The sequence below is a fragment of the Magnolia sinica genome, chromosome 6, assembly GCF_029962835.1.
Source record: "Magnolia sinica isolate HGM2019 chromosome 6, MsV1, whole genome shotgun sequence".
Classification (NCBI taxonomy): Eukaryota; Viridiplantae; Streptophyta; class Magnoliopsida; order Magnoliales; family Magnoliaceae; genus Magnolia; species Magnolia sinica.
Window position 1 is genome coordinate 79,351,981 of NC_080578.1, and position 72,089 is coordinate 79,424,069.

Here is a 72,089-nt window from a genome sequence, read left to right on the forward strand (position 1 = left end):
GGGTAATTCAGTTGCAACTGAGTGCCACTTTCAGTTTCACCGAAGGCCACTTTCGATGCGATCGAAAGTGGCTAAGTTTGTCAAGAAACTTTCTTGTCTAATTTAGTGTGATTGAAGACTAGCCATTTCTACCCATTTAATGATCATTAGAACTCGATTCCTTTATAAAGGAGATCCAATCTTTAGGCATTTTTAAAGATTTTTGGTACAATTGAAGCTTAGGTGAATCCCAAATCATATCCCACCTCCTAAGCTTCGTATTCCCTAATATTTGATTAATCATCTTGAGCTTTACCACTCTAATGAAGATTTCAACCTCAATGTTGAAGGTTAACTCAACTTCACCATTTTCTAGAGTTTAGGCCTAACCTTTATAGGTATATCATTATCTAAATCCTCTAGAAGATCATTCTAGGTAAATCCCCTAGGCATTACAACTTTCCATTAATTGTAGGAAAATTTACTCAACCTCCCATTACCTAGATCACCACATCGGAGCATCGCATGTAAGGTGTTCGATCTTGGAATTGAAGTATTGGCAACACATCAACATCATGATCAGTGGAGAAAAAGGAGAGACGATTGAAGCACTTGAGAGTATCAATGAAGTAACCCAAGACAACACATCAACGAGGCTCAATTCAACAAGTAAGTGTCGTTGAGTGAGTCCATACTCTCACTCCTTATGTGGGATTGAGGGTAAGAGTATGAATTTCCAAACTCAACTAGGTTCTTGTATAGGACCTTGGTTCTTATATATGACATAAATTAAAGTCCTTATGTAGGCCACTAGACACGAGTGTGTACCTGTTAGTCTCTAAGGGAACCTCTGGTGGGAGTAATCATAAATCCTTAGACTACGACTGAGGTTATTGGTTAGCTGATAGAACACCAACTAAAGTCTCTTGGGGGAGCCTTCAACGGGAGTGTACGCTAGTAGGTTCTTATGTAACACTGAGGTTCATGGCAAGCCTATAAAAAATCACACCAAGTCTCTTATGGGAGTTAGTCCTTGTATAGGATTATAAAGGTTAGAGGTGCACTGGATTTAAAACATCTGATAGTGAAATTTGGTACACTCATAGATTAAGTGCATCTATTAGGAGTGAAGTAGGGAACCTGAACCACTATATATGCTTGTGTTTGAGATTGTCTTTGAGTACTTATTTAATTATCCTTATGAGATGGGAAAAAGAGAGAGAGAGAGAGAGAGAGAGAGAGAGAGAGAGAGGGTAGTTTATAGGCAATGATGATGGTAGGGCCATCATGACTTGTAAGAGGCTTGCTCATGGGGAAGAAAAATAATCATTTATGGGGGAAGGACTAGGGTGGCTATGGTAGGGTAGGTAGGGTGGCTAGGTGTAGGGGTGATGTCACCTTCATAATGACCTAAGGAATTATGCCATGGAATAAGTGGGTCCCACAATATGCGGTCCATGGCCATGATCATGCACGGCCCATATCTCATGATCTAGATATCGAATCGGTGCACGAGATGCAGCATCAGAATCGTGGCAACGGTGCTGTCGCAATGGCGCAGGTCTCAGGTTGAGTCGACTCGAGTTTATAGGGTATGACTTATGGTCACACACAAATGAAATCTACTGGTCTCGGGTCATTGAAATTCGACCGGGAGAACCACGGGATCCTATGGAATAGAATGGTCAATAGAACATGGGCCTAACAGTTACCATGAAGTTTAACTTAGTATGTACATGTGTACAATACTAATCTAACTATCCTAACCTTACATCTAGTCTCCAACATGAATCTGATCATTGAAAATAATCTTCAACCATAGATCAAGTCATCTGACCATTGATTTTAAGACAAAACCATCCATCATGTGGTTTGATATATGTGCATTCCCTTAATTAAATTGATGAATAAATCTTTATCCATAATGATTTAGATGTAAGTCCTTTTTGTAAGAATTGTTTATAAATGTGCATATAACCATGTAGAACCACTAGATTTAACAAAACTCTCATATCAACAAGAATTATGAAAATGCCACTAACCTAGACCCCTGAATTATAGATCACATGGTTCCCACCATCCGTTTGATGTAAAATTTTATACCATGCTTATGTATAATAAATTAACCATAATGTCATATTTCGGCGCTTAGATCATTGTAAAGTGACCCAATTGACAAATCAGCCCCTTAATCATTGATTTTAGTGTTCATCGAGTGAAGAAACTTCATGGGTAGTCATAGTAGGATATTTTTCTTTATATGAATGACTTTAATTGCCCATAATATGGACCAAGAGTGAAAATGAAGACCCCACTTTGATAGGCTTTTTTTTAGGTGTAAAGTTATCCCTTCAAGATCTAGATCTTCTGATTTAACCACTTCCTTTCGTCCATTGTAACTCAAATTTGGACCAAACATTGGTCTTATATGACTACAAGGTTATACAAAATTTAGACCCTGATATATGATCTTACATCATTAAATGTTGAAGCTATTTCATTCCTTTTGGTACAAAAGGTGAAATTTAGATTTAGGCTTTTTCCACCATCGATCAACCACTAAAATTTGTCCAAATGATTGCCTATCTTGACTACACATTTCCTTCAAAATTGGTCCCTAATCATTAAGCATGGACCGCTAATTGAGATTAAGTTTGTTTCAACGCCCGCTAGAAGAATTTCAAGATAAGCTTATATAAGGCTCGGATCTGCTTCATATTTGGGCTCATAGGCTAACATAACCTGACTCAACTGATGAGTGAAATGGATTTCTCAAAAATTTATCATAGTGGACCCCACTAATTTCATACAATCGAACCAAAAGGTTTAACTTCTGCATGCCAGCGCCCGAGGAATTCTATTACATAAGTAGTTTCTTACGGTAATTATCACCCATACGTTGTTACAACATCTGGCCAACGTAAAACTTAGATCAGGTCCATACTTGAGGCCATAACCAATGTGATCCTGCGAATGTAATCAAGGGAGTGGATTTCCCAAGAATTCACCATAGTGGACCCCACCTTATATCAACCTCACATATAGAGACGTGTTGAAGAAAATCTTCTTCCACGTATTCAATCTCGGTAAAAACCGTGTGGCCCACCTTAGTGGTGGATTAGTCCCATTTTTAGTGCCTTGTCCAAACATGACAAGGGCAAACAAATGGACGAAGTGTATTCCTCAAAGATCATCTTAGTGGACCCTACTGGGCCACAACAGTCAAGCCAAGGTTGGATGGTTTCCACACGACATTACAACATCCGAAAGGAGCATGCGCACGAAAGCTCCTCCCACTCGAATCTCTCAGTCACGACAGGGTTATCGGATTTGGGCCATTCATTCTCTAACAAGGAGAGTTCTAATGAAAATATGATATCCTAGGTAAGTCGGGGAGAACCACACGATGCTAGAAGCGAGGCATTGCGAGCTCGGGATTCTAATAACGGCCGAGAAAAATGATCGTAAAGGAGTTCTTTGTCAGGAAACTCCCAATATTGGGGTAATCTGAACCATCCACTCTATGGAGATGGGAATTCCAACACCTCCCTCGTCGGTAGAAAAGAAAGGAGGAGAGAAGAAGAAATCCGATTCAAGATGGTTTCCCACACACGGCTTGTGAAGCCCTTTCGCACAAGATGTATTTCGCGTAACAAATACCCAGGGACGATCTGGAAGTTTCAAAATAGTATAAAACCCCACACCTAACCCTAGAAAATGCACACAAAGAGAGAGAGAGAAATGGAAAAAGGAGGAAGCCATCCAGCAGCTAATCTTCCTAGAGAATCGGAGAAAGAAAATAGAGAAAATAAGATAAGAAAGAGAGAGAGAGAGAGAGAGAGAGAGAGAGAGAGAGAGAGAGGAGAAGCTTCCATGGAAAGAGATCTCATCGCAAACTCGTCAAGTTGTGAGCGACGTCTAAACCCAGGCCTATAATAATTAGAGGTTAGTAATAAAATTTCTTATTTCAAACCTAACCACTAAAACCATAGACAACCTAATTATAAGAATATGTTAATCAAGATAGAACTAAGAGCGAAGACACAAATCCAGAGAGTGATCAAACTAAGAGGTGAGGGATTCCTTTAAGTTTACCTTGATTTAAGTTGATATGCTTTATCTTGCCTTTAACTTGTTATGCTTCTATGTTACTAAGATTCACTCCCTGCAATTATTTAATTTACCACCAACAATTATTTATCCTTTGGGAATTATGGTTAAGGTCTGAATTTAATTATGTGTGATCTTTATTATTTTATGTGGGGTGATGGATACAAGCCTTGCCCTTACCTTTACCAATTTTGTTGAGTTAACACTTGCTACTCTCCTCTTTAATGAGTTAGCCATTGCTACTCTCCTCTTTGTTGAGGTAGCCATTGCTACTCTCCTCTTTGTTAAGTTAGCCATTGTTACTCTCCTTCTGATTTTGTTAGCCTTGCGCTATTTACCTTTATGGCTTGGACATGTGTCTTAGAATTTCAAAACTTACATGGTTCAAACTATTTCTCTATCAATGCAAGTGATGTGTTAGAGGTATCACAACTAGTGATTTAAATATTTATCATGAATGTAATTCGTTACGAGTAGCGGCCCTCTTAGTCAGCATATAATTCTGTGGGTTGGCGTGGTGCAGAATCAATGTAAGTAAATCACCATTCGTGTTACATCACTTTTAAGGATTGGATGTCGCAAATAGTCACTTCAGGAACATATCTTGTTACGTAAATCCCCCAACATGTTGTTGTGTCGCTTTAAGATGTTCACATAAATCCACCTTAACGCTGGACACGTCGGCGAATCTTCGTAGTTATGGGATGCTGGGTAGTCAGGTTTTCTATTAATTATATTCCACATTATAATGATCATTACGTATGATGAGCCGCACACACTTTACTAGGCATGCATTCATATATATATTGGTTGCGCATACTGATACCTCTCGTAGTGATGGAGTACGAGACGTATCAGAACCCTTACATTACCTTTATGAATCTCTTGAATTATTGATAATCTTAAAGGATAACCATCACTACGAGTGGGGAGTTGACCCTCTCTAACCATACAGATGATGCAGGTGATGTACAAATTGAAGACTCAGAGAACCTCCCCTCCATGGAAGATTACACTAAATGAATAAGAAGATAGTTTTAAGACTTAGTTTTACTTGTATTTCCAGTGTGAACTCAATAATGTAATAATCTCTCATTGAAAGGGCATTTGATAATTTCTTAAATTCTTTTACTCTAATGAAATAATAAATACAGTTGATTTTATTCTCGTGAATGGTCACCCTCATGAATGTAACTGGATGTGATTTAAATGAAAAAAATAATAATAATGTGCAATTTTTAATACATCCAATTTATACATTATTAACACCCGGAATTCTCGGGCACGAGTATGTACTTAGGCCATGAAAATTTGAGATGTTACATAAATCTAGAAGAAAAGACATGATAGCTACTTGGGATGAATCATCAGAATTTAAAACTAATTTAGAAACTGACGAATCAGACCAGGAAAATGCAAATGAATTGAAAGACTTTATAACTATAGCCAGAATCACTTCTTTAGATGATTGTAAAATGTCTAATTATGAAACTCTAAGAAGTGACTCTGAAAACGAAGATGAACTTTAAGATGCATAAGATGCCTTATACAGAGAAAGTTGTAAGATTGTGGCTAAACTGAAAATTCAAAAAGAAAATTATGCTAAAATACAATTATAACTTGAAAAGGTTGTTTTAGAAAAATCTCATTTTTCTGGTTTTTTTTTTATATATATAAAAACTAAGTTAGATTTTAGTTTAAAATTTTGTGAATTGTAAAAACCTAAATCTGAAAATGACATATTAAAACTCGGAGTTTCCTCCCTTCAAAGTTCAAAGGACACTTGGAAATATACCCAGGGTGACCAGAAACTTGAAAAGTTGTTAACCACCTCTCGGCGATGTAGTGACAAGTCTGGAGTGGGTGTTATTAGAAATAATTCTTTAAAATCGAAGGATTCTGTTCTTACTTTTGTAAAAGGAGAGTCCTCGAACTCTAAAGTGGAACTCTAAAAGAGTCAAACTATAAAAAGAATGACTTCAAAAATATAAAACCCTTTCAAGCCTCTAATATAAAAAACAGTGCCAACTACCACAAACATTAAAGGAATAATAATAGAAATCTTCCTTTAGTTGATAAAATTATGGACTTCCTCAAAGAGATATTGAAATCCAACTCAGGTAAGAATGGAGTATATACAAACAGGAGAAATCCTGACTCCCGAACACAGTAAAAAACAAGAGACCCTCTTAAACCTAGAACCGTAATGAAATGGGTTCTAAACGTTAAGTGTCTTGTTATCCACACAACTTTCAAAGTAAGTAGCCATTCAAGATGGTACCTGGATAGTGAATGTTCGAGACATATGATAGGTGATAAAGTTATACTCTCAAACATTAACCAAATTGATGGAAGTTCAATTACATTCGAAGATGGAAGTAACTGCAAGATTATTGCCGGCTATTATTTCAGAGGATCAAGCATGACTCCTCGTATTTTAGGCATCATGTCATCATTTAGTTATTTAGAAAAGAGAAAAATAAGGAAAGTAGTAAGTAAAGCGACTGATGATAAAAGAAGGCTCAATGGCTGATTTTATTGATAAATTATTACAGTACAAAAGAAAGAAAAAACTACAATTCGAAGGAAGAAAATTGTTGAATCGTAGCATCTATTTTATCAAGTTGACCCTTCTCCTTGTGCAAAATGGCCCTATATCTTAAGACCTCTTGTCGAATTCGACCAATTGCGTCTGTTTGAGCCTTAGCAGATGCAGTTAGATCCTTGATCATTTTCCTCTCTTGGTCTTATTCAACACTCTTTCCTTCAAAATTTCTCTTCAGCGTCATCAGTTGTGCTTTTAGAGAAACAATTTGTACGCTATTGTCCTCCAATTTGGCCTCTGAATTCTTCAGTTCCTTATGGCTGGCCAACAACTTCTCAACAATATTACTAACCTAGCTACTTGGGATTCTGTTGTTATGTGCCCAACCTCAATCGCCCGATCATGGCATGGACCTCATACCTTTCTCTGATGTAGTCCAGGAAGTCCCCAAGTGCTAGCGGGTTGGCCAAAAGGTTCTCATTCGAATGAGAGAAATTTTAATAGTGATCAATCAACTCAATAAGTTTAACAATCATCTTAATTGATACAATCTCTAATACCCCTGAGTGTACATGGGTTTAGATATCTTCCTTGAGATGTTGTAACTCGGTGGAAGGGATAAGAGACTCGGCCATAGTGACATCCCTGATAAGAGCTTATTGGAGAGAAGAGAAGTTGAGGCATCATCAGTTAGCATCGACACCAATGTTAGAATTAGGGTCAAGAAAGATATAGAGATATTGGTCGTGGGGACCTCCTTCGTTGCCTAATCAAAGATAATTACCTCGTGTGCTCCAATTGATTGAAAGGGCTTTTCAATTTATATAAGAAGAGACTTTATGGTCGAAGGAAGGTGCTAAATGGATGGAGGAATGGGTTGAGGGGATTATCCTCTTTTAGAGTTCTAAGGAGTGACGCTCAGGGTACATTCATCTTCTTTCACATCTTCTCGGTCGACAACAATGGTCGATATCTGAGGGATATTGACCATGTATTCAGACTCTATGACAACAATTGTAGCCTTAGAAGAAGTATGAGAAGGATGAGCTTCATTGCTGATGGTTCCTTTGAAGTCAACATTTGCACTTCAGTTATCTCGGGGATATCAGTCATAGGTTGATGTTGTTGTAGTGGTTGTGCCATGAAGATTTGCTTTTCAATGGCCGATATTTCTTGAGTAACTATAAACAGGATGGAATTAGGAAAAAAAAAAAGATGAGGTAAAGAACTTAGAACAGTCATACGGTGAAAATTGTCTCCACCTAAATCAGAACAGATGACGAGGGTTACGAATCGTTGGCCCACAGATTAAGGATTTTTTTATAACCATCACCATCACCCAAGTAGAAGTTAAGAATGGTGGCGGATTGGGGTGATAAGGAGTAAGGTATTTCTCGTTGAACAGAAGATCAAGGTTATTTAATCTTTCTCTATCCTGCCACTATTTATTCCAACATTAATTATAGTGAACTTCTTAGTGACATTTCAGACCATTAATTTATTTGGAATAGTCTTCAATGGACAGCCCTAACCAATATTTGGTTTTGATGTTTTTTTAAATGAAGATACAACCTCGACCGAGGAAGTACCTGATTGTCCTCATCCTTTGGTTAAGATTAGCAGCAGCTGATTTTTTATGGTTGGTTGAGGAGGTGGATCAGCGTGCGTGAAAACTAGAGTAGGAGATTGTGGGGCTAGGCCAAGAGGAGCTCCCAAGTCAAGGATCCTCTTTGGGATTGATGAAGATGGTCGAGTTAGTAGAGATTTTGGAAGTACTTTCACCATAGATTTTTGGTGCTTTGGTTGAGGAATGGTCTCAATCAATGAAGCTTGTGGAATGGTAGTGGCGCTTGATTTGGTCTTCAGCTTATTTGATTTTCGGGTAGGAGTTGTGGTGCATTGAGATGCTACTCTTTTCTTTCCTCATAGTTCCATAGAAGAGAAGAGTTAAGCTATGATAACTTGAGGAGATTTATTAACCAACTTTTTATAGTGACTTTTCTACCAATCAGTGAAGGTGTCCATTACCTGAGGCTGATTTGGATATATGGGAAGATTGAGAGTCAGATGGGTCGACTGAAAAGTAGAATAAGAGAATGATATATATCAATTTGATCAACAATCAACCAAGTAAAGGGAGGTTGGTTGCAAGATTTATGAATGAATGGATAGTGAATGCATTAGACAAGATCGAAATGACATGCGTGCAAGTTTGGACAGTATTGCTCAATTTTAGCCTTACCATTATTGCCGGTGTCTATTGTCCTACCATAAGGGAGATCCCTCTAAATGAGGTAGCTCTCCCAATTAAGATGTATTTAAGATGGTTACTGGTTACCCTCTTCCTCATATCAATAGGTAAACCAGGTTGTACCGAACTCGCTATCATGTAAAGGGGTGAATGACCGACTTCATTTACTTTTATTCAAATAAAAGAATAAGGAATCCATTTAAATGAAAAAATGTGTCAATCTCCTAAGGAGAATGGTTGATGCGTTGACCATAGGAAGAATAAATAATATCAGAATAAATGGGGGCATGTACAAATGATTGGCAGAAATACTCATAGATCCACATCTGAAGAAGCCACAACGGTCCTCTTCCAAGATACAGAGCTTTAATGGTAATTTCAAAATTATTTTGCACAAATGGTGGAGCATAAAAGGTGTTAGAGCAAGTTTTCGACCTTGTGCAAGCACCTCGACTAGTTAAGTTCATGATATGAAGAGCATTCACGCAAAGTAAATGTCGACAAATCTAGGGTAGTAGGAAGGATGCATATTCTTCATAATTGACCTGGCCTTCAGATTTGTGGTACACTCGTATGAAGTGTGAATAGGCCTTGTTGGCCTTATTTGCAAAACGTCTTATTTCCTTCTAAGCGAAGCCTAGGAAGACTACCATCCCTAAGGGAAGAAGTTGGATCAGAGTTGTTATGTCCAAAATTGTTGGACACAAGGGCCGCATCTGAAGAAGAAGGTGTTGGCGGATGGGCTCCAAAATGTCGATGTCACTGTAAGGAGAGTATGGTTTGACGAATAATCACATATAAAGAGTTTGATGCACTCGTAAATGGTAGAGTTCCTCCATGTCACTTTATATTGAGAAGAAACACGAATGAACCAAACATCCCTTTTTAGTAGTGGTTTTGTCTAGGATCGAGGCTTCTTTAGAGCATTAGATGGTTCTAGGACGGATTTGGATTAAGTCAATAAAGTTTCACCTAGGAAGATAAGAAATAGAGGGTCCATCATACTAACTTCATTAGTATCAATCCTAAGGAAGAATGCCGATTCCATACAATAATAGTCTCCAATTGGTGATTTGAAGACTATTTCATTGGAATACTTCTCAGAAAGAGCGTCTATTAGAATGACTAAATCGTCTTGATGGAAAGATGGAGAAGAGAACAATGAGGCATCTATTGTTAAGGTTGGAAAGAGAATGAAGGACTTAGAATTATGAAAAAGCTGAGGAGATGAAGCATTTATTATGGCATCAATAATTTTTTTTTAATTTTGTACAACATGAGTACCTGTGTAAGACCTGTATCCTAGTCTGTACTGTTCCATCGAATCCGACGATCCTTCCTGTCGAATTTCGGCAACCTATGACGTATAATCGACGTTTGCGATCGACCCTAAGTCATATGTTGTAGATTTGAGTCAGCTTAATTCAAGACTTGTACCATTACGACCGCACTGTCGCCACTGTTCTGACGCCGCGTCTCTCGCACCGATCCGATACCCTGATAGGAAGATGTGAGCCAGCGTTTATTTCGAAGAAAACGTCTCGCATTTGCAATCCCAAGAGAATCTCTACAACATGTCAAATCAATCCCATCAATCAATCCATCAATCAATCACATCATGTCAAGTACACATCACCTTTCACCCCATCCCCAAGCAACCACCAAGTCAACTCTCTCTCACCCTTTCTTTTACACACCCATACATGTCAAGTACAACATCACCTCACCCATCACTCACATCCATCACTCTCTCTCCTTACATCCCATCTCCCTCTCTCTGTCTCTCTCATTTCTCAACTCAATCCTAAGCAAACAAGAGAGCTCACGTCCAAGCTCTCTTCCATGTGAGAGAGTGCATGTGTGTGGCCCACTTTTCCATCACAAATCCTCCATCCTAACCATTCACTTCTCATCTTCCACCATCAAAGTGAAGCTTAAGGAGATCGGTATTCCAACAGACCGAGAAGATCGACCGGTGGGTGCTCTATTAGGCCTAGATTTCTTTTTTTGATGAAGGGCCAAGTGAGGCCTACCGATTGATGGTATGGATCTCACTTTGGACTCTAGGTGTGGCCGATGGCCCACCTTGATGCTCATGATCATTCCATGATGGGGCCATTCTCCATGGACCCCATCATGATGTTTAATTTCCTACATGTAACGAGGTCATCTAGACCTTACATTTGGTGGAGAAAGGATCTCCACCGTTGATTTTTATTTTAGTGGGCCCACATGTATTGGGACCCACTTGATGTATGTTTGAATGTAAGGAGGGCCCATAGTGTCGGGGTCCCTCCATCACACGTGTGTTCCACTCTTTCTCTCTCTCCCTCTCTCTTTCATTTTCTTTGTTCCTATTGTATGTGATGATGTGCCCTTGTGGCCCACCCGGATGGACCCCACCATGAGGCATGACTTTTACCCAAGCCATTTTATAAGTGGGGCCCACCTTATATGTGTTCCACCCACACCACCCTTCATGTGGTGGCCCACCTAAGCTGGGCCCACCTCGAATGCATGTGTTCTGTCCAACCGTCCAGCGTCCAGGGATGCTGGACGTGGTTTGGGAAAACGCAAATGTTAGCTTGGTTCACAAGGTTTTGGGGTGGCCCACTTGTATAGGCCCCACCTTGATGTATGTATCCAATCTGCGCCGTCCATTCCCTTCCCAAGCTCATTTTAGGCGTTGAACCAAAAAAAATGAAGTTGACCCAGATTTCTGGTGGGCCGTAGCAAAGGAAACAGTAGTGTTAACCGTTAAAATACACCATACTGCTTCTGTATGTCAAAACATGCCCAATATTGGGCTTGATGAGTTGGTAATGGACTGTAGAAGCCATTGGGCGAGTCAGATTCGCCTGGTGTGGGCCCTACCATGGAAAAACTCATTTTAAAAAAATAAAAATAAAAACCAACAGCTGCATTGCTGCTGCTGCGGTGTCAGGCGCTAACAGCCCGCCAGGCGGGCGGGGGGACAGCAGTGACCCACGGCTCCAGCCATTGGCCCCACAATGATGTATATTTGCCAGCCAATCCGTTCATCAGGTGGGCCCCTGCTTGCAGTGGGCTCCCTCCAAAAATCGGCCCGATTTGAAACTCAGGTGGCCCACATCATGGGAAACAGTGGAATTGAACGTCTGCCCTTGAAACTTCTTTTCTGGGCCACAGAAGTTTTGGATCAAGATGAAATTTATTTTTTTATTCGTCTGGGTCTACATAACCATATCAACGATTTGGATGGAAAGCAAACATTATGGTGGGCCCCACATGGGACCCACAGTGATGCATTTGTTTTATTCACACCGTCCAGGGCTAGACGGTGAGACCCGCTGATGCATGTGTTCTCTCCATGCTGCCCATCCATGCGGACCCCCACCATGATGTTTGTGTTGCACCCCAACCGTCAATCCATTTTGCAAGCTCATTTTAAGGCATGAACTAAAGGATGAGTCAGATCCGTGGTTCAAGTGAGTCCTACCACTATTATTTGAAGTGAGGATCGGTTGATCCTTTGACATGATTCATATATATATATATATATATATATATATATATATATATATGTATGTATTTGTGGCCATTTTTTAGGGCCCACCTTGGCTTTATAAGGCCCATGTTAATGCGGCCCATTTGATGTACATATGGGCCCAATTGGTGTGGTCCATTTGAGATACATAAAGCCATGTGATTAGGCCCATTTTGATGTATTCTAAGGCTCATGGGTTATGGCCCATTGCAATGTACATAAGGCCCGTTGGTGAGGCCTATTAATGTGGCCCATTAATGCGGCCCATTTGATGAATGTAAGGCCCATGTGATACGGCCCATTTGATGTACCTAAGGCCCATGGGTCGAGGCCCAATGGGTTGTCCTTAGGGTCCATTGCAATGCGTGATTTCTCCATGATTTGTGGCAGGCTATGCCTTGGGAGCAATGTTGGTTTGACGTCCACATTGCAAGTATAATGTTGGTTAAATGTCCGCATTACGACTCTCCCTCGAGCCCATTGATAGGCCGTACTTGTTATGTGTAGGCCGTCTGGCCCATCTGCATTGTAAGGATAATTCATCACTTTATAACATGCTTAGTATAGCTCCATGATACATGCCCATATGCATCATATATATGCCTGATATGAGGAATGTTTGATCATAGCATAAGCCGTTGAGCTGAGGCATTTACGAAACTCCTTATGAGACGGAGTGCCCCCACATGAGTGCGTGGTATGCACAAGATTATTGCATGATTTAACGATGTGACTCATGCATTCAGCATATGTGTGACTTGATCACTGCACGCCCTAGCCACATCAGGGTCGTGGCCTCCACAGGCTCATCGTGGATGGTCGTATCGGATACCGGAAGTATTGGCTCTAGCATTATGGGTACTTAGGATGTCCTTGGGTGAAAATCCCAGAACCTTTTTGATATCAGGAGATGCTCCAACGTCTAGACCGAGTGGATGCACGAGTGGTCGAGTGCCGAATACCAGAAGGCCGCGTCTCCCACTGTGTCGTGGTCGGTTGGAAGGGGGTGTGGCCTTATCCTCCTGAGTGAGGGGGCTATAAGCTAGGCTGAGTTTGACCAGCTCGCAAATGAGTCCGCTATCGACAAGTCGGGTAGGTATTGGCAGACTACTGGTCAGGCGGATAGTGTGGTCTCTTCCACTTGCTTGACTGTGCAGCTAGGGAGGAGGTAGTCAGTGTGAGGTGTATTAGACCCCGGTGATATCCAGAGAATAATTGTACTGATATGTGTACTTGATGAGGACTGGCATGCTTGCTTTGCATCTCGCATATGACATTTGGCTACATAGGCCTCGCATCGCATGGCCTTGGTATGGCTGATTGCATTCATGTCTTGCATCATATAGCTTTGGTACAGCTGATAGCATTTATGTACTTACCGCATATTTCCGCCTTACTCTGATATTGTACACTTGGCACTGGCCTTGCGCACACACTTACACCACCCTCTAAGCTTTTGTAAGCTTATGCACGACTGTTGCGTGCAGGTAGCGTTGGACAGCAGCAGCACTGAGGCAGGAGTGCGCATCAGTTTATTTTGAAGCTTTTTTATCACCCTGTATTTTCCTTTCCGCATTGTATTTAAAGTTTTTGATTTAGTGGATATGTGGTGATGTTGTTTTATGACTTGGTTATGCTTGTAGTTATGCTCCATTACAAAAAATTTTTTTACTGAAAATCCTCCTTGTAGGATCCCAGGATGGGAATTTGGCATGAGAGTGCCGGGATCCGAGAATGGGGCACTACGGAGGCTGTCGGCGCCAGATTCGGCGATCGGGAATTTTGTGAGCCCGTTTTCTGAGTTTGGGGCGTAACAACCTACGTCGCAATAGGGCTAGCCCTTATTTCGAAAAAGGGTGGTTGAGTTGACGTGTAAGGTTATATCGGTTAGAGACAACTGCTATGGCATTGCTACGTGTATCAAAAGACTGCTGCATTAATAAGGGGTCACATGTTGTTTTCACCTTTCCCAAATGAGAAGCAACATGGGGGGCAATGTTCATCCCAATTATCGACAATTCCTGCAAAAGCCAATTAGAGTAAGTTACGTGTGATATGGATGGATTTGCGTGACATATTTGGAGATCTTTAAAGAAATATGAAGAGGATCTTACAATAATACAGTTGGGGTGCATCGAGCGACGCCATGTCATCCACTAAGTAGTTGATTGAAGAGTGATTGTGTAGAAGTAATTACCAAGACAAGTGACAAGATTATAAGTAAGAAGAGTGAAGACATGTGAAATGGTTACAACAACCTCAAAACTTGGGAAGTATACGTATGGCCGGATTAAGGCTATAATTAGCAAAGAAATTCAGTATAAACAAATTGTCTCATACCAACCCAATTAAACCAAAATTTTCTTTCATTATCCTTTTAATTACCCATCATTTACATTCCTTAGTGTAATCACTCTACCTTTCTACAAGTCAATTACATTTCCTGGTGTAATCATTCATTGTTAACTTACTATTTACATTTCATGGTGTAATCTGTAGTGCTAATCATGTAGTTGGTAATCTTAGCTGTAATTTGGGTCTATGCTCATACACTAGATTCAGTTCTCCATCCAGGAAAGTGTTCTGCAGCTGCTCTTCACGATTAACTATAAGGTATCCTTTCGTATGAAAGGCAAAGGTGTAACCCATCATCGAAGGACGAACCCTACCCTTTGAATATCGCCTGATCTTATTTACATAATGAGCGAGTGGTTGAATTAACGACCGATCTCAGTCATATACTACGTATATTCCTATCTCGGTACTTGGGGTCATAGTTGTTCGGTTTGAATTAAGCCGCAAATTCAATTCTAGCATTCTCGCACTTATCACATGACTAGAATAGGAAATCGAGCACCAACAATAATATTTGTCAGTCACATGAGAGGAAATTGTGGGGATTCAACGAGTAAGTTTCTTATGTTTTCAATACATCATAATGAGAATGACCTTACAAAGGGGATGACATATAAATATCGAGGTGGAGCTACGAAAGATTTCAACAGTAGGCAATTTTTCCCTACTTTTTCCTCTGGTGTGGGGTTCTTGAGTTATAAATCCTCCTCAATTTTAGATTCATGCTCTAAAAGGAGTGTGAAAAATAGAGGGATAGGGTGGATTTATGACAAACTTTATAGTCGACCCCACCTAACTTCTCTACGCAGGACCTTCCTGTAAAAGCCATCCTCGTAAATTTGAGAGCTACAGACATTGTAGAGTGTTGTACCTTATTTATGGCCATTCCTGGAATAACTAATCAGAGAATGACATGTGTCATTGCATGAGAAAGAAATAACATGCAAAAGATATTTCAAGCATTTTTAACGGAATGACAGTTGGAGTTGAGCTGGATGATACACGTTGTCTGATGATGAAGCACGACCAAAAAGTTCAAGGGACAGAAAGCAGCCGAGAGAAGAACGGTTAAAAGAATACAAAGAATTAAAAGGATCTGGAAGACTGACATGACAATGATTCAACTGTCATAACCATTGAAATAAACAGACACATATGGAAAGCATAAAAGAAATCTATAAATAGCAAAAAGTTCAACAAAAACAAATGGCCTTATTGCAACCAAATAAACCAATCAATTTATCTTTCCTTATTATAGCTTTAACTCTATCTTAAGAGTAGCAATCATCTTTAGTGGTAATCTTTAGTTATAATCTGAGTTTACGCTCTTATGCTAGACTATATACGTCTCAATGCAAATCATTCTTCATTCAAAAGGGATCATTGTAGTGTTGCCCTGTGGTCGATTGTGAGTATTCACTTTCTGTGTGATTGGTTCTGATTGCCCGATATACCAAAAGTTCTTTCTTACGGAAGGAAAAGTACAACCCATCTTTAGAGGAAGAACTCCACCCTTCAATAGTTGCCTGATCATCTCATAACAATCTTCTGTGACTGACTGAATAGTGTTGAGTGTCAAATATTGCATATTTTCTCCCATTTATATCTTGGTTTTATGAACATGATACTATTTAATGGTATATTTTATACATGTTTGTGTTGCAAGGTGAATTTGAGAGCTTGGATTGAAAAGAATGTTAAAAGCATAAATTTAATGCTTAAGAATCACCAAGGCAAGGAATGAATCTTTTGAGACTAAGATTAAAGATTTTAAAACCTTAAGATCCAAGAAAATCAAGTGAAAAATGAAGGAAGTCGAAAGAACAAACTGCTGAAATTCACTTCACTGTCTGTGTCATCGACCACATTTCGATGACATCGAAGCCATTGTTTGATGACATTGAATGCAGGTCGATGACATCGAATTTTTACATGAAAATCAAGTTGGTCATTGGACAAATTGAAGACATTTTTCAATGGCTTGAGGAACTGTTTAATGACTCGAAGATCTGCTCAATGACATCAGACTATAACCGTAGTCATGGGTCTTTAGCTACGATTTTTATCCATAGCCGTTACCCCTTTTTCTGGTAGTGAAGTCGCGGGACTATTTTGAACACATACTCGATGTCTCAAAGACAATTCAATGGCATCGAAGGACTTCTCAATGATATCGAAGGAAGGTTCAATGACACAAGAACTTACGCAGTGTGGAAAGACATGACATCCGGAATTCAACTTACGTTCGATGACACCGAACCACTCGAACGCGTTATGTAGAGTTACGCGGACTGCATAAATTGAGGCGATTTTGCGAAACCGACCAGACTAGGCTATAAATATGGGGTTCCTACGGACTTTTTGGGATATTTAGGGTTTTAAGCAGCAAAGTCAAAGGGTGGAAGAGCCTCTCAAGAGTCTTTCTTCTTTCCTAGTTTGATTTTAATGCTTTCTGCTAAGGTTTTAAATCCAATCATGTCTATGGTTGGCTAAATCTCTTAGGTAGTGCTAAGAGCTGAAGCTTATAACATGTTGGGATATTTTTCTTGTTTTGATTCTTGTTCTTATTTAACTTCTTTGATTCTAATTTGATATTTAAGGAATGCTTTTAGTTTTTAATGGTTTGTTGTGACTCAAATTATAATAGATCTACAATAGCTTTGGGTATCTTCTTTTCCTTATTTTTAGATTGTGGGATTGGTAAATCCTATTGTTAGCCATCATCTCCAAGGCATGGTTTGGTGATGGAATCCCTTCCAACCCTCACAACTTCATTCAAAATTAGGTCAATGAAATTTCAGATTTGATTTTATTGATATATCTTCCAATTAGATAGGATAGGACTCTAATTCTAATTGCATTCCTTGAATCAAATAAGGAAACATCCTGATAGCTGCAAGTGGATCCTTGGAACCCTAATTTTCACTTTTAAATTCACCAGTTTTAATTACTTTATTCATAATTACTGTAAGACCCGTATCCTAACCCATACCATTTCATAAACTTCCGCGGTCCTCCCAGTTGAATTCTGACGATCTGCGACGCATAGATAGCATTGACACATGCTCTTAAGTTATATCCTATAAACCCGAGCCGACTCAAAATGAGACCTATGTCATTACGACTGCGCCATCTCCATGATTCCGACGACACGTCTTGTGCATCAATGCGACGCTCAGATTATGAGATCCGGCCCGTGCATTATCTCGGCCGTTGATCGCTTGATCGTGGGACCCACCTATCCCTGTTGTTGTACTTCCCTAGAAACATAATTACTATGATGTCACCCTAGGGGTGACATCACCCTACCCTACCCCTAGCCTTAACCCCTTACAAGCAACCACTCCTTCCATTTTCCCTATAAGTCAAACTCATTAATTGCCATCACATCTCTCTCTCTCTCTCATCTCTCTCCCTCCCTCTTTCTTTCTTATTTCCTAACAAGAGGAAGCTCCCCACGTCCATGAGAGCTCTCCATTTCCAACCCTTTTGTAAGCTTTCCACCCCCCAAATCCAACCCTTCAAAATCAATCCCAACCATTGAATCTTGTTCCCTTGGAGCTCTAGATCACATTGGTGGAAGAGAAGTACAAGATCTAAGGTGGGTGCTTCTCTCTCTCTCCTTCTCATTTTTTTTGTGTGATGTGTGGCCCACTTGGATGAACCCCGCATTGATGTATGTTTTATCCAAACCATCCAAGTCATGTGGACCCTACCTTATGGCGGTGGAAACATACAAGTATCCGATTGATTTAAATCAGGTGGGCCATATTCATGTGAGGATCCACCTTGATGAAATGCGGGCCACGTCCACGTGGGACTGACCACTGTGTTTATCCATGCTTTCCAGCGTCCAGGGACGCTGGACGTGAGGGTGGCTAACATGAAGTGTGTGTACTGGCATGGGCATGTTCTGACAGCTAATATATATATCTATATATATATATATATATGCATTGCTTTTTAAAGTTTAGGGTGGGTCACTCATATAGGCCCCACCTTGATGTATAGAACTAATTTACACCATCTATCCCATTCCTTAGCCTATTTTAGGCGTTGAGCTGAAATTTGAGACCGATCTGACAATCAAGCGGGTCATACGATAGGAAATAGTGGTATTGCCATTAAAAGCCACCGTGATTCTTCTATTCATCGAAAACATGTCATATATTGGTCTCATTAGGTCGATTTGGAGCTGTAGAACCCAATGGTCGGGTTGGATATTTCGTACGTGGGCCCCACCTAGGAAAATCTATAGAAAAATAGATTTAAATATATATATATATATATATGAAGCAACCGCTGCTGCTACTACTGAGGATGCAGCAGCGTCCTGCGCTAGTGGGCGGCGGACAGACGAGCTAGGCCTCACGGCGCCAGCTGTGGGCCCCACCATGATGCGTTTCGAACATCAACACCATGCATTGGGTGGGCCCTTAGGGCAGTGGCCCCCTGCCAAAAATTAGCCGTATACGGAACTCAGGTGGGTCATACCATCTAAAATCATGTGAGGACATGCCTAAAACATATAAATCACTTGGTGGGGCCTACCTGAAATTTAGATGCGGTTGAAACTTGATCTGAACCCTCAGCCAAGTGGGACACACATAATGGGTGGGTTGGATTTGCGAACCACATTATAGTGGGCCCCTGACCGTGGGCCCCTGGTCAGTTTGGATGGCAAATAAATATTACAGTGGGCCCCCTGGTCCACGTGACCTTATGAATAGTCTGGTTGGCATAGAAACATTGCAGTAGGCTGTAGGTCTATGTGACCTTGCCAACAGGTTGGGTGCAAATTAACGTTAGGGTCGGTCCCACCAGCAGTTGACGTCACCAAATTCTGTGGGACCCACCTTGACTTGCTTCAGACCATCCATATGCTGGTGCGGAGCGCACCATGATATGTGGGTTTTAACCCACCCCACGTGTGGAATACACGTTGATGTGTGTGTGTGTGTGTGTGTGTGTGTGTGTGTGTATATGTATGTGTGTGTGTGTGTGTGTGTGTGTGTTATACTATATTATATATATTATATATTATATTATATTATATTATATATACCTGATGGTGGGCCCTACGTTAGACCCACCTCTACCTTTTTAAGTGCAGCAAGCTGCATGAACATGAGCTATATTGTTGCTCCTCTTGACCGCAGTAGGCCACAGACCCCACATTGATGTATGCATTTCTACACCGTCCACTATTTAGACGGTGGGGCCCACCATAATGCACACACTGTATCCATACCGTCCAACCACCTGTGAGATCATTTTATGGCATGGGAAAATGAGTGAGTCAGATCCCAAAGTTCAAGTGGACTCCACCATTTAAATAGTGGACAGCGTCATCCACCGTTCAAAATTCCTAAGGGCCACAGTAGTTTCCAATTAAGTTGATATTTGTTTTCACTTCATCTATCCATATGTTAATTTATGAATAGCTTGGATCTCAAAATACATCACGGTGGGCCACACCGTGCAATTTCGTCGTGGTATGGTACAGATGATCTGTCAACTTGATATTTTGAGGGTCATGTGCAGAGCCCACTTGTTATGTAGTTGTGGCCCATTTGATAAGACCCATTGTGATATATTTTCAGCCGATTGGAGGCCCACCTGTAATTTATATTTTAGGCCCACCGGTAATGTATATTTGAGGCCCATATGATGGGGCCCATTTGCTTGAATCTGAGGCCCATTATGATACGTATTAGGCCTATGGGCAAGGCCCATTGTGCTATGTATAAGGCCCATGATACGTGACCCATTTGATATATTCGAGACCCAGATACATGGCCCATTTGATGCATTCGAGACCTATGCGTAGGGCCCACGTGTTGTATATTTGAGGCTCACGAGTAGGGCCCACCTGTTGTGCATATGAGGTCCATTGGTGCAGTCCATATGATGTGGCCCTCTTTGATGCATGTTGGTCCGTTGGTGCGGTCCATGTTATGCGGCCCACCTTGATGTTTATGAGGCCCATTAGTGTGGCCTATTGATGCGGCCCACTTGATATATATAAGGCCCATCGTTATGGCCTATTGTGATGTATTTTGGCCCGTGTGAGAGGCCCATTATGTTGTAAATGAGGCCCAGGTAGGAGGCTTGTGGTGATGCAATTATGGCCCATGGGATGAGGCCCATTGTAATGTATTTGGAACCCGTGAGCAGAGCCCACCTCATATGTTCCACCCTAACCGTTCAGGTCATATAGGGCCAGCCTCAATGTATATTTTACTCACACTGTCCGTGGGATGTGTGACCCACTAGATGTATGAATTATATATCCACACTAACCATTTGGTGGGGCCCATCTGCTGCATGTGCAGGGCCTACCTATTGTGCATTTGTGCGGCCCATTGATGCAACCCACTTGATGTGCATGAGCACCATTAGTGCGGCTCATTGATGCAAGGCCTGTTATAATATGTTAGAGGCCCATGGTTGAGGCCCATTAGGATGTGTTTATGGCCCATTTGGTAAGGCCCATAGAGATGTATTTTCGGCCCATGGGTCGAGGCCCATTGCGATGAATTCCAGGCCCGTATGTCGTGTCTAATTAATACATGTTTTCAGCCCAGTTATCGAGGCCCGACTTAATGTGTATAAGGCCCATTAGTATGGCTCATTAATGCGGCCCACTTGTTGGATTGACGCCCATTGATGCTGCCCAATGATGTGACTCACCGTGATGTGCATATTAGGTTAATGGTGCGGCCCAATGTATCGACCCACCGTAATATGTAGGCCCACATGCTGCATGTGTAAGGCCCACCTATGATGACTATTTGAGGCCACCTGTTGGATATTTGGGCCCACCTTTTGTTTGACTCTACATGGGCCACTACTTGGGAGCAATGTTGGTTAAATATCCACATTGATGGGCAATGACGGTTAAATGTCCTCATTGTAACCCTCCCTTAGGCCTTGTTAGGCCCATTCTCTTCATGGGTTAACCCAAATAAGTGGGCCCCATTCGCCATAGACAGATGGCTCCGTGCTATCGGATTGATATAACCACGGCCGAGAGTCGATCTTTACATTATTATTGATTAGTTGTCCATCTATGGACCCCTCCTTGTTTATACATGTTGATTATCGGTACCGATTATTGAGGCCGATCCCGAGTGTCGATTCTGAGTATTGAAGCTGAATATAGAGGCCGATTGTTGAGGCCCAATGCGATGTATATGCGGCCCGTATTTGAGGACCGTTGTGATGTGCATTCAGGCCATATTTAAGGCCTAGTATGATGTATATGAGGCCTATGCGATGTGGCCCATTGGGATGTAATTGAGGACCAGGCTATGGAGCCCATTATGATGTATGTTAGGCCCATGAGAAAGGCCCATTGTGATGTATTCATGGCCCATTCGATGTATTCGAGACCCATGTGTAGGGCTCACATGTCATGTATTTGAGGCCCATGAGCAGGGCCCGCCTGTTGTGTATATGTGTCCCTTGAGTAAGGCCCACTGTGTTGTATATCAGGCCTTTGTGTGAGGCCGTGGGCCCATTATATGTTTGGCTCTATGTGGACCATTCCTTGGGGGCAATGTTGGTTAAATGTCCACATTGTCGAGGTCGATTGTCGATGTCGGTTGATGATACCGGTTATGAATATGTGACAGCATAACATCATGATACATGCCCATACGCATCATCTGCATGTTTATTATGAGATGTGGTTGATCATTGCATATGTCATTGCGCATGTTGTTATGAGACTCCCTGATAGGCGGAGGTTATTTCACATGAGCACGTGGTATGCGGAGGATTAATGCATGACTGGATTGTATGACTCATGCATCTCGCATTATGATTACTGTACGCCCTAGTGACATCAGGGCCGTAGCCTCCACAGGCATATCGTGGATGGCCAAATGGGATACCGAAAATGTTTGGTTCTAGCATACGGGCATCATAGATGTCCCTGGGTGAAAATCTCTAAACCTCCGTGGCCAGGAGACGCCCAACGTCGAGACCGAGTAGATACATGAGCGTCCGAGTGTTGAATACCAAGAGGCCGCGTCTCCTACTGTGTCGTAGTCGGTTGGGAGGGGGTGTGGCCTTACCCGCCCTAGGGTAGGGGGCAATACTAGGCTGAGTTTGACCAGCTCGAGAATGGGTCCGCTATCGACGTACTGGATAGGTATTGACAGACTATTGGCCAGGCGGATAGTGAGGTTTCTTACGCTCACTTGGACTGTGCAACTAGGAGAGCGGCAATGTCATTTGGAGTGTACTAAACCCCGGTGTGATCCCAGAGATGAACTATACTGATATGTAGGTTTAGTGAGCAGGAGTTGCATACTCATTCATGCATTCATTCATTCACTATCCACTTGGGTTGGTGGTGTGCACCTATTTGTTACGTGTACCTTCGCAATGGCCAGGATTTCAGTTGGGGCACGCGACTAACTTGAGATCAGGAGTTTACCACATTGAGTCTGACTATCCAAATTTAAGTATGAGATTAGTTTGGATAGAAGTCCCTTGTAATAGACCCCATAGCCTGCGATACTACGTACTATCATCCCGACTTCACACTCCAGCATGGTCATTCCATTCGCACCACATATCGCATTACATTCGCCGCATATGGCATTTCGAGTTACTATGTTTATGCATTTATATGACCTAGATACAACTGACGGTATTCGTGGACTCATCAGGATTTGTATATTGAATTGCATCAGCGGCATCTGATATTTGGCTTGTTGTCTCTGCATTGCATAATTGATATACATTGCTTCATCAATATATGATATTGTTTTTATTATATTTCTACGTTGCATAGCCTGGATAAGACTGATGGTATTTATGGGCCTATTAGTATGTTTTCGTATTACTCTGATTTCGTATGATTTATGATCTTGCTAGTGTTTCTGATATTGCATGATTATGGGTTTATTAGTATTTTCGCTTACTCTGATTACTCTGATATTGCTTACTTAGCACTTACCTTATGCACACACTTTCACCACCCACTAAGTTTCTATAAGCTTATGCACGATAGATGCGTGCAGGTGATGTTAGGTTGCAGCAGCATTGAGCCTGAAGCATGCAGCGGTCTTCTGGAGCTTTGATTTATCTTATATATGTATTCTTCTTTTAGTATTGTACTCAAACGATTATATTAGTGGATATGTGATGATGATGTTTGCCTCTGTGATTTGGGTAATCTTGTGATTATGCTCATTACGAGATAAATGTACGTTGGAAAATCCTCCTTGTAGGATCCCAGGATCGGAATCTGGCGTATATACGCTGGGAGCTGAGAATGGGGTACTACGGAGGCTGTCAGCACCGGATTCGATAATCGGGAATTTTGTGAGCCTGGTTTCCAAGTTTGGGGCGTGACAATTACTCTCTCTATAATTTTAGATTTAAATTCACATCTTCTTCTAGTTCTAATTCTAGTTACTTTTAGAAACGTACAAGTTCAGTCCCAGTGGATTCGACTTCGGTCTAACCGAGATTATTATTATTACATCGCGACCCTACACTTGGGGGTGTGAACAAATAGGCGACTGATCTTCTCAAATCTTGGTTATATACGATCGCATTTGAAGTATCCACCTATCTCAATGCTTGGGGTTAAAGTTGTTCAGTTTGAATCGAGTTGTGCAATCAATTCTGGCACGTTGCACACACCATGTAAGACCAAAAATAAACTGAGAGGCAACAATTTTTGGCATGCCCAGTGGGACTAAAAACTAATTAGTTGCCATAAATATCCATTGTACATTGGTCGTGTAAAATAAGCAAAAACATTTGGCGTGCCTGTATAGACTAAAAACTATTTGGTTGCCATAAATATCCATTATACACCATCCATGCAAAGAAAGCCAATAATTCTTGGCTACTCGATGGGATAAAAAGACTATTTGGTTGCCATAAGATCTTCAAAGATAATTGAAATTTTTTTATAGAATGACAACTAGCACTGAGCTAGATGATACACATCATCTGATAATGGAGCACAACTAAGAAGTTTAAGGGACAGAAGACGGTCGAGAGAAGATGAATAGTTAGAAGAATACAAAGAGGCAAAAGGATATGAAAGACTGACATGACAATTATTCAACTACCGTGACCATTGAAATAAAGAGAGAGCATTTGAAAAGCATAGAAGACATCTATTAATAACAAAAAGTTTAGCAGAACAAATGATCTCATATCAACTAAACAAACTAATCAATTTATCTTTCCTTATCATAATTTTAGCTATATTTAAGGAGTAGTGATAATCTTTAGTTGTAAGTCGACTCTACGCTCTTACATTGGACTATTTCTGTCTCAATCCAAACAATTCTTCATTTAGAAAGACTCTTTGTAGTATTGTCATACGATTGATTATGAGTATTTTTTTTCTATGTGATTGTTTAGTATTGCCTAGTATACTAAAAGTTCTTTCTTATGAAAGGAAAAATGCAACCCATCTTTGGAGGAAGAATCTCACCTTCTCATAGTAACATAATTGTCTCGTAACAATCTTCTGCGAGTGGCTAAATAGATGACAGATGACTGATTTTTTCAAGTCTTGTTCATATACAATCGCATTCGATGTATCTACTGGTGTCGACGCCTAGAGTCAAAGTTATTCGTTTTGAATCGAGATGCACAATCGATTCTAGCATGGCCGCACGCACCACACGTGACAAAAACAAACTGAGAGGCAACATAGAGAACATCCAAATTTGTTGGATAATTGATCAGGACCATTGGATGGAGCAGTATTCTTAGGCTGGTACTCATCCATAGGTGGCCAAACCATTGGACGGTCTGAATAAATTGGCTTATGCAAAATGCTTCGCTAAGAAGTTTCTGGTGTACAGTTGTTTTTTGATTGTTTTTTTTTTTTTTTTTTTTTTTTTTTTTTTTTTTGTTTTTGCTTTTTCAGAAGACCATTAACTGTGGAAACTCGACACCACAGGTATGACATACACTCAATCCAGACCGTCCAAGCTGTAGAGTCCATTGTGGATGGACGTACATCCAGAAGCTATAACGGTCACACCGCGCGTCTTAATCGCCCGATTTCACCAGTCGAATTTGTACCACTCATCTTTCGCTTTTCAGTGACCGCTCAACCCCGCCCAGCATACTGGTGCACTTCTGGTGGTATGCTCCATCCAAAGTGGGGCGTACCATCCTACGGGGGGCAAAGGCACACTAAGTCTCTGACGAGCAGAGATTAGCCATAAAAGCAGATTGCCTATTAAAGCTTTTGCAAAAACTTTATACAAGGTAAAGTTGGGAAGAGCATAGTGATGTTTTCGAGAAATATACTCTGTTCATCCATTTTTTATTTTTTATTTTTTTGCCAAAGCTTTCTATAATGCCACTATAATGTTTGGGGGAAATTCACTCTATTTATCCTTTTTCCGAATCATATTAGGATGAGTATGGATCCATTGCTTGCCACAGGGAAGGATATTGGGCTTGTTGAAATGTGATTGGGCCACATTATCACTGACTGCATTTAGTGCAATAGTGTTGGTAATGTTGGTGACAACATAGACCAATCACATCGCAGCAGGCAAAAAATTCCTGCCTGTGACATGCAGAATGGGTACATGGCCACAGGAATAATGCAAAACCAAAATTCAAGAGGGCTGCATTCTAAGAGAATTGGACGTGATTTGTGAGGACGGAAGTTTTGAATCAAGGTTCTTCTTTCTTCTTTTTTCTTTTTCGTTTTCTTTTTTTCTTTTTTTGTGTGTTTTCAGTTTATGCTCTTAGGTATGACCTTGAGAATGGTAAAGGGGGTAAATAAATGTCACGGTGGATGTCACAAAGGTTTCAATGGTAGACATTTACCTAACCATAGGTTTTTGGTGCAGGGATGGACGTGATAAGGTCAATCACTGCCTTTCTTAGGGGATAACTACTCTGAGTACACGGAGCTCTCTCAACTCCTTGTATAGCTTCCTCGAATTAAAGAGGGATAAAAGAAAGAATAATTCCTAATAAGTTCAAAATAACTTGATTAATGATTTTTAAAAAATTGAAATTATAATTCTTTAAATAACTTAAACCTAGGATGAAGTTTCAGACTACTCCAACTTAAATACCTTAAACGTATGACTTACTATAAATTATAAACTTACTATTTTTAAACCACCTCTATTCCTGCTAGGCTTCAAGATTTTTTGCCAAAAATAGTGTACAATTCAGCCCACCCAAGTTATTCTCCCAACTTTTCCAAGCCATTTTCATGTTGGGAATGACTTCTATAACTCAAAGGATCAGAAGTTATGTTCGAACTAAAACTTACTATTTATAGTCAAAACAAAATTAATTTGGACTTTTGACCATTAACCTACTAGAATCTTGCAAATCCGGCATGGGCGACCTGACATAGTGGGGTTGGTTGACTTAAGTAGGTCTTGCCCCAAAATCATATATAATATGTTGAAAAACTCTTCTCATATGTGAGGTACAATTGATTTAAGGTTATGACAGTCTGAATCATTTTTGCCTCCAATCGAGCCTTCTCTGGTCTATCTTTGTCATGAGAGTGTCCGCTCTACCTCAATTTTAACAGTGGACATTTACCTAACCATGTTTTCGTGTCGCACCGCCACTTGAGTTTTGGATTTACATCATTTTTGGGCCCATATCTTGGAAAAACATAAGGATGGTGTGAATTTCCCACAAACATCACGGTGGGCCCCACCTGGCTTCCCGTACTTCCTGCGAATAGCAGGGAATCTGGGTCCGTCTCTGACCCACCTACATTTTTTCCCTCCCCTCTTTCTTCCGTTTGTGCATCCTACTGAGTTTATTTGATTCTTTTGAATCATATGCTGTTTGCAAGTGATGGGGCTGTATCAGATAGTACAGAAGAATTTCAAGCCCACAGCCACACCCAATAGAGACAAGATGAATGGCTGAGAAACAGCCACCCCCTCCATAACAAGGACAAATTTCATCAGGGGGAAGGGAGAGAGAGAGACCCAAGGAGTTGGAATTTGGGAAACAAGTGCTTAAAGGAAAAGACAACACAAGAATTTCATAGAAAAGCCAACACATAACAGTATCCAGACGCAATGCAAGATAACAACACTTCTCCCTTTTGTATCTCTTATATGCCCCCGTGTATATAGGACAAAAGAAGATCCCATGCAAAAATAGGGTTTCATGTACAGGTGAGAATTCACACAAGCTTCTTCTCTCGTGTATGCCTCAATACCCCTCCTTACATACAAAATACATATAACCTTCCGTTTTCTTTCTGATGTTTTCTTTTTCTTTTTTTCTTTTCCAATTCTCTAATATTTTGGATCGCTAGGATGGATGGGTGTAAATGATGAAATTCTTGTCCTCTGATGTGTTTTTCCATTTTCTGGCTATGTCTTGGGCGATGTTAACGGCATCAGAACCCGTGCCAAGGAGGCCTTTTCCTGTGAATCCTACAACATATAGCCCATTTTCTCCTTTCCACCCACTAGGAAATGGAGCCTTGGGTTTGCCATCCTCAGTGAAAAAATCAGAGTCCTACAAAATAAAATAAAATAACAAAGATTAGGTTAAAAACTAAAGTGCATATCTTTTAAGTGAATGTTGGTTATAACTATATAATTATAAGATAAAACCCCTAGGGAATGGGTGAATGACTATGGTCAATGAAGTAATAAAGAAAAAAAATAAAATTGCAGAATAAATTGAAAAGAAAACTATTGATGAAGAAACCAAGTTCTGTTTTCCTTAAATATTCAAACTTGAAAACAAAACGAAGAGATATAAGGAGGTTTATAAAAATCAAGGTAGACCTCAAGGAGGTTTAAATGGAAGGCATTTCCCTACCCGTAGACCTCAGGGAGGTCTACATGGAAGGCATTTCCCTACCCGTATCTTCAGTGGTGTGGCCCACTTGAGTTTTTGGTCCGCTTATTTTTTTAGTCTATATCTTAATCCGGCAAAAGGGTTTGACCGGGTGAATTTCTTACAAACATCAGGGTGGCCCCACCTAACTTTTCCTCTCAGAAAGTTTCTGCAGGCTTTTGTAGGCAATCAACGTCCTCTGTCCAAACGAAACACAAACATTAAATGAGAAAGAGCCCTTCTCCTTTCCAATATCGGAAGCCGTACACGTGGTGCATCTGGGCGAGATCTTCACCACCCATATGGTTGGCCCTGCCGTTGAGCTCATATCTCGAAAGTGAACATAAGTGACATAAGGGCACACCTGATGCATCTTTTAAACCTCAGTCATGTGCCTCCTGGTTTTGGACGGACACAACTTTCCTCCGTTGGGGGAGCCGATATAGTGAGTAGGGATCCAACGGAGTTCCGTCAGGTCTTTCCTGTGGGCCCACTTCAATGTATGTGTGCATGTGTTGTATGTCTCCGTTCATCCATTTTGTCAGCTCATTTTAGAGCATGGACTCAAAACTAACATATATATATATATCAAATCTTTGGTGGACCACTCCACAGGAAAGAGTGGTTATTGACCATTAAAAACTTTTGATCAGGCACAGAAGTTTTGGGTCAAGTTGATATTTATATTTGCCTTTTATCCTGGCCCGTGTGATCTTATCGACAGCTTGGATGGCAAATAAATATTAGGGTGGACCCTAGGAAGTTTTTATTGGTGGGTGTTGATGATTTATATTTCTTGCATTGTGGTTGACCTGAGATTTGTATTCGCTTCATTTTAGGGTCAATGCCCACAAATAAGATAGCAAAATGGATAGACGGCGTGCATATGCATACATTGAGGCGGGCTGTCAAAAAGACTTGAAGGAACTCGGTTAGGTCCAACCTAACTGAATCTGCGCCCCTCGATCCGACATTGGTTTCCAAGAAAAAGAAGACAATAATTGAATTCTTCGAGGAAAATTCACGTAATATTGGAGCTAAAATTAATCAACATATACTAAACAGAGAACATATACTTCAATCTATTGCCAAAAAAAGAAAAAAAGAAAGAAAAAGAAAAGGAAATCTATTTTGGAGAGATTATTGCCTTAAGCCAGGAAGGAACATTGCTCCTGTAACCAGTTGCAAAAACCAAAGAATCGAAATCCATCTCTCTTCCATCAACAAACTTGGCTCCTTTGCTCGTTAGAGATTCCACTTCAGGAACGATCTAAGAATACAAGGCAAATTGTATCTTGTAATTAGAATGAGAACACACACATACACAGGAAAAAAGAAAAAGAAAAAAGAGAGTTAGAAATAGAAGACCAAGAGAGGGACAAAAGAACACCTTAAAAAAGCTAGCTAGAGTTATTGCATATTATAAACACAGAAAGAGAGACTACTAACATTGGAAAAAAAAAAAAAGAAAAATTAAAGAAAGTAAGGTTTGAAAATAGAATAAAAATGCCAAAAAGGAAGAAGGGTATTTGGTGTTTTACATTGATTCTCCCATTCTTAATATTAGCGAGGGTCCCGACGTCCAAAACCGGCGTTCTCCCCGTTGTGTTCTTGAGCTCAATGGGCCCCACTTTAGGCCTTTTCAGTCCATATTTCTCAGTGTCTCCAATCATTCTTTTAGCCACCATCAATAGAAACCTATCGACAATCCTCACTGGGAGCCATTTCAATAGCTTCATTGCCAACACATAAGTAGACATTCCAAACATCTCTCTTGGCAGAATATGCACCTAAAATATTCAAAAAAATAAAAATAAAAATAAAGACAACAAAAACATAAGTCGGAATTATTTAAAAAAATAAAAATAAAACAATAAAAAATCATACAACTAAGGGAGACCAAAAAACAGTGACCAAATCAAACACAACCATTTCAAAAAAAGGACAGGGTTTGGGTACTACCCACACCTGTCATGAGCTCGGGACAGAGAAAAACCAAAACCATAAGTAGAAATATGTAGAAAAATCTTGAGATTTCTACAAAGACCCCATACCAAAACAAGTTGTAAAAAGAAGAAGAAGAAGAAGAAGAAATGAAATAGGAACAATGAATTTAGCTAACATACGCCGCTCCTGACGGACATGAAGGGCATGGCGCCATGCTCGCAGAGATCCAAACAAACTTCCATGCCTGAATTTCCGCACCCAATCACCAACACCTTCTTCCCTCTATAATCACCACCGGTCTTGTAATCCGACGAATGCACCGCCTTCTTCCCTTCAACAAATGCTTCAATTCCTGCCAATTCCGGCACGATGGGCTCGGCATTCTCTCCAGTGGCTACAACAAGCCAACGTGAAATGAACTCGATCGGGTCACCGAACTGGGCCGAGTCAGTGGTGGTGACACGCCAGACGGAGTGGGAGGGGTCGTAGCGAGCGTCAGTGACGGTGTGGCAGAAGTGAGGGCGGAGGGAAAAGAGCTGTGCGTAACATAACAGGTAGGAGAGGAAGTGTTGTTTAGAGGGGTAATTTGGGAAATGTGAAGGAAAGGGGAGGTGGGGGAGCTCGCACAAGGGCTTGGGGAGGTGGAGACAGAGGCGGTCATATGTACGGTGCCGCCAGAGAGGAGCGATGGTGTCGGCCTTCTCGAGGATGATGGATGGGATCGAGTGCAGTCGAAGGGAGGCTGCAACGGCAAGGCCGGACGGGCCAGCTCCTACGATGATTGGGCCACTGACCCAAACCTGGGGGTGTTTTGCGTGTGGTGCAGATGATTCATTGTTGGTGGTGGTTGTGGTTTCCATGAAAGAGAACTGAAATATCTCTCTCTCTCTCTCTCTCTCTCTCTCTCTCTCTCTCTCTCTCTCTCTCTCTGTGTGTTTGTGTGTGTGTTTTCTCTGTATATACTTATAAATGTTTTGTTGTAGCTCTTTCTCTATTGCTATATACTTGTTTCTTGTTGGAGAGTATAGCTGTTTTGTGTAGGAAAGTCTCTCATTCTACTTATCTTTGTAATTCTGTCACTCTAATGATTCAGGAGAAGCCAGATCAAGGAATAGCTGTGAGATACAGATCATACAGTAGCGAATCTAACGACATATCTCTCTCTCTATCTTTCTCTCTCTATATATATCTCTATCTTATATAGGGCATGGGGAATTTTAAAATTGAAATCGAAGAAGAGAACTCGGACTGCTTACAACACTTCATGTTCTCTCTGTTAATGCATATCTGTCTGCCTTTCGCTATCTCAACTGTTTTCACCTTTTGGTTCATGAATCTCCATCTGCTGTAGAAATTTGAAAGAGAGGGAGGAGTGACCGAAGATAAGAAGCGTGCATGACAGGTAGCTTTTGCCAGTCTCACAAAACACGCATCCTCTCTCTCTCTCTCTCTCTCTCTCCCTTCTAAGAAGATCTTTTTTTCTCTGAGCTTCTGTTTAAGCATGGCATGCTACACGGACGTAAGATCCAGGGCCGCTCGCGCTACTGTATATAAAACAGGCTATTCGCATCACACATGCCTACAGTAGACACGAGTGTGGAATCTAACCGACTCATCAGGCAGGTGCCTCCGTGAAAGAAACCAAGCCCGTCTAATCATCGGGTTGGAACTTTTTCGTTTTTGAAATTAAAAAATAAAAAATAAATAAATAATTCAAAAAAAAAAAAAAGGATGGTTAGAAGAAAGATAACCAACGGTCTATCTTCAATCTAAACATGCGACCCACCTGATGGTGATCATTCCTGGATTTTGGTGGCCTACCTGATGTTGATAATTCCTAGATTTTTGTTGTAGGTCATATTCACGGTGGTCCCAAACTGATGACTGCGCTTATTCATATGCGAGTCTACCACGATTAACTCCTTTCGCATGGGGAGTCGCCTCAGCGCTTCTCCAGGACATCATCTCGTGAATTAAGAAAGACAACCGTTTGGTAGCCCCCGGACTACCGAAATCGTCAGAGGTAGCGTACCCCCATTGCTCTCAACCTATGGTAAAGGACGCACGCCGGGTACTGCCCTGGCCTCGATAGAGCTCCCTCCTCCCCTTGCACGGGGAGATTTTAATGGACCGCACGCTGACATTAGAGATAGAACCCAGTCGAGTACTTGCTCGGCCAAACAGTTAACAAACATGTTTTGCATGGGCGGCCGATGGAGCTCGTATCTACGGGCCTGGTAGTACCAATCCACATCCGTGGTCAATGCTAGAGGTGTACAGGAGTCGAGTTGGGCACGGCTCTACTTAGCTCGGCCACTTGCTGACCCCATCTCGAACTCGGTTCAGTTCAGTAAGAAGCTCGGGCTAGTTCAAGCCGAATTCGAGTCAAGTTCACCTGTCCAACATTTTCACAAAAATATGGACTGCACCTTCAAAATCTCATTGTAAGTAAAACAACAACAATGATTTTATGAGTATTTTATCAAACACCTTCTAAACAACATAAAAATCAAGAAAAAAAAAAAAGGTATTAAGTCATTTCATCAAACACTTGGTCAGCAACATCATTGTCGAGCACTGAAGAACGGCGAGAAATAGTGGAGAGGAGAGTGGTACTAGTCGCCGGGCACCGGTCAGGCGCTGAAGAGAATCGAGTTCAAGTTGAGGTTAAGGGTTTTAGGATTGGGCGAACGGCCGAGACGAAAAGACGTTGGAGGTTAGGATGTTTTTTTTTTTTTTTTAAAACATATTTTGAGCATCCAATTTATATATATATATATATATATATATATATATATATATATATATATATATATATATACACACACTCAAAAATCGATCCAATCCAATCCGAGCCGAACTGAGCCGATCAATATAGGTTCAACTCAGACTCAACTCGAAAAGTTTCAAGCTCAATAAAACTAGCTTGACTTGGTTCGAACACAATTCCGATCTGAGTCAAGTCAAGCTTTTCCGAGTTGATCCGAGCAAGCTAACTCGACTCGTGTATACCTCTAGTAAATGTCCATTGATGGAGGATGATTGCCGGCAACACGAGTGGAAGGGATTCTGCAGCTCTAAGCTTTGTGGGGCCCACAGTAATGTATGTGTTGTATCTATGATATTAGGCTGTTTTAGGGCATGGGCTAAAATATGAGAAGATACAAAGCTCAAGTGGACCACACTATAGAAAATGGGAGGATAATGAAACTCACCAAGAAACATTCCTAAGGCCTGCTGTGATGTTTATTTGCTATCATAGCTGTTCATAAGGTGACTGAAGATGTAGTTGAAGTAAAAACGCGAGCATAAGCTTGATCCAAAACTTTTGGACCCAAAGAAGTTTTTAAGGGCGGGCGTTCAATTGCCATCATTTCTTGTGGTGTGGTCTACTTGCGCTTTGTTTGGGTTCAAGTCCTAAAATAAGCTGGCAAAATAAATGAACAAAGTGGATACTTAGACTACAGGAATCCCTGTGGTTCACAACTTGCGGATGACAAGCTGAGCCATCATTTCAGTTTTCAGTTTTGATTAGTTCAGCCAATGGGGGTAACCAGGCGGAAGTTACACGGACTACTTTAATAAAAGTTATATTGCTGTCATTGGGCGAGGCCCAAAATTTGAATAGGCCCAGTCTGTGAGACCCGGTCCGAAGAGTTAAAAAATCTGATCTGAAGCCAACTTGTCCCGGCCGTTGACAGCCCTATCGATGGACATCTTCAAGGTTGGGCTGGCAGTAGTAAACGAGTAAGCAGGACTCGCAGCTACACTGCTACCAGGAAACCAAAACTCAGGTAGGCCACACCATGGTAAGGATGTACATATCGCCCCGTCTCATGTTCACCCAGAAATAAAAAATTAGGCTGGTCCAAAACTCAGGTAGACACATTATAGGAAGGTTGGGTCGGGGATGCCATCATTGGTCGTTTGTGGGGCTGACCGTAGTTTATATTATCCGCCATAACATCGGGTCCATCCATATGAAGCTTATCGTGAGTGAACGATTATTCTACAACTCATGCTATTTTGAAATTAAGGTGGGCCAGACCATGTTAATTTAGAAGCTTTAGGTATTATTTATGGTAACACCTATGTGAGCCTTACTTGCGATTTTAAAGTTTTGTTGAAGATCTGGCCATGTGGAAGCATCATAATATGGAATGAAACAAACAAGAGAAAATGAAAAGTCTGAACAACTAGACACAAACAATACACGATTTTGATGTGGAAAACTTTTGTGAGAAAACTACAACACAAAGCAACGGTCAATATACTCTTCAAAGAAAATTATGGAGATGGAGAGAACTTATAGTCAAAACCCTAGCTCTCTCTTTTAGAAGCTCTCAAAAAACACCTTTAAAAAATGATTAATCTTTCTTAACACTAACATAACTAATCCTAAAAGTGACTCTTTTAAGATAAAAATGTCAAAAACACTCCTTTAATGGTCCACTAACACTTGAGCCTTGTTAGCATGTAAAACATGATCATATGCGCTCAGAAAAGTGAATAAACCCAATAGTGATTTTGGTGTCATAATTTTAGCAACTTTTGGATCACAAAGGTCAAACATGTGGTGGTGCACCTGATAGCTAGGGCAGATCTCATGCACATGAAATCATCCCTCAACCTTTGTTAGAGTGTTAAGGTCACTTGATATACATTGATACGCCATCCTCTAAAAGCTGGAAAGTGGTAGTTTGTCATGGTATCAAAGTGATTGATCAAGTGTTCAAATCCTGGTAACAGCAAGTATGCTTCCAGTAATATATTCTAATTGGCTCACTCAACTGGCTTTGGACTGGGCCTGAGAATGCTAACGCCCAATAACTATTAGGAAGATCCTAATCCTGTAATTTTTGCTTTATTTCCGTTGAATCCACGCATTTGACGTGCTGTATGCATTCTGTCTAATTTTAGTTATCGATGGCTAGGATTGCCCCTTTTATGACATCTTGGCGCATGCCCCATCCTTGGTGAAGCCTGGCACAGCAGCGGTGGTATATTCACCTTGCAGTGGGCCCCTCAGCCCCTCATGTACAAAATCCAATGGCTAGGCAAACTATGCATCTACCAAAGCTGGTGACCTGATGAATCCTCGGGGAAAGGAGGGAATGTCCGGGGATGGCTTTGGGTTCCACGGGTCAACTGGCCTCACCCACTTTTGAGCCAAATTTGGGCCAGCCTCTGGCTCGACCTATTTAAGTAACGAGGCTAATTTGATTGAAATCTATCTGACACAGCGTCAACAGCCCATATAGGTTATCAATAGGTTGGGCCATTAATGGACCCAATCGAAATCTTAGAAGTGTGTGTGCATGCGCATGTGTGTGTCTAATCTTAGTTATGGATGGGCTAGATTTGTGAACCACAGATGTGGGCCCAACAATTGATTATGAATGTTTTAATGGAGGGTAACCCCTCTCAACTTTTGTATGTGGTGTGGCCCAAACAAGTCACTGATTGACTTGATTTTTAAGCCCTAGGCCCACCATGGAATGGTGCGTCTGATGGGGTAGATGTTCAACACGCATCACGGTGAGGCCCACACAGCTCAACCTCATGGGAAGTCCCCATGAGCTCCCTATGAGGTTGAGCTATGTGGGCCTCACCATGAACATCAACACCATGCATTTGATGGGTCCCCTTTAAATTATGGGATATCCCAAAAATCAGCCGTATACGGAACTCAGGTGGGTCATACCATCTAAAATCATGTGAAGACATGCCTAAAACATATAAAAGAACTTGGTGGGGCCCACCTAAAATTTGGATGCATATGAAACTTGGTTTGACCCCTCATCCAAATGGGACACACATAATGGATGGGCTGGATTTATGAACCACATCTTGGTGGGCCCAACAAATGATTATGAATGTTTTAATGGAGGGTAACCCCTCTCAACTTTTGTATGTGGTGAGGCCCATACAAGTCACGGATTGTCTTGATTTTTAAGCCCTAGGCCCACCATGGAATGGTGCATCTGACTGATGGGGTAGATGTTCAACACGCATCACGGTGGGGGCCCATGAGCTTGACCGCATAGAACCTTTTCCATATATATATATATATATATATATATATAGGGAAATGGTACTATGAGGTTGAGCTGTGTGGACCCCACCATGATATGTGTCCAACATCAACACCATGCATTTGATAGTCCCCTTTAGGTTATGGGATATCTCAATCAACCGTATATGCAACTCAGGTGGGGCCATACCATGTAAAACAACATGAAGACATTCCTAAAACATGTAAAAGCACTTGGCAGGGCCCACTTGAGTTTTGGATGCGCCGGAAACTTGCTTTGAACCACATCTAAGTGAGCCCGATATATTATTATGAATGTTTTAATGGAAGGATAACTCCTATCAATTGTTGTATATGGTGCGGCCCACCCAAGTCATGGATTGACTTGATATTTACTCCTGTGGCCCACCATGGAATGGTGCATCTCGTAATTGGGAAATGGTACTATGAGGTCGATCTCATGGGAACTTCCCATGAGGTCGAGTTGTGTGGGCGCCACCATGATGTGTGTTGAACATCAACACCATCAACTAGATGCACCGTTCCATGGTGGGCCACGACTTAAAAATCAAGTCAATCCATGACTTGGTTGGGCCACACCACATACAACGGTTCAAAGGAGTACTCTCCCATTAAAACATTCATAATCATTTATTAGGCCCACTAAGATGTGGTTCACAAATCTAGCCCATCCATTGTCTGTGTCCCACTTGAATGAGGGGTCAGTCCATGTTTCAGCCACATCCAAAACTCAAGTGAGCCCCACCAAGTACTTTTATATGTTTTAGGCATATCTTCACATGGTTTTAGATGGTATCACCCACCTAAATTCCATATGTGGCTGATTTTTGGGATATCCCTTAACCTACATGGGGCCCATCAAATGCATGGTGTTGATGTTCAACACACATCACGATGGGACATCATAGTACCATTTCCATATATATATATAGATAGATAGAGAGAGAGAGAGAGAGGAATGCTCACATGTGCATCTGAACGGTCTACGTGATGCAGCATCCCTTGAAACCTCACATACCCAATTTTCAGCCTGACAAAACTCTAGTTGACCCAACAAAGAGAAATGCAAATCAAGGAAGGAAATTGTTTTCTTTTTCCACAGCCCACCAGAGTTTTGTATCAGGCTGAATGTTGGGCCGGTGAGGTTTCAAGGGGTGCCATATCACATGGACCATTCAGATTTTGCTCCTAAGACACTTGTGCAAAGGTGCCAACGGGTGCTCACATAAGGTATGCAGCTGAGCATTCCTCTCTCTCTACATGAGTTTATTTTGTCCACACCCTTAACCTCATATTCCATTCTTAAATTTGACTGAGGTCATGGTGGGTTAGTCTTGCCAGTTGAGCCTAACCCATTTAATTACCCCGAACCATTCATAATTAAAAGGGTCAGGTCAAGCTTGGTGGTTGGGAAAAGGTAATTGATCATGATCAGGGCTAGTATTTTCTTAGCCTGTTTATTAACTGGGTCGGGCTTGGGCTAACCTCAACCCAGCTTGGACCTCACACATGCCCATGCCCCTCTTATTTGTGACTATGGAAGATTCTAGAAGTTTTAACGTTTGCCCTTTCTTTCACTACAAGAATAGAGGGCTTTAGCCTCGGTTTAAAACTGTGGCTAAAGAGGTTCAAAACTGTGGCTAAAGCCTTTAGCCTCAGTTTTGCCTAAATTATCCAAACCGAGGTTGAAAACCCTGTGACTAAAGGCTTTAGCCTCAGTTTTAGCAACCGAGGCTAAAATGACTTTTATAGCCTCGGTTCCTCAAGTGAGGCTAAAAGAACCTTTTAGCTTCAGTTTTCTCAAAATGAGACAAAATCAAAATTTTAGCCTCCATTGTTCCAACTGAGATTAAATCCAAATTTTAGCCTCAGTTGCCTCCAATTGAAGCTAAATCTATTTTTAACCTCGGTTCTCAACAACCGAGGCTAAAGCCTTTAACCACGGGAGTTGTAGTCTCAATTTAGGTAATTGAGGCAAAACTGAGACTAAAGATAGATTTAGTCGTGTTTCTTTCACTGTGTACCTGCCTGACAAACATCCTGAATCATTGGCTCCCATGATTCGATTAATTAAAAAACTAAGCATTACAATTGTCATTAAGAATGCTCAATTCTCCAAAAAATGAAAGTAGTCCATAGCGATTGAGTAAAAATCATCAAACAAAGATCCAAAATTGAGTTTCATAAAACGTTCAGTACATTGACTTAATATCACCAAAAAAAAAATCTATTGCAATGTATTATATCCTGTCATTAAAGGATTTGTTGCATGCTAGAAAAGAGACATCTACTGGTGATTACAAAATGGGCCATATTTAGAACATCACCACCAGCACAAAACGCACTTCCTTTCCCCTGCAACCATTTGAAACACAACAATTAAAAACATGTCAGACAATTTTAGCAAAGAAAAAAAAAATTCTAGTCATTTTCCTGACTTAACATTATGATATTAATGGTATGTGATGAAGAATTTAACCATCAAAAATGAAAAAAACAATCAAAACTATTCATCAACATGCCCCAAAAACAACAAAAACGACAACTATAAAAAAATGTTAACAATTGTTTTGTGGAATTGATGGTTCTTTGCCATCCAAATAACACAAAAGCTCACATCATGACAAGCCATAGGTTGAGAACTCTGTTTTTGGTTGGTGAGCATGGAAACATGAAATCCTCCATACATGGGTTATACCCTAATGACTTGAGCAATATTAAACACAACTTCCAAGTATAAAGAAGAACGGAAAATGAGATCCACTCTTCTTCTTCACTCTATCAAAGAGAAAACTCAACAGGTAGGAATTCATTACAAATTATAATTCATGGACTTGAACTATGACATGACAAAAACTAAGAAAGGGACATACCTTAATATGTTGCTATTTTGAACTCCATTTGAAGGGATTTTGATAATCAAACCAATTAAAAAGATCAGGCTGATGACTTCAACTAAAGAGAAAATAAAAATTCTTTCATAAAAACAAAGATTCTAAGTTCATATGAACTGCGTAGCTTTTTAAGAAAGGATTAGTAACCAAGTCTTTGGCAGAAGAAGCAATATTTCTACCCCAAATTCTCACTTAGGAATTCATACAAAAGGTCATGGACGGGCAATTTCAAGGCAAGAAAACATTGACACATAGAAAAGCTCACGTGCAAAGCACCCACATGGAGGAACCATCCCAATGCTTAGTTTCTCTAAGCCAACAATATCACAGCGAATGACACCATATGCAGGGTATGAAAGAAGATACATGCAACCATACATCAAAATCCATTGGGTACAATATGATAAGAAACTGTCATTGCTTCAGCAAAATCAGAAGAGTGTTCAAACAATAAAATGCCATCTTAAAGGGAATTTTATAGCAATTCCTCCAATAAAGGAATATATTTGTTTGGTGTATCGCCAAGGTTAAATACTAATTCTTCAAGAAAACACGTATGATAAGTTGGAGCTTTTTATCCTTCGGATCTGGGACACCTTTCAATGATCAAAACTGTTTATGTGATGGTCTAATTTTGAATGTGGGTAGTAAAAATAAAAATAAAAACTCTTCTGTTGGAATATTCTAACCTCTAGATTATTCAAAGCACTTATATATTCAGTGGTTAAGCAGATCGCCTCTTTTCAAAGGAAAAGATGCAAACATTTTGGGTCATTGAAAAGGACCTGATCTGGCTATATATGCTAAAACAACTCAGAAATAGAACCAAAGTAATGGGCCATGATGCATTGGGTATGAAAACCGTCTTGGGTTCCGTACAAGCGGTGTATGTGGTAATCCAGACTATTAATTTGATGGATCTCAGCGTGGGTTGAGTAAGCTTACACTAGAAGTTCCTAATCCTTTGATCGACAGCTACAAACAAATGGTTAAATAAAAAGAAAGCAAAAGCCAGGGAAAAGCCAAAAAGCACAAAGTTGTGGTCAGGAACTTCCACATAGAATCAGAAATAAATCATACTAACGTGAATCAATTAATTTTGAGCTTAGATGGATAATTACATACCATTCTCATTTTGAGGTCGAATCAACTGTTATTGCCTGTGAAAATTAACTGTAGCTTTTAATCATTGCCAATAGAAACTAACTTTTTAACAACCTCTAGAATAAAAGGAAGCAAACAGTAGACCACATTCATGTGTGCATCCAAATCAAAGTCAGCAACTATTCTGGCCCTTTTCTCTCCTTTCTTGAGTTCCTTCAGGAGCTCTTCCATCACATGACATGTAAAATAAAATTTTAAAAATTCAGTCTTGGAATATGTGCAAAAGTGCAAGTCATGTTGGCTAATGTATGCTGATGTTTTCTGAGGGATAAATTCATCTATCCTAAACCCATTATAGGAGACCTCTCATTCCACCTATTGAAGAACAAAACAGAAATGCAGAACTGAGCTTAAATATTTGACAGCCAAGGAAAGTAAGCAAAAAATAAACAAAATAGAGAACACTTGTCCAAAAGAATAGCTAGAGAGAATCTAAAACTAGAAATCCCAAAATCTAATTGAGGAAATGATACAAAACCCATAGAGAAAAAGGAAAAGAAATGTAATAAGCATGGGGGAAGAAAATTAATATTGGACTCCAAGTCCCAACAGTTAAGGTCGTGTTTGGATGCTCACCCAAAATTGAATTGCAATAGTTCCATTCAATAAGTAAATGACTCTAGTGCGGCTAGCCACTCAAATTGAAATTATTATCATTCCAAGTCCAACTGGCCAACTTAAACGCCCATGGAATTGCAACAAATTAAAATGGCGCCAGTCACAATTTGGCCATATTCTTCTCATAATGAATTTGAATAATTGCAATATGGTTCAACAAAGCATCCAAAGAGATCCTAAAAGAAGCAAAACTAACAAATGAAAAGGATAGTAGATGATCAGAGTCTTCAGAAACAAATGTGGATGGCAACTTTTAGACAAAAAAATCACAACAGTTATGCAAAAGAATAAAAACTGATAAATAACAAGACATCCATTTTCAAATAGATATCTCAATGACAATATATATGAAGAGAGGCCATAAAGCAAAATGAGAATAATAATAGAAAAGGTGGGGGCAAACTGCCTAAATTCAAACTAGAAATTTCAACTAGTAAGTAAATGAAGTAGCTTAGAAATCAATAACCCAATAAAGAAAGGATATAGACCTTAAGAGAGTGATCTACCCTCCCTGACATTCAATAAAAAATAAAAACAAAAACATGTGAATAGATTGAAAGAACAACAATCCACTATCAAAACAGTGTGAAAAGTATACTAAGAAGCAAAGGAATGAGAATGCCCATTCCACCGTGTATTCATATGATATCAACCAAAAACCAGAAATTAAGAAGAATCAAATTCTTATGCTCAATCAGATTTCATTCAAAGTCAACAAAAGAATCCTCATTCTCAGAAGTCAACAAATATAAAAGAAAATCCACACTATTTTACCATCACACATTCAACCAAAAAGAAAAAGAAAAAGAAAAAAACTGATCCAAATATAGCTCAGCACAAAAGATTGAACAGCTTTGTTTGAGTTTTAAGTTTTTACAAGTGGAGCCCATGGTTCACTGAATTCAAATAGGTGGATGTCATCATCCTTTCATGGGGGTCACCAAATAGATGTCTAAGAAAGAAAAACAGCAAGAGTTCATACCATGATACCATTCACAAATCTCTGTCAAGGAAGTGCGTCATGGATGAGACATGAACTACCTTCAGTTCAGACCCATACTTCAGTCTTGAGCGTGTCCCAACTATGGAATGTTCAACACTGCATTCCCTTAAGAAGCATCCATGTGAAATTATGGAGTCCAAAATCTGTAGTAATAATAAGTAAGCACAGGTAAATATTTGTATCAAAGAGTTAAAGGCTCATTAGCAAGAATAGTAAATACACATCATACCTGGCATTTTTCTATCTTCGTTGGTGGTAGAAACTTAGGAGACGTGAAGATTGGCTTCAGCAGATCATAAAATTGAAACTTGGGAGGCTTCACCAAACATTAGACAGCTTCAGTTTGAAAAAAAAAAATATTGTCAAACTAAAAAATAAACTATACACAGACAAGTAGTTCACAGGAGATTTACCTAATATGTGAGAGCTAATTTAGCATCCAAAAAGGATTTAACGGTCCCAATATCTTCCCACTAGCCATTAAATAGATGTGCCTGCCAAGGCATCAAAAAAGGACTTAACGGTCCCAATATCTCAACTTGACTCATTCAAATGCAGCAGGTGCATGAAGAAATAAAAATAAAATAAAGTAGGAGATTATGCACCAAAAGAATTGGGAGTTTTAACTTAACATACCTACAGAGACCCCATTTTTGGTTGAACACATCAATTTAAGCAAAAATACAAATAATATAACATCCATCTGCTTTGGATTTTATAACGGTCTATCAAATGGAACCCATATCAATAGTATTTTGCAAAACAAATAGATAAATGAAGAAAGAGAAAAACTCTTAGTCTGGCAGAGTATGATGGATGATGCGCAGGCACTTAGAAATTACTTAAGACAACATACATAACATATCATCATTCAATAAAACACCAGTTCTTCTGTTGACACATATTGATGCTTCGGTTTCCTTACTAGGCTCTCTATTTGCAGGCCACATGTTGAATGGTTAGGATTACCAGGGAGGTTTGTGGATCATGGACCACCATAAGATTAAAGGCCTAGATCACCAAACTGCTAGCGTATCCTCAGCTGAGAATCATGGGCACTAAGTTCCTCCAGGTGGAGCCCGCAGTTCGGTGATCTAGGTAGTTGATCTAATGATCCCTAAAGGTCATCCATATAGAAAGATCCCAACCATCTTTCACCTTTACCAATTGAATATTGAATGTGGATCATTGCCTTATCCATCTAATTCGAGGCCCACAAATGAATTGCTAGATCAACAAAATGTGGGCTCCACTTTTAGGCAATCGGGGCTTGACAATACATGTTTTGCTTGCATTGAATTGAAGGAATTATTAAAAAATAAAATAAAATAAAAAAGAGAACAATTTTAGATTATTACAGATTTTTGCAATGATATGCAGAGAAACAGATCTGTGATTTTCTGCTTTCGAATGCAAGTACGAATCGAACAAATCAGAATTTGTTTCAGATCTAGAATTTAGAAAAGCCAGGTTTAAAAACCCAAATGTACTGCAGAAAATTTAGGAACATTTGAAAATCCAATAAAAGATAAAATAGAAAATCGATTCTGAGATGAAATTACAGAGAGAGAGAGAGAGAGAGAGAGAGAGAGAGAGAGAGAGAGAGAGAGAGAGATTTACCGATCTCTGAGATGGAAATGAGGAATTCAGAAGTGCAGACCTGAACTGAAAATCGATCTCTCCATCTTCCATGGCCTATTTTAGGATTCCTACTAAACGTCTGGGGAAATAAGAAAACAACCAACACACACAACAACAAGCACAAACCAACACACAGATCTAGTGATTAGGTCTAAATGACAATTTTGCTGAAAAAAATCAAACTGTGTGAATTTTCATTGTAAAACCCTAATTAGGGTTTCAACATTCAACATTGATGATGGCCGATCTCAAGAGAGAGATTGAGCGCGATCTGGACAAAGAAAGAGGGAGAGATCTGAGAGAGGGAGATCTGAGAGAGGGAGATCGAGAGTGCTTGCGTTGCGATGGTTGCTTCGGCACTCGACTGAGAGAGAGCGTTTGCTTTGTAGAGAGAGAGAGAGAGAGAGAGTGGGTAGCTACTGGAGTTGAGTAGAAAATGGGTTTTACGGAGTTGCAGAGAGAGAGATGGGGCGGGGAGAGAGCGAGAGAATGGGGTTTGGGTTTTCTTTTTCTATTTATAGGGGTCGTGGCAATACGTTAGGAAGGTTTCAACGGCAGGCGTCACTCCCCACTATTGTTTTCTCAGTGTTTCTATCGTGGAGGCCATGGACGGTGCGGATCCAACCAAATGGACACATGTACGGCATAGATGGACAACAAAATATGAATGACAGAGGTACTCGCATAAACTGGACATGGCATTCACCGCACGAATTCTAACTTAGCACCTGCAGTATCACATAGAGCACGCGTACAAGATCCCGACCATTCATCCGGGAGGTGGTTTTGTTAGTAGGGCCTGGCCCAGAAATCAGACTGGTCCGTTCACCAAGCAAGCCACAGCTATTTGGCAAAAACAGACTGTGGATAAAATGACAAATTTTCGTGCTGAGTGGACCGGTCTGACGGTGGCCTAGTTGATGAACGACCGGATCTCTTACTCAAACGACAGTTCGACACGTGTGTGAAAATTCTCGAAAAGAAAAAAAAATCCAGATTCTTAATTTTATTTTTTTTATTTCTAAATTTTTTCAAGCTTATAAATTTGTTGAAATTTATCAAAATAAATAAATAAGTTCTCAATTTTTTCAAAATTATAAATAATAATAATAATAATAATAATTTTTAATAGTTTTAGAAATTCTTAAATTTTTTTAGAATTTTCAATTATTTGAAATTTCTCAATTTTTTTAAATTTTCCAATTTTTTTCAAGATTCTCAAATTCAAATTTCTTATTTTTTTTTCAAAAATTTCAAAAATTTTCAAAATTCTTAATTTTTTAAAAATTCTCAATTTTTAAAAAAATTCATACTTTTTCATAATTATCATTTTTTATTCTTAATTTTTTTAAAAAAAAATACTTCTTAATTTTTTAAAAGTTCTCAAAAATTTTAAAAATTCTTAGCTATTAGAAAATTCAAAATTCAAATCTTTTTCAAAACTTTCAATTTTTTTTCAAAATTCTCAATTTTTTCACAATTGCCTCCCATTTTTATTTTTTCCAAAATTCTCAAAATTTTCACAATTGTCAAAAATTTTAAAAATTATTAATTCTTTTAATATTCTCAATTTTTTTTCAATATTCTTAAATGCAGACTTTTAGCCTCGGTTCCTATGCAATGGAGGCTAAAAATAGACTTTTGGCCTCGGTTCTTATGCAACCGAGGCTAAAATGTAGACTTTTTGCCTCGGTTCTTATGCAACTGAGGTTAAAACGTAGACTTTTCGCCTCGGTTCATATGCAACTGAGGCTAAAAAGTAGACTTTTCGCCTCGGTTCCTATGCAAATGGGGCTAAAAGGTAGACTTTTGGCCTTGGTTCTTATGCAACCGAGGCTAAAAAGTAGACTTTTGGCCTCGGTTCTTATGCAATCAAGGCTAAAATGTAGACTTTTTGCCTCGGTTCTTATGCAACTGAGGCTAAAAAGTAGACTTTTTGCCTCGATTTATATGCAACTGAGGCCAAAAAGTAGACTTTTCACCTCGGTTCCTATGCAACTGAGGCTAAAAAGTAGACATTTCACCTCGGTTCCTATGCAACTAGGGTTAAACAGTAGACTTTTCGCCTCGGTTCGTATGCAACTGAGGTTAAAAAGTAGACCTTTCGCCTCGGTTCTTATGTAACTGAGGACCTTTCGCCTCGGTTCTTATGTAACTGAGGTTAAAAAGTAGACTTTTCGCCTCGGTTCTTATGCAACTGAGGCTAAAAAGTAGACTTTTCGCCTTGGTTCCTATGCAATTGAGGCTAAAAAGTGGACTTTTCGCCTCGGTTCCTATGTAACCGAGGCTAAAAAGTAGACTTTTCATCTCGGTCCCTTTGCAACTGAAGCTAAAAAGTGGACTTTTAGCGTCAGTTCCTTAGCAACTGAGGCGAAAAATGAACTTTTAGCTTCAGTTCCTTAGTAACCGAGGCTAAAAACCACATTTAGCCTTCATTTTTTCAACAGAGACTAAAAAAGGGCAAACTTTTAGCCTCAGTTTCTCACCAACTAAGGCAAAAAAGCAAACTTTTAGCCTCGGTTGCTCACCAACCGAGGCAAAAGGGTAGACTTTTGGCCTCAATTTCTCACTAACCGAGGCAAAAAGGTAAACTTTTGGCCTCCGTTACTCACCAACTGAAGCAAAAGGGCAGACTTTTAGCCTCGGTTGCTCACTAACCGAGGCAAAAGGGCAGACTTTTGGCCTCAGTTGCTCACCAACCGAGGTAAAAGTACAGACTTTTGGCCTCAGTTGCTCACCAACTGAGGCAAAAGAGCAAACTTTTGGCCTCACTTCTGACCAACTGAAACAAAAAATGAACTTTTAACCTCAATTTCTTTACAACCGAGGCTAAAAAGCACATTTAGCCTCATTTTTTTGAACCGAGGCTAAAAAATTGAGGCTAAAGGCCTACTTTCTTATAGTGTTTCCATCCATCCAGGGTAACAACTGGGTGGGACTGGCATGACCATGTGTTGGTAAGGTTAGGTAACCTACAAAAGTCTAGTTGGGCTTAGGGCCTAGAAAGATTCCTAGCTACTAGGCGTGACTAATTGGGTTTGGCTAGACTTGAGTTTTCCTTGAACCTGTTAGTCTACCTATCATTTATGAAAATGCTTTACATAGTTAAGTATTTTACCCGGAAATATTTGCGCAATATAATTCTTTGTCATGTTTTATCACGTTTGTGTTTCGGTCTAATTTCTCTTGTGTTTTTCTATGCAAGCAACATTATACAGTATTGCATATCCGTGTAAAAATATTTTTTTGCTCAAATTATGTATAGAAAAATGGCAATCTGTTTGTACATCCATCATATATATCATCCACAGGAAAGTTCACTTCCATTTGCTAGGACTATTGACACAGGGATGAACGTGATGCGGTCGATCACCGTCTACCTCAAGGATAACTACTTCGAATCCACGAAGCTTATCTGGACTCCTCACGCTTCTCAAACCATGAGGAAAAAGCAAGAAAATAGAAATAATATTCTAGAAAATTCGTAAATTGATTAATAAATGAATAAACGAGTTTACACCCCTTTAAATAGGGATATTAAGCCATGAGAGAAGTTTTGGAATTAAACTACAACTAAAACTCCTAGAAATCGTGACTTACTATAAATAGTAAACTTACTATTTATATATGGTCGTGATTCCTACTAGTGCGTATGGTTTTCGGCCAAAAATAGTAAGTGTCTTGTTTGACTTCACCACACTGTTCTCCTAATTATTCTAATCACTTTTCATGTTGGGCGCAACTCCTAAAGCCCAATGGATGAAGAGTTATAATCAAACTAAAACTTATTATAAATAGTAAAAATGTAATTAAAACAAGAATTCAACCATTGATCAGATGGTATTTCACAAATTCGGCATGGGCAACCCAAAATAGCCAAGTTGGGTGGCTAAAGTAGCTCGTCACACCACAAAATCATATATGGTATGTCCGATGGCTCATTTCAGTTTCCAAGATATGTCCGTTTTAAGTTTTGATGGTCCAGATCACCTCTGTATCTAATTGGGCCTTTTCTATTCCATCTTGGCCATGAAACTGTCTACGACCTGCTCTACATCAGTCTCCTCCACTTTAAAAGAACCCGTCTTTGAGTTCTCATCCTGCTCTAGTTCACGATACTCGGTCAGGTCCGCGATGTTGAAAGTACATGAGATCGCTATGTCATCCAAAAGATCAACAACGTAAGCATTGTCATTGATCTTTCGGAAGATTGGTACCGGTCCAATCTTCTTATTCTTTAATTTATTGTATGTCTCGATTGAAAATCTCTCATTATATAGATGGACCATAATGTGGTCGCCCACCTTGAACACCTTTTGTCGTTAATGCTTGTCGGCTTGCTCCTTGTACTTTTTGTTCGAGTCATGTAAATTGGCTTGCACTTTCACATGAATAACCATTGATCCTGTCTGCCATAGGTTCTGCTGCTGCAATACTTATGCTCAGAAGCTTGGGCAGAGGGACCAAGTTAAGTGTGTGGTAAGGTACTCGACTGTAGATTACTTGGAATGGAGACTTCTCTGTCGATCAGTTTACCATGTTGTTGAATGCAAACTCCGATTAAGACAAGACCAAGTCCCATTGTTTTGGTTTTTTACATGAAATACATCGAAGGAGGTTTCCCAACGTGCAACTCACAACTTCAATCTACCCATCAGTCTGTGGTTAGTAGGCGCTACTGAACTGAAGTCGTGTATCGAATCGAGTCCACAAAGTCCAACAAAAGTGGCTAATGAACTTCGTATCACGGTCAGAAGTAATGGTCTTGGGAACCCCGTGTTGCCGCATGACCTCTTTGAAGAATAGATTTGCCACATGTGTTATATCGAGAGTTTTTTTGCATCGTATAAAGTGTGCCATCTTGGAGAAATGATCTACCACCACGAACACCGAATCCATGCCACGCTATATTCGTCGGAGACCCAGTACGAAGTTTACATATAGGTCATCCCAAAGGCCTTCAGGTACGGGTAATGGGGTGTAGAGACCCCTATTATGAGGCTCTACCCCTTGGAGACCTAACAAACATGACAGTGTTGCACCGCTCTACCCATGTCACATACTAACTACGGCCAGTAATACCATTTTTCAATAAGAGCTCACGTCTTATCCTGTCCAAGGTGTCCACTAAGGCCACCTTCATGTAGCTTTTGGATGATCTTCTCCATGAGCGGGCTTTTGGGAATGCACAATTGATTCCCTTTGAAAAGGAACCCGTCTTGCATATGTGGGTCACCGAGGTGACCTTCTTAGCATCTAACCCATGCGTCCTTGAAGTCGTCGCCATTGGTATATATATCCTTTAGGTGCTCGAACCCGACAACCTCATTGCTTATAGAGATTAACAAAGTTATACGGAGGCTTAGTGCATTAGCCACATTATTCTGCTGGCCAGACTTATGTTTCAGCACAAACGTGAATTCCTGCAAAAATGAAATCCACCTAGCATGCGTACCATTCATGTTAGCTTGGCTATTAATGAATTTGAAAGCTTGGTAGTTTGTGTAAAGAATGAAATCCCTTTAAATTAAGTGATGTCGCCAATATCGCAGTGCTTGGACCATTACGTATAATTCGAGCTCATAGGTCGACCACTTCTTGCATGCATCTCTAGGCTTTTCACTGTAAAAAGCTACCAGCCTACCTTCTTGAGATAAAACTCCTCCAATTTTGACATATGAGGCATCACATTCGACTTCAAACAGTTTTTCAAAGTTGGGAAGTACAAGAACCAGGATTATGGACAACATGTGCTTAATTTCAGCAAAGCTCTTATCGTCTTCGTTAGTCCACTTAAACTGCCCCTTCTTCATGCAATCTGTAATTAGTGACACAATGATGCTAAAATTCTTCACGAATCGACGATAGAATGTTTCCAATTCGTGAAAACTTTGTACCTCGTGAATGTTTGTGGGAACCGGCCATTCCCTGATTTCCTTCACCTTTCCCTCATCCACCCGAATGTTTGTAGATGTCAAGAAAAAGCCCAAAAACAATAGGATGTCAGTCAGGAAGCTGTACTTTTTTAAATTAAGATATAACTTGCTTTCAGTGAGCACTTGAAGGACATGCCTATGGTGTTCGATATGGCTTGTTTCGTCCTAACTGTATATCAAGATGTCATCAAAGTAAACCACAATGAACCACCCAATGAATGGTTTCAGAACTTGGTTCATCAACCTCATGAATGTGTTAGGCGGGTTCGAAAGACCAAAGGGCATGACTATCCATTAATACAACCTTTCATTAGTCTTAAAAGTCATCTTCCACTCATTACCTGACCGTATTCGAATATGATGGTAGCCGCTTCTTAGATCCAATTTAAATAATAATTTTATGCCCTCAAGCATGTCCAACATATCGTCCAGCCGTGGTATGGGAAACCTGTATTTTATGGTGATTTTTTTGATGGCTCGGCTGTTAACATACATGCGCCAACTCCCATCTTTCTTAGGAGTTAATAGAGCATATACGATGCATGGGCTCATGTTTTCTCGGATAAGACCCTTATAGATTAGTTCCTCTACTTTTCCCTACAGAATATCGCACTCCTTCAGACTCATCCGATGTTAAGGTCGATTGGGTAAGTTGGACCTAGGAATAAGGTCGATATTGTGCTGAATATCTTGCATGGGAGGCAATCCATTAGGAAGTTCATCAGGCCAAATTTCTTTGAACTTATACAACGAGGCTTTTAGTTTTTTTAGGGATGTTGGTGGGCTCGAGTTCTTTCCCCTTTACAATTAATGCATAAGACTATCCTATTTCTTTGGATTCCTCCACAAAGTCCCGTATATGGTTAAGATAGAACAACCCTCTACTTTAGAAATTTCGGGTGGCTCCTCTAGATTTATAAGGGCTAATATAGTTTTTCGGCCATCTTTGATGAAAATACACACATTATCTCAAGCTTTATGCATGGCATCACAATCAGATTGCCATGGTCGATTGAGTAGCATGTTACAAGCCTCTATGTTAACTACGTTGCATACTACTTTGTCTTTATAATATTTACCAATCGAAAAAGATATAATGCACTGTTCAGTTACCTCAATTTCGTTGAACTTCTTAATCCAACCGATCATATATGGGGAGGGATGAAGCTCCATTTTTAATTGAAACTTTTCCAACATGACCTCGGAGAAGATGTTCTCGCTGCTTCCACTGTCGAGGATCACCTCGCAGACTTTTGAAGTCGTCGTACACCTAGTTCAAATGATATTATGTCGTTGTAGGTATACCTCTTTCCTTGGTGCATACAATAGTCGCCTCACGGCGAGTGACTCGCCATGATCCTTAACCCATCTGAACTGCTTCATCTATAGTCTAAACTGAGTGCTGAAAAGGCCGAGCAAAATGTCCTGAGGGGGGGGGATGACATGAATAGGACTATGCCAAATATAAACAATAAGCGGAATAAAAACAACAAGATAGCCAAATAAATGCAATTAACCAAAGGAAATAACAACCTTAAAAATCAAGTATTGAGAGGTTGATACAAACTTGGTTCTAAGGACAACCTAACACCAAAAACTAATGGTTTATGGCAGGACAACCTTATTAGAATGTGAGTGAGTATCAAAAACTCAAACTGAAGAGAAAATGAAAGAAATAGAAACTAATTTGTTACAACATTTACATTCACAAATACATCCCACAATCTTAAACCATAAAAGATAAAGAAATAAACCACACATCCACCAAACACAAAGAATTATAATGGTTCAATTGTGTGTACACTAACTGTTAAACAACAACCACACAACTACTCTACTAAGAACATCCACTCCCTCGGGATATTAGCGTTCACTAATCCAAAATAGATTTTTCAAGGTTACTTAAAACCTTCACAATTGTGTCTTTCAAGTGGGCTTACACAATTCAAAAACCTCACGCTCTGAGTTTTCTGGATCACCTTAGACAAACCAAAAATAGATATTTTCTGGAACAATCTCACAAACTAAAAAGGAACTGAATTACAGAAAAAGTAAAATACTTATCTGTATGAAGATTCTGAAGCAACCCAATAGAACCAACTTAATGACGACGTAGATGTTCAATGTTCAGTCTCACAAGTGTGTAAGGTTCTAAGTCTAGATGATTTCTAATTAAATCAGCAAGAGCCTTGCCTTGATTTTAATCTCATGAAAGGGTAAATCAAATATCCCTTTTCAATATAAGAATGGAATAGAGAATCAAAATCAAAATACAAGAGCTACTTTAAAGAATCTTAAATATGTACAAAATAGCCTAGAATGTACTCAAAATAATCTCAGAGTGATTACTTAAGAATGATAAGAATTGAATAGAAAACTCTAAAATTCGAGCACTATTTATAGGTGAAAAATCGGTTCGCACGACTGGCCTTTGAATAGCTACGACTGGCCTTATCTTAACACATTTTTAAAAATTCTGGCGCGATAAGATTTTTCAGTTGCACGACTGCCCTTGTGGGTCCTACGACTGGTCGAGTGGCCTATTTGACTAGTCATGGACACCACATGACTGGTCGTGTGAGTCCAGATTATTCGCTGGAAAACGAGTCTAGCACTGTACGACTGGTCGAGCACTATTCACACGACTGGTCGAGCAGTTTCCAGGACTGGTCGTAGACCAACAGAAAATTTCTGAAAATTCATAACATATCCTAGACTGGTCGAGAAAATTCTAAGACTGGTTAAGCTAGTGCTAGGGCTAGTCAAAAGAATAAAATTTTACACTTATAAAATAACCAAAATGACCGATCGAAAGAATGAAATGATCTAATCATGATCTAAAGTCAATCTAGGTCAATCATACCTTATTTGTGAGATAGAACATATGAACCATCAAACTATCGATCACTTCAGTAACTTTAATTCCTGCGCTCTTCGAAGCTTGAACTCGATATATCAAACATAGTCTTCAACTAGATCTTGAGTTCTTAAACTTTTCTGGTTCCAGATCTTGAACCGCAATGTTCTTGAAAATTGAGTCTTCACTTTCTTCCAATTTGAAGATCTCGATAAGTTCATCGTAAATATCGGCAAGGTAAATTCAGCACGAACAGAACGAACGTCGAAGATTCAATGTGAACAGATGCACAAGCTTGATACAAATCAAGATACAAACTTGAATTGGTTTGGCACACCAAAATTTGACAATACTTAGGGTAATCAACATAGCACTTTCAATCTCTCCCTTTGTCAAATTTGTGACAAAACCAAAATTACAATATGTAATAGATATTCAAAAAATACATTGCACAAATATATTATAATATCATGTACAATAATCAACTCTCCCCCTTAATCCACTACTCTCTGCAAAATAAATATTAGCCCATTCATCATAGCTATCATATCCTCATATCATTCAACAATGTTCTCCCCCTTTTTGTCACAACATGACAAAGGAAGCAAATAATGATAAAGGAAGATAATAAGAGAACAAGTCGAATTAATAACTACTCATCCAAATCAAATAAAATAAAGTATCTAAATTGATACCATATATAAGAGTTTAAATAACATAATCCAAGTAGTCAAAGGGAAAAGAGTTAGAATAAAGTCATTACAGATACCATCTAAACAAAATGAAATTAGTCAGATCCTGAAGAGGAAGCAGGAATAGATGGATCAATTTGATGTAAACCCTTATTAATGTACCTCATATATTTACACATATATGCAAATTAAGAATCCTGGGTTACTCGAATATGAGCCACCTGTTCCTCAAGAGTATGTAACCTCTCAGCGAAATCAGAAGGCTGATAATCAAGGTCAGCCTCAGAATCTGATTCAAGTTCATCAAATAAATCATCCATATTAACATCTTCTTGAGGTAAAGCATCAGCTTCTTCAGCTCCTCCAGCATTCCCATCAACTTAACCAGGTGTCAAGTCCAAGTTCATCTTGTTGTTATTAGAGTTGTTAAATGGTTGGAGATTAATAGAACCTTTCCTGACAGGCATAACTATTAAAGCATGATCAACTAAGGCAGTCATAAGATAAGCGAAAGGAATATCGCTATGACCAGGGTGAAGACGAAACTAAATAATATGATGACAGATAAGAGAAAGAAGACAGATATGGATGTCAGTTACAACAGAATGCATAATGCGGGCTATAAAAGAGGTCAGCCCAATCTTGATACCTGAGCGAGGATAAACATTTGAAATAAAAATATGATGCAAGACCCTGTATCTGGGCAACATATATTTGGAACTGAACGTAGTATCACCATTCCATTCTGCATTCATGTTACGGAGAACTCTCGTAATCAATTGTTTAACATTTTCAGAAGGTCTAGCTTGTAAAGTGGATATGGGTACACCGTCATCAACAACAAGTATATTCATGATTGCTGAAATCAAATGACGGTCTACCTTAATTGGACCTTCTCTAGTTGACACAGTAAATGCCAAATCATCTTGAGAGAACTCAGTAATGCAAGAGTACATGCCCTGCACAATGGATCGGTATGCAGGACTGCCCCAAGATAGTATGTTTTCCTAACCTACAGCATGAAGGAGAGGGACAATGTTGAAGCGCTCAATAAGATCAATAAGGACAACATGCTCAACAATAACATTTCTAAGAAGGAAATCCCGCATACTCTTGGGATCCTCTTCGGGAGGCCAAAGGTGATGCATGGTAGTGGGTGTGGAATGGGAAGAAGAGGGACCGCGAGTGGTTCTCTTCCTATTTCTTCCTTCCATTGCAACAAGATAACAAAGAAACAAAGGTTTGCAAAAAGGAATGAAAGGATTCCAGGCAAATCCGATTTTAAGGAAGAAACACTTTTAAACTACCATAAATCTTAAAACAAGAAGAAAAATTAAGATTAAGGATGATCAATGAACTTAAATACACAAGGAAATAAAAAATAAAGCACTAACTGGAGAGTAATCGGAGATGGGTTCGACCAGTCGTGGTTGAGCTTGATGGAGAAGAAGAAGGAAATGAAGAAAAATCACTTTTTCCCAAATAAAAACCAAAATCATGTGTTTCATGACTGGTCGAGTGTGTACTTGACTGGTCGTGTAACACAAAAAATGTGTAATTTTGCATATATTTAAATAAAAAATGTAAAATAATATATACATACATTATGATACAAATGAGCATAAATCATCAATTCATATTGCAGATATCAAGATCAAATTTCAATTTTGAAAATCGATTTTTGTCAAGCTGTTTTGTGAATACATCAACTAGTTGTTTCTCGGTCTGAATATATTCTAATGAAATTATCTTTTCTTCCACCAATTCACGAATATAATGATACCTAATGTCAATGTGCTTTGTTCGTGAATGCTGAATTGGATTTTTGAAATATTAATTGCGCTTGTGTTATCACAATATAACATCATAAATTATTACGCAATTCCGTAATCGCTTAGCATTCTCTTCATCCATACTAGCTGAGTGCATGCATTACCTGTAGCAATATATTCAGCCTCAACGGTAGAGAGCGATACGGAACTTTGTTTCTTACTTAAATAGGAAATTAGACAGTTCCCGACATAGAAACAACCACAACTGGTTGATTTACGATCATCAATGTTACTAGCCCAATCAGCATCCGTGTAACCAGCTAATTACACACTAGTATCATGTGAACACCAGAGACCAAAATTAGTTGAACTAGCGACATATCGCAAAATTCACTTAACAACAATCAAGTGGGACTCTTTAGGTTCCAATTGATATCTAGCACAAATTTCAATGCTAAAAGCAATATCAGATTGACCCGCAGTTAAATAAAGTAAATTTCCTATCATATTGCGATACAACTTAGGATCCACACTCTTACCTGTTGAATCCTTAGATAGTTTCAGAGTGGTACTCATTGGAGTATCAAAATTCTTCCCACTCTGAAATTCGAACCTTTGAACAAAGTTCTAAGCATATTTGGTTTGAGAGATGAAGAATCCATCAGAAAGCTGTTTAACTTACAACCTTAAGAAATAATTTAGTTCTCCAACCATGCTCATTTCGAATTTGAATTTCATAAGATTTGCAAACTCAACAAACATGTTAGTACAGGTAGATCCATAGATGATGTCATCAACATAGATTTCCACAATTAAAAGATGATCTTTATGTTTTTTTAAGAAATAATGTTTTATCTACACTCCCCATTACAAATTCATAACTTAACATGAATTTAGTTAATTTCTCGTACCATGCCCTAGGAGCCTGTTTCAATCTATAAAGTGCATTTTTTAAGCAATAAACATGGTTAGCATGCTTAGGGTTTTCAAAATCCTTTGGTTGTTCAATGTATACTTCTTTATGTAAATCACTATTTAAAAATGCACTCTTAACTTCCATTTGATATATTTTAAATTTTTTAAAACATGCAATGGATATAAATAGTCTTCTTGATTCAAGATGAGTTACTGGGGCAAAGGTTTTATCATAATCAATACCTTCAATTTGAGTGTACTCTTGTACAACCAGCCTAGCCATGTTTCTAATTATGTTACCAAGTTCATCAGGCTTATTTTTAAAAATCTATTTTATTCCAATAATATGTTTATAAGTTGGTCTTGGAAGTAAATACCAAACATCATTTCTTATAAACTAATTGAGCTCCTCTTGCATAGCTACAATCCAATTTTCATCAGTAAGGGCTTCTTTTACGTTAGCCGGTTCCATCTAAGATGTAAAACACACATAGTTACGCATATCTTCTAATTGTTTACGAGTGCGTACACCAGTGAGGGGATTTCCAAGGATTTGATTAGTAGGATGATCTGTATTTGATCGTAGTTCAGTGTTATTTTGATTAGATGAAGAGTCCGGTTTATCAATTTGAAGAACTTCATCATCTTCTGAACTTGAGACAAGTGTATTCAAATGATCATCATTGACCGCATTAATAGATTCTTGTATTATACCGTTCCTCTTGTTAAGTGCCCGATATGCTCAACTATTCAGAGCATACCCTAAAAATATCCCTTCATCACTTTTGGTGTCAAATTTATCCAGATGTTCTCGATCACGTAAGATATAACATTTACTGCCCAAAACTCGAAAGTATTTGACAGAAGGTTTTTTATCAAACCATATCTTATAAGCGTTTTATTATTTGATTTGCTAATGGAAACACCGTTAATTATATAACAAGCAGTATTTACAGCTTCAGCCCAGAGATTTTAAGAAGCTTCATACTATTTAACATTACATTAGCCATTTCTTGAAGCACCCTATTTTTCCTTTCCACTATCCCATTTTGTTATGGTGTTTTGGGCGCAGAATATTCATGTGATATTCCCTGGTCACTACAAAATTTCTCAAAACTACTATTTTCAAATTTAGACCCATGATCACTACGGATCTTAGTGACTTGTAACTCTTTTTTATTTTGGATACATTTAAGTACCATTTTTACTTCTTCGAGAGTTTTAGATTTCTCTCTTAAGAAAACTACCCAAGTATACCTAGTAAAGTCATCTACAATGGCCAGAATATAGTTCTTGCCACCTCGACTCTCCGTTCTAGTTGGTCCTATGAGATCCATGTGGAGTAGTTCGAGTGGTTTAGATGTGGCATTGGAGTTTATCTTTTTGTGAACACTCCTGGTTTGTTTACCAATCTGGCACTCACCACATATCTTATCCACTTTCTTTATTTTAGGTAGACCTCTTACCAAATCACTTTTGCTCAATCTATAAAGTTGCAGTAGTGTACATGTCCTAGGCGTTTATGCCATAGTTCAGTCTCATCGGTATGGACCATGTAACACGATAGCTTAGATGAGATAGAGTCACTAACTATATAGCAGTTCTCAAAAGTTCTGTGACCAGTTAATATTATAGAACCATTCTTATTTAAGATTTCACACTTTTGGTTTGAAAATTTTACACTGTGATTATTATCGCAAATTTGAGAAATGCTTAGTAAATTATGTTTTGAACCTTCTATATATAAAACATTCTAACAAAAGAGGGAGGTTAGGGAGTTGAACCGTACCTTGGCTAACAATTTTGCAATTGCTACCATCACCGAATGTGACTAAACCATCAGTCATGTCTTTAAGACTGGTGAATAGACTTTTGTCACCTGTCATATGTCTGGAGCAACCACTATTCAGGTACCACTTTGAATGGCTCGTGGCTTTGAATGTGGTGTGGGCAACCAAACAAGCAACCTTAGGGACCCATTTCATTATAGTTTTGGGTTTAGGAACATAGTTGGTCTTTTTGTGTTTATAATTATTATACGTCCTACCCACTGAGTTAGATTTTAAGAGCTCCTTAAGCAAGTCTACAATTTTCCCAGCTAAATGATTATGGTTCTAATTTTTATAGTTGATATGGTTCTTTTTAAGATTTAAAGACTGAAAAGTTTTAGTCGTTTTAGAAATATTTTGATTCAGACTTTTCCCTTTTGAGTTAGAAGACTCTCCTTTAACAAATTTAGGAGGAGTATTCTTATATTTGGGAGGAGTATTTTTATCATAGCCCAATCCAGATCGATCACCACATTTTCTAGATCCAGATAAAAGTTTTTCTAATTTAGGGTCACCCTAGGCATACCTCCATGTGTCCTTCAAACTCAAAAGTGAAGAGACTTCTAGTTTTAGATTTTCATTTTCAGATTTTAAGTTTTCAACTTGGGATGTTTTGAAATCTAAGTCACACTTAGTTTTTTCAAAGCAATCTGAAAGGTATGATTTTTTCAAAACTAGATTATCAAAATTCTCTTTCAATTTTAAAAAATTTTCTTTCTGTAGTTTTAATTTAACAGCTATTTTATAACTTTCCCTGTATAGGGCATTATAAGCATCCTGAATATCTTCTTCATTTCCATGATCACTTCCCAGATTTTTGTCACTGGTTGTATCATTATCTGAGAAAGTGAACTTGGCTAAAGTCATTAGGGCTTTAATATCATTACCCAACTCGATTTCAGAATCTTCTAACTTAGAAGAGACTTTAGAGCAGGAAGATTCATCCCATGTAGCCAACATACCTTTCTTTTTTAGGTTTGTCCTTTTTAGGACATTTGTTTACTAGATGCCCATATTCATGGCAGTTGTAGCATTGGCTGTCTTTTAAAGATTTCTAGCTTGATCTTTTCTTTTCAATATGTTTTTGAACGTCAAGCCTCTTTTTACTTTTGAAAATCTTATAAAACTTTTTAGCTAAAAGGGCCATATCATCTTCAGAAGTTTCTAAATCAGAATTATTATTTTCATGAGAAATACTTTTAGAAGACTTAAGGGCAATAGATTTACCTTTCGGAGCATTAAAGTTTAACTCGTAGGTTTGTAAAGAACAAACCGGTTCTTCAACCTGCATATAATCAGTATCACGAAGTTCCTGAATGGCTGTGACTTTCGATTTGAACCTTTCAGGTAGTGAGCGTAGTATCTTTGCATAGACTTTGCTTTCTAGGATGCTATCTCCAAGACCCCACATAGAGTTGACTATGTCATTCAACTTAGTATAGAAGTCCACGAATATTTCACTTTCTTCCACATGTATTTCCTCAAACCTAGTGGTGAGGATTTGTAGTTTAGATTTTTTGACAGTAGTCGTCCCCTCGTGTGTCATTTCTAAGATATCCCAGGTTTGTTTTTCAGTATCATAAGATATAATTCGTTTGAATTCATCTAGTGATAGTGCGCAAGTGATTGCATTTAAAGCCTTGGCATTGGCACTACTCTTAGTTCTTTGAAGAGTGGTCCAAGTGTTATAACGAGAAACTTTTAGAGTTTTAGATCTATTAAGGCCTAGAACTTCAACAGTAGGTGGAGTCCATTTAGTTACTGTGGCTTGCCACACATTCTCATCAATAGACCTCAAGAATATTCTCATTCTGGCTTTCCAATAAGCATAATTTAGGCCATCAAAAGGTGGAGGCCTAGTGATAAAAAGGCTATCAAAATTTGACATCTTAAATGCTCAGATTAGTTAGCTCAGGAATTAAATCCAAATAAACAAGTTATTAGGCTTTGATACCACTTAAAAAGGCCGAGCAAAATGTCCTGGGGGGGGGGGGGGGGGGGGGGTTGAATAGGACTATGTCAAATAAAAATAATAAGCAGAATAAAATCAACAAGATAGCTAAATAAATGCAATTAACCAATGGAAATAACAACCTCAAAAATCAAGTATTGAGAGGTTGATACAAACTTGGTTCTAAGGACAACCTAACACCAAAAACCAATGGTTTATGGCAGGACAACCTTACTAGAATGTGGGTGAGTATCAAAAACTCAAACTGAAGAGGATATGAAATAAATAGAAACTAATCTATTACAACATTCACCACATAATGCTGAAATGTAAAGATTACAACATTCACATCCACAAATACATCCCACAATCTTAAACCATAAAAGATAAAGAAATAAACCACACATCCACCAAACACAAAGAATTATAGTTGTTCACTTGTGTGTAGACCAACTGTTAAACAACAGCCACACAACTACTCCACTCCAAATATCCACTCCCTTGGGATATTAGCATTCACTAATCCAAAATAGGTTTTTCAAGGTTCACCTAAAACCTTCACAATTGTGTCTTGCAAGTGGGCTTATATAATTTAAAAACTCCACGCTCTGAGTTTTCTGGATCACCTCAGACAAAACACAAATAGAGATTTTCTGGAACAATCTCACAAACCAAAAAGGAATTGAATTACAGAAAAAGTAAAATACTTATTTGTATGAAGATTCTGAAACAGCGACCAACTTGATGACAACATCGATGTTCAACGTTCAGTCTCACAAGTGTATAGGGTTCTAAGTCTAGATGATTTCTAATTAAATCAGCAAGGGCTTTGCTTTGATTTTGATCTCATGCAAGGGTAAATCAAATATCCATTTTCAATATAAGAATGGAATAGAGAATCAAAATTAAAATACAAGAGCTACTTTAAAGAATCTTAAATATGTACAAAATAGCCTAGAATGTACTCAAAATAATCTCAGAGTTTTCTTAAGAATGATAAGAATTGAATAGAAAACTCTGAAATTCGAGCACTATTTATAGGTGAAAAATCAGTTCGCACGACTGGCCTTTGAATAACTATGACTAATCTTATCCAAACAAAATTTTCAACAATTCTGGCACAATAAGATTTTTCAGTTGCATGACTGGCCTTGTGAGTCCCATGACTGGTTGAGTGGCCTGCTCGACTAGTCGTGGATACCACATGACTGGTCGAGTAAGTCCAGATTATTCATTGAAAAATGAGTCTAGCACTGCACGACTGGTCGAGTAGTTTCCAGGACTGGTTGTAGATCAACAGAAAAATTTTGAAAATTCATAACAAATCCTGAACTGGTCGAACCAGTGCTACGGCTAGTCAAAAGCACAGATTTTACACTTATAAAATGACCAAAATGACCGATCGAAAGTATGAAATGATATAATCATGATCTAAGGTCAATCTTGGTCAATCATACCTTACTTGTGAGATAGAACATATGAACCATCAAACTATCGATCACTTCAGTAACTTTAATTCTTGCGCTCTTCGAAGCTTGAACTCGACATATCAAATATAGTCTTCAACTAGATCTTGAGTTCTTGAACTTTTCTGGTTCCAAATCTTGAACTGTAATGTTCTTGAAAACTAAGTCTTCACTTTCTTCCAGTTTGAAGATCTCGGTAAGTTCGTCGTAGATATCAGCAAGATAAATTCAGCACGAACAAAACAAACGTCGAAGATTCAATGTGAATAGATGTACAAGCTTGATACAAATCAAGAAACAAACTTGAATTGGTTTGGCACACCAAAATTTTACAATACTTATGATTATCAACATAGCCCTTTCAAGTGCATCTGAACTCGATCATAATTCTCTGATTGTAACCCACCTATAAATCATGATATCTTCTGTGATTCAGTTTCCGACAAATCACTTCGTGTTTTCAACTGTTGGAATTATTTAGTGTAAATTTTTATGGTTCAATTCCCATGTCAACAATTTTTGTATTACGAGAACAATACCTACTCGTAATCACTTCGGATGAATCGCGTCTCATCCATGGCCATGATGAGATGGTCGCCTTGTTCTGTTGAGCACATGAGAGTTATAATTTCTCTCACCATGCATAAATACCATATTTTAATTTAAATGCTAATAATTTCACCTTTTTATTCTTTGACATGCCCATGTAATAAAAAATCTTTCTACTTCGGCTAGCCAGTCGAGAAAATATTCTATACGTAATAAACCGTTAAAACTAGTAAGTTCAACCTTACCTCGATAGTATTTTTTAGCTTGATTTAGATGATTGCCTCCATGGATTTGTTGTCGGGTAAAGCCTTCATCAAGGTCCTCATCGCTAGAGCCCGAATCATCAGGTGTAGCCCTACAATTCACCACTGGTAATGCTCTACGAAAATCGGGGTTATGTCGTACAACAACCACAGCCGGTAGAGCAGTACCTTGGGCTCGGGGCAAAATTAGTATATCTACAAGACAATCAAGGGTTACCTGTAACCCTTGCATGGTAAAAGAACTCTCTCAGTGGATAGCTTCCATTCTTTTCGAAAGATAACGTACCCATGGATCACTAACCATGAGATTTTGATCCAGACCTTCATTGTTTGCCATCGGTCTGAGGAGAGTCCTCACTCTAATACTAATTGACACAGTGATGAATGTGATGAGGTTGATCACCGTCTTCCTTAAGGATAACTACTTGGAATCCACAAAGCTTCTATGGACTCCTCTCAAAGACTTGTCAAATCCATGAGGAAAAAGGAAGAAAATAGAAATTATATTCTAGAAAATTCATAAATTGATTGATAAATGAATAAACAAGTTTACACCCTTTTAAGTAGGGATACTAAGCTATGGAAGAAGTTTTGGAATTAAAATACAACTAAAACTCCTAGAAATTACGACTTACTATAAATAGTAAACTTACTATTTATAGATGGTCGTGATTCCTACCAATGCGCATGGTTTTCAACCAAAAATAGTAAGTGTCCTATTTGGCTTCACCACACTATTCTCCTAGTTATTCTAAGCACTTTTCATGTCGGGCGCAACTCCTAAAGCCCAACAGATGAAGAGTTATAATCAACCTAAAACTTACTATAAAAATGAATTTAAAACAGGAATTTGACCGTCGATCTGATGGTATTTCGCAAATTTGGCGTGGGTAACCCAACATAGTGGGGTTGGGTGGCTAAAGTAATTCGTCCTACCCCAAAATCATATATGGCAAGTCTGATAGCTCATTCCAGTTTGCGAGATACGTCCGTTTTATGTTTTGATGGTCCGAATCACTTCCGTCTCCGATCGGGCCTTTTCTGGTCCATCTTGGCCATGAAATTGTCTGCAACCTGCTCTACATCAAATATCCAATTAATGGATATGGAAATGGATAATTTATATTGATTACATTGTAAAAGGCTTAATTATTTATATAAATTATGTTGGTGGTACGTGGAAGTAAACCCCAAATTCGAATCAAATAAACACAACAAAGCATGCATAGGAACACACAAATTTTACATGGAAAACCTTTTCGGGAAAAAACCACAGCACAAAGTGAGAACAAAACTTACTTTTAATAACGAATTACAAATGATAGAATCACTTTCTGACGTAAAACCCTAGCTCCCTTCAAAATCCTTTTAGAAGAGTTTAATCCCTCTTAATCATACCATAATCCCGCATTACACCCATATTTAGTGTTACACCCAAAATAAGAAACAATTCACGTAATTACGCAAAAATGTGCATGTCAACGTTCTAATCATCGATCGATCATCTTCATTGAGCAAACCTTGATTGATCGATAACAATATATTCGATCACTTGAACATGCTCAAAAGGGTCCTGAGAATTTACAAGTATTATCCAAAAATAGTCGATCGGTTGAACCTTCCAAGTCGATCGATCGAACCTATCCAGAACTGTCCAAAGACTAATCTGTATAATTCAAGGTTTGTTGATTGTGAAATATTGCACATTTATCCCTATTTATACCTTAGTTTTATGAACATGATATCGTTTAATAGATCTAATTATGCATGTTTTGTATTGCGAGGTGATTTCAAGTGCTTAAGGTGAAAAGGATGTTAAAAGCACGAATTTAATGCTCAAGAATTACCAAAGTAAGGATGAATCTTTGGTAGTCAAGATTGAAGAATTCAATAGTCCAAGATCGAAGAAAACCAAGTGAAGAAGGAAGAAAATCGAGATTGCAAAGTACAGAACTTAGGAACTGCTGAACTTGATTGTTCAATGACATCAAAGTAAGTGTTCATTGACATTAAAGGAGGCTCGATCACATTGAAGATTTAGAGAAAATCAAGTTTGGTTGCTGGACATATGGGAGCAATTCTCGATTTCATCGATGACCCTTCGATTACATCAAAGAGCAGTTTGATGTCATCGAAGCCAGTTCGATGACATCGATCATTTCAAGAATTTCGGGCTCAACTTGCTTGATGGTTCTAGATGATTTACAATGAAATCTTAGGTCGAGCAATGACATCGAAGGCGTACACAATGCGAAAGGCGCGTAGTTTCCAAGTTCAATTCCAACACAACTCGATCCTTCGCTGACATCAAAGACTCATCGAAGGTACGTAGAGCGCGTAAATTTGAGGCAATTTGTAAAGTCGATCAAATAAAGCCTATTTATAGTGGTTTTTTAGGTTTTCCTAAGAATGAATTAGGGTTAGAAGAGTAGTGCAATAAAGTAGTGGAGGCTTCTTCTTCTCGAATCTTCTTCTTTTAGTTGGTAATTCATGTTTTTATTAAGAGTTTTTAGTTCAATCATGTTTAGGATTGGCTAATCTCTTAGCTCAAGCCAAGAGGTGAAGCTTATAGTTTATTTTATTTTCTTTCTTACTTTGATTCAAGTTGTTGATCTTCATGATTATATTTCATAATTTTTAATTCAATAAAGACGTATTTTGGGATTTACTTTAATTTATCGTCAACTCTGGGCACGGTGGATGCTTAGGAGCTTCCTAAATGCTTTCTTCTCTATTTTGTGATTGTTTAATATGCAGAAATCATTGATCTACTAGTCACTCTAAGCATGGTAGATGCTTCGATTCCTCCACAATCAATTCAATACGACTGTTATATATGAAATGTTGCTATGAATGTCTAGATTTATTTTGGAACTATTTTGTGATGTTTTTAATTGATGAATCATCTGACCAGATAGATTAGGACTTCAATTCCAGTCAAAGTATTGATTGGATCAAGTAAGGATGCATTAAGCTAACCACATGTCGATCATTGATGCTCTAGTTTTCATTCTATTGATATTTTCAATTCTCACAACATTTCTCTTAAATTCCAAATTTTGTTTAGTTACTGATTATAGTTGTAAAGTAGTTTTAAAAATCACACACTTTTAATGCATGTGGGTATGAACTCGGTCTCACCAAGATTATTACTACATCGCAACCCTACACTTGGGGTACAAGAGAACAAGTTTTCTGTGCCATTGCAGGGGATTGCGCTGTATTTTCTAAATTATTCTAGTTTTAGAATTAGTATAGGATTTAGATCTATTTTATCTAGAATTCTTAGTTTAGTTTCTGATTTCTTAGAATGACATTGTTTCCGTGTAATACTAATTTGATTTCTTTATTTCATAGCAACTAACTTAGCGATTCTCATCTGGTAATATCCTTCTCACTTCTCTCTTTCATATTTCCTAGTTTATGAATTTTGATAATTTAGGCTTAGGCTTTTTTAGAATTAGAAGTGTGTTGAGTGTTACATGACTAAGTGGGTACGTGTTGAGTGTCAAATATTGTATATTTTCCTCCATTTATATCTTGGTTTTACAAACATGATAAGGCTTAATGGTATATTTTATATATGTTTGTGTTACAAGGTAAGTTTAAGAGCTTGGATTGAAAAGAATGTTAAAAGCATGGATTTAATGCTTAAGAATTGCCAAGGCATAGAATGGATATTTAGAGACCAAGATTGAATATTTCAAGACCCCAAGATCCAAGATAACCAAGTGGAGAAGGATGGAAGTCAAAAGAACAAAGTGTTGAAATTCACTTCATTGTCTATGTCATCGACCACTGTTCGATGACATCGAACACATGTCGATGACATCAAATTTTTACATGAAAATCAAGTTGGTTGCTGGACATATTGGATGCAATTCTCGATGGATCGAAGTCTTGTTCGATGACTCGAAGAGATGCTCGATGAGATCGAATTCCGTTCGATGGCATCGAATTTATTGAAGAATTTTGAAGTAACTCGCTGGACTGTTTTGGACACTTTTTCAATTACTCGAAGACCTTTTAATGGCATCGAAGGACTTCTCGATGACATTGAAGGAAGGTTCGATGACACGAGAACTTACACAGTGTGTAAAGGCGCGACCTCCGAAATTTAAAGTACGTTAGATGACATCGAAGGTGGTTCGATGTCATCGAACGCGTTATGCAGAGTTACGCAGACTACGTAAATTGAGGCAGTTTTGTGACTTATGCAAATTAGGCTATAAATATGGGTTTCCTACAGACTTTTTGAGATATCTATGGTTTGGAGAAGTAGAGTAAAGGGTTGGAGCTGTCATCCAAGAGTTCTTTCTTCCTTTTTTCCTAGTTTTTAATGCTTTCTTCTAGGGTTTTGATTCCAATTAGGTATATGGTTGGCTAAACGTCTTAGTTAGGATAAGAGATGAAGCTTGTAGCATGTTGTGATGTTTTTCTTATTTAATTCTTATTCTTGTTGAACTTCTTTGATTCTAATTTGATATTTAAGGAATACTTCTAGTTTTTAATGGTTTGTTGTGACTCAAATTACAATAATCTGCAATAGCTCTGAGTATCTTCTTTGTCTTATTTTGAGATTGTGGGATTGGTAAATCCTTTTGTTAGCCATTATTTCCAGGGCCTGGTTTAGTGATAGAATCCCTTCCAAACCTCACAATTCTCCTTCATTAAGAATTAGGTCAATGAAAGTTCAGATTTGATTCTATTGATATATCTTCCAATTAGATAGGAAACGACTTCAATTCCAATTGAGTTCTTTGAATTAGATAAGGAAACATCCTAATAGCTGTAAGTGGATCCTTAGAACCCTACTTCCCACCTTTGAATTTACAAGTTTTAGTTAAACAATTCATAATTCCTATTTTTACAATTTCATATTTAGATTCACATCTTCTTCTAGTTCTACTTCTAATTGTTTTCAGAATACACAAGATTAGTCCCTGTGGATTCGACCTCGGTCGTATCGAGATTATTACTACATCGCGACCCTATACTTGGGGTTGTGAAAAAGTTTTTGGCGCCGTTGTTGTGGATTAACGGCTGCGTTTTTGTGAAATTGATTAGTTTTAGATTTAGGTTAAGATTAGAGTTAATTTACTTTCTAGTTTTAGGTTAGAATTTTCTTAATTTGTTTTTAGAAACTAACTTGTTTTTTTTTCTGTTTTGTAGGATCAAACATAGAAACTTCCAATCTGGTAACCTCTTTCTAATTCTCCCTTTCTTTTATAGATTTCTTAATTACTTTAGTTTTCTCTCTCTTAGGTTTAGGTTAGCTTTGTTATTTGAGGGCTGAGAGTGTTTCATGCCCAAGTATGTCTGTGATAACACTCGACGTCTCTTAGGTGAAGGAGGACTGGTCAAAAGGTTGCCTATCCATCAAAGGATTAGAGACCACCAGGGATCCTCAGAGTTAACTAAAGTTATGGTTGCCAATTAACCTCTGAATCCACCTCAACCTTGGGTTGAGGAAATTTAGGATGAAAACAAGGTGCATCAAGAACCCTCGCCCCGTAGTCTACGAGATTATTTACAACCGGCGGGGGTGAGTACACTGTCTTGTATGATTTTTTTAGAAAATACAAGAAACATGGATATCAAGCCAGGGGTGATCCAACTCCTTCTAAAGTTCCATGGACTTGAATATGAAAGTCCATATTTACACATGAAAGAATTTGATGAGATCATAACCACTTTGTATTTTCCTAACATCTCTGAAGACACAGTCAGGCTGAAACTCTTTCCCTTCTACTTAAAAGAAAAGGCTAAGACACGGTTGCACTCATACGTCCATGATCCATTAGTAGATGGAATGACATGATAAGGGAGTCCATAAAGAAATTCTTCCTATATCTCAAAATGAACACCCTTAGGAAGTCAATCATGAACTTCGCCCAAAAGGAAGATGATACATTCTTTCAATGTTGGTAGTGGTTCAAGGATCTTATTAGTTCATGTCCACAACATGATTTTGAACGTGGCACAGAACAAGTTTCTTTTATGATGGACTAACATCTTCCATACGCCAAATGGTCGAGACAATGTGCAATGAGGAATTTATAAGAGAAAATGTCAATGATGTGTAGGATTATTTTGATAAGCTTGCTGAAAACACACAATCATGAGACATCTCCCCTAGACCCAATACCACTTCTAAACTAATTCAAACAAAGGAGGGGGGTGGAATGTATGCTTTGTGAGAAGAAGATGATATAAGCGCTAAAGTGGCCAATCTCATTAGGAAACTTGAGGCTATTGAACTTAAGAAGGACAAGGCTAAGGAAGTAGTTTGCGGTATTTGTGCTTGCAACATTCATGCAACTGAAGATTGTCCAATAATACCTTCCTTTCAAGAAATATTGAATGATCAGTCGAATGCTATAAACAACTACCAGAGGCCTTTCAAGGGAACCACCTCAAACACATACAACTCTAGCCAGAGAAACCATCCAAACTTCGGTTGGAGGAATGAGCAAACTGCTACTCCTTAGGGGATCCTTAACCAATTTTTGCATCAAAAGAAGCCTCATGAGGATCCGATTTTGAAACACATTCAAAATTAAGAGCTTTTTAATCAAGGCACACTACAAGCCTTTCAAGATCTTACCAAGGTTGTGTAACGAATTGAATCACACCTGACGATTGGAGAGAAAGGGGTACTTCCAGCCCAACCTCTCCCCAATCCTAAACCACAATACAAAGTTAGTGACCCAAGCTCTTTAAATTAAATGGAGCAAGCCAAGTCTATCACCACTCTTAGGAGCGGGAAGACCATTGAAAAAACCATTCTAGTTAGGGCCGAAAAGCCTGAGGACCCGGAAGAGGACAACAAAGATAAATCTAGCACTACTCCATTAGATTTAGAACCGGAACCTCAAAGCAAGGAAATTGCTCCATTCCCCTAATGGTTGGTCACACCAAAACCTCGGTTAAACTCTCAGGATATTATAGAGGTGCTTAAGCAAGTGAAGGTTAACATCTCTCTATTGGATGTTGTTTAACAAATTCCTTCATATGCTAAATTCTTGAAAGGTCTATGCACTACTAAAGGATGGAAAAACATACAAAAGATCCTTTTGACTGAAAAAGTGAGTGCCATCCTAAAACAAGATATGCCATAAAAATACAAGGATCCTGGTAGCCCAACCATCGCTTGCGTAATTGGGAACTACTGGATTGAGTGTGCACTTCTTAATTTAGGAGCGAACATAAATCTAATGCCTTACTTGGTTTACAAACAACTGGGTCTAGGTGAATTAAAACCCACCAAGACCACCTTACAACTTATTGATCTCTCAGTTCATGTACCAAGAGGGATAATAGAAGATGTGTTGTTCTAGGTTGACATGTTCTACTATCCAGTAGATTTTAACATCTTGGACACTCAACCCATCATGGATGTGAGCACTAAAATTCCTGTCATACTAGGCCATCCATTCCTTGCTACATCAAACGCAATTATTAATTGTAGGAATGGGGTCATTAGCTTATCTTTTGAGAATATGACATTGGAACTGAATATATTTTTCAATATGGGTAAACAGTCAGAGGATAATGATGATTCTCACGATATTAACATGATCGATTCTTTCGTAGAAGATAAAACACTCCTTATTCTATACTTTGACCCTTTAGAGACGTGCTTAGCCCACTCCCCTGATTTAAATGATGATATGATTAGGGAGATGGATTCCTTGCTTGATGCTACGCCAGTACTTGAAGTTAACCGGTGCAGGCCACAATTTGAGAAATTGCCCCGAACTTATGTAGTGCCTCTACCGTCTAGCTTCAAAGCGCCGAAGCTTAACCTAAAATCTTTGCCTGCTAATTTGAAATATGTCTATTTAGGTCAAGATGAAACATACCTGGTAGTGATTTCTTCCCACCTGGAGTAAGAACAAGAGAGTATGCTCATCTCTACTTTCATTGAGTATAAATGAGCCCTTAGATGGTCGATTGTGGACCTCAAGGGAATTGATTTATTGATTTGTATTCACTGCATTCATCTTGAGGATAATGCGAAGACCTCTCGGCAACCACAACATAGATTAAATCCAAACATGAAGAAAGTGGTTAAGGCCGAGGTTCTTAAGTTATTGGATGTGAATATCGCATACCCTATATCCGATAGTCAATAGATGAGTCCAACTCAGGTGGTGCTTAAGAAGTCCGGAATCATCATAGTAGCTAATGTCAACAATGAACTCATGCCAACTATAGTCACTACCGGTTAGAGAATGTGCATTGACTACATGAAGTTGAATACCATCACGAGGAAGGAGCACTTTCCTTTACCGTTCAATGATCAAATCTTAGAAAGGCTAGCTGGTCATTCCTACTACTATTTCCTTAATGGGTATTCGGGCTATAATCAGATAGAGATAGCCCTTGAAGATCAAGAAAAAACCACTTTCACATATCCCTTTGGCACCTTTGCTTACCGAAGGATGGTATTCGGACTGTGTAATGCCCTTGCCATATTTCAACAATGCATGTTGAGTATTTTCTCTGACATGGTGGGGCAATATCTAGAGGTCTTCATGAACGACTTCTCTGTCTTCGGTTCATCCTTTAGCGATTGTTTAGAGAATCTTATATGTGTGTTGAAGCAATGTAAGAAAAAGAATTTGGTACTAAATTGGAAGAAGTGTCATTTCATGGTTCGTAAGGGAATTGTTCTTGGACATATCATCTCGTCCAAGGGGATTGAGGTAGACAAGGCTAAAATTAACCTTATCTCTAACTTACCTCCACCCAAAAGGATATATGATGTGCAATCCTTTTTAGGACACCCCAGATTTTATAGAAGATTCATAAAAGACTTTAGTCACCTCTCTCGTCCTTTATGCAATCTACTTTAAGCTCAAGGGCATGTTGACTACCGCACCTATCATGTAGCCACCCGATTAGGGCATTCCTTTTGAAATTATGTGTGATCTGTCCGACTATACTATTAGGACAGTGTTAGGCCAGAGAAAAGAAAAGAATCCTTCCGTTATTCATTATACAAGTGGAACTCTAAATCCTATCCAAGTGAATTACTCTATTGCAGAAAAAGAACTCTTAGCCGTGGTATTTGCTTTAGATAAATTTATATTCTACTTGATTGGATCTAAGATCATTATCTACATTGATCATGCGGTGCTCAAGTACCTTCTTTCTAAGAATGATGCTAAGCCCCGCTTGATAAGATGGATCCTCATACTCCAGGAATTTGATTTGGAAATAAAAGATAAAAAATGAGTAGAGAATGTAGTGGCTGACCGTCTTTCATACCTTGATCTCCCTAACTCCCTTCAGACAACACCTATAAACGAAATGTTTCCTGACGAACAATTGTTTAAAGTCTCCCACTTACATTGGTTTGCTAATATTGCTAATTATCTTGTCACAGGTTTCACGCCAATATATTGGACTGCACAAGATAAGAAAAAATTCTTCGTTGAGGTACGTAAATTTTTCTGGGATGATCCGTATTTATTTAAATATTGCCCAGACCAAATTATAAGGAGATGTGTACCAGAACACCAAAGTGTCATCTCTTTTTGTCATTCTCAGGTCTGTGGTGGTCACTTTTCTGTTAAAAAGACCATGACCAAAATTTTATAGTGCGGCTTTTACTAGCCTACTATATTTAAGGAAATTCATGAGTTTTGCAAAGCGTGTGAGCGTTGTCAAAAATTAGGTGCATTGTCTCGTAGAAATATGATACCTCTAAACCTTATTTTTATCATTGAAGCATTTGATTATTGGGGCTTCGATTTCATAGGCCATTCCCCCAATCCTTTGGGAATTTATATATTTTGCTAGCAGTAGATTATGTCACTAAATGGGTTAAAGCGATCCCGTGCCAGAACAATAACCATCAAACGGTCATTAAATTCTTAAAAGAAAACATCATTTCCCGGTTCGGAATGCCTCGGGCCATCATT

General features: G+C 38.9%; 2 protein-coding genes across 11 annotated transcripts; both read right to left on the reverse strand.

The window, feature by feature from the left end:
- Positions 1-27,831: 27,831 nt before the first annotated feature.
- LOC131248909 (indole-3-pyruvate monooxygenase YUCCA8-like) lies at positions 27,832-31,987 on the reverse strand. The gene is made up of 4 exons (XM_058249419.1): positions 30,732-31,987; positions 30,147-30,395; positions 29,753-29,875; positions 27,832-28,278 (listed from the first exon to the last, which is right to left on the reverse strand). Exons 1-4 carry the CDS (start codon positions 31,410-31,412, stop codon positions 28,069-28,071), a joined length of 1,263 nt encoding a protein of 420 aa, XP_058105402.1. The 5' UTR covers positions 31,413-31,987; the 3' UTR covers positions 27,832-28,068.
- Positions 31,988-38,718: 6,731 nt separating this feature from the next.
- Positions 38,719-44,226, reverse strand: LOC131248910 (glucose-1-phosphate adenylyltransferase large subunit 2, chloroplastic/amyloplastic-like). Of its 10 annotated transcripts, XR_009172544.1 has the most exons (6): positions 43,907-44,025; positions 42,700-42,780; positions 42,516-42,622; positions 42,325-42,429; positions 41,242-41,794; positions 38,719-38,962 (listed from the first exon to the last, which is right to left on the reverse strand). XR_009172544.1 is itself a non-coding variant. In XM_058249420.1 (3 exons), the coding sequence occupies exons 1-3, from the start codon at positions 43,976-43,978 to the stop codon at positions 38,861-38,863; spliced, it is 279 nt and encodes a 92-aa protein (XP_058105403.1). In that variant the 5' UTR covers positions 43,979-44,226; the 3' UTR covers positions 38,719-38,860. The 10 variants fall into 10 exon arrangements, 1 of the variants encoding a protein (XP_058105403.1); XR_009172543.1 differs by lacking the exon at positions 41,242-41,794 and having other exon boundaries at positions 42,266-42,429; positions 43,907-44,226; XR_009172540.1 differs by lacking the exon at positions 41,242-41,794 and having other exon boundaries at positions 43,907-44,223.
- Positions 44,227-72,089: the final 27,863 nt, after the last annotated feature.

Excerpts from the sequence above, each read along its gene's own strand:
- LOC131248909 (XM_058249419.1), bottom strand. The coding sequence starts at position 31,412 with ATGGAAACCACAACCACCACCAACAATGAATCATCTGCACCACACGCA. Across the intron at positions 30,396-30,731 it reads TCATGTCCGTCAGGAGCGGC|GTGCATATTCTGCCAAGAGA; the intron begins GTATGTTAGCTA and ends TGAATATTTTAG. Across the intron at positions 28,279-29,752 it reads ATGTTCCTTCCTGGCTTAAG|GACTCTGATTTTTTCACTGA; the intron begins GCAATAATCTCT and ends TTTATTTTGTAG.
- LOC131248910 (XM_058249420.1), bottom strand. The coding sequence starts at position 43,978 with ATGGAAGATGGAGAGATCGATTTTCAGTTCAGGTCTGCACTTCTGAAT. Across the intron at positions 42,430-43,906 it reads CATTTCCATCTCAGAGATCG|ATTTTGGACTCCATAATTTC; the intron begins GTAAATCTCTCT and ends TTATTACTACAG. Across the intron at positions 38,963-42,324 it reads AGTATGGGTCTGAACTGAAG|GGGAAAGGAAGTGCGTTTTG; the intron begins GTAGTTCATGTC and ends AAATGGTTGCAG.